Source organism: Arachis hypogaea, chromosome 17 (assembly GCF_003086295.3).
Source record: "Arachis hypogaea cultivar Tifrunner chromosome 17, arahy.Tifrunner.gnm2.J5K5, whole genome shotgun sequence".
NCBI lineage: Eukaryota > Viridiplantae > Streptophyta > Magnoliopsida > Fabales > Fabaceae > Arachis > Arachis hypogaea.
Genome location: NC_092052.1, coordinates 116,316,937 through 116,387,371, shown reverse-complemented (window position 1 = coordinate 116,387,371; position 70,435 = coordinate 116,316,937). Strand labels below are relative to the sequence as shown.

The window sequence follows — 70,435 nt, the reverse complement described above, 5'->3', positions numbered from 1 at the left end:
TCTTCCCTTGCTCCTTGGTCACTTTGAGCTTCTTCTTAAGCTCTGCGGCTTCAGCTTTAGCAGTTTTTGCCTCTGAGACGGCCTGTTCCCGCTCTTTCTCCAAAGCGGCGACTTGACCCTGAGCGGCATTCAGCTGACCCTCCAAGGTCATCTCACGCTCGACCAACCGGGCCACGGTCTCATCGGACGCTTTCAACTTCTCCGCAACGGACGACGCTTTCTCCTCAGAAGCACTGAGCCTTCCCCCCATCTCGGACAGCTGGCCCTGGAGCAGTTCAACTTGGACCTTGAAGTCATTGTTCGCTTTGACAGAGGACTCGAGCTTCCTCCGAAGCGCCTCCATTCCCGACAACTCGAATTCAGCCTTTCGAGCTATCACGGCTCCACAAAGCAAGGTCCGGTACATCCACCTCGCCTGCCCGGACAGCTCAGTCCCATGAAAATGCTCCTCGGTCCCGGGTATCAGCTACGAGTCAATAAATTTGGTAGCATCAAAGTTCCTTTCCATTATAGTGAGGGCCCCTTCCGGGCTGGAAGACATCCTCCGCCTCTTGGGAGTATGGATGAGCTCCACGTCACTGTCCGGTTGGGGGGTAAAGGATGCATGCCCTTCAACGGGCACCTCCTCACGAATAGGAAAAACCTGGGCCCCTGCAGTTTGTTTCTCCGACACGCCGGTATCCTGGGGAGAAGGCACAGCCTGATTATCCTTCTCCCCAGAAGGATTCTCCGACTTCCCGGCATCCTTTTCTTCGGCATTCTCGTCGCCACTCGCTTTAAAAAAGGTCTTCATCAAATTCTCAAGTCCGGTCACGGTGGCAGACATATCCACTACAGCAAACAACAGACGCATTAGTCGTCAGATCGGGTAAAGAAAACAACAATAAACAAATGAAGGCAAACAAACAAGACAACTCACGGATATAGCTCCTGGCGACCTCCCGTTCACCCATGAGGAGATGGGGGTTCACGGGGTTCTTCTCAAAAATAGCAGAAAGTACATCAGCTATTTGCTTATCTACGGGTGACAACCTTTTATACGTCACCTTAATGAAGGAGTTCGACCCCGCCCCAAAACTCCAATAAGTTGGGATAAGGCGCTCCCCCTCTAACGACAACCAAAAGGGGTGGCGACCTTTGACGGGGCGAACTTTGAAGTACTTATCTTTGAACCCATGGTAGGAGTCCTCGAAGAGGCCGAATATTCTCCTACCCTGGGTAGATCAAAAAGAAAGGAACCCTTTCCTAGCTTTCCCTTGTTTGGAAGGATTAGTAAGATTGAAGAAGAAGAGGAAGACGTCCACCGACACCGGTAGCTCGAGGTATTCGCAAACCAATTCGAAACAGCGGATTGAGGCCCAGCTGTTTGGATGGAGTTGTGAGGGGGAGACGGATATCCGGTTGAGGAGCGCCATTTGGAAGTCAGAAAGCGGTATCCGAACGCCGACTTGTGTGAACATGGATTTGTAGAACCAAATCCAATCGGGGACACGAGGAGAGTGGAAATTGATCTCATAAATACGCTCGTTGGGGGCAGGAATAGCGGCCTCATAGTTGACCTCCTCGTCTGTTCCCCCACACAAGTAACCGGCTTGCCGGAACTCGGTCAACTCCGCCAGATCCATTTGGTTGGGCGAGTCCTTTATGTCGGAAGTTACCCAGGCATACGGGTCATAGACCGCGCCAGATGCAGAAGCCCGGGAGACAATGCGAGGCATACCTACAGCGTGGTACCACTCCGTCAGTCTATGAGGTCGGGAGCCCATAAAAACCCAGAAACTACACTTTTTCAAACTCAAATCATGGCCAAATACGGTTAAAAGCTACGCCTATCACGCAAATCACCTAAAAACCTACTCAGGAATGGTACCCCTCCCTTAATTCATCTACCCCCACCATTGGAAAGTCATTCGGCAAAAGTAAACCAAGCATGCAACAATCACAAACAGCAACTACGCAGCAGTAAAACATAGTGTAAACACAAGAGAATAGGAACCAAGAATTACCTGAATTGGTTGCAGGAACTTGAGAGCAAAAAAGAGACACGAGGGGGCTCGAACAAGAAATTTTGGATATCAGGGAGAAAGGAAGGTGAAAATAGCAAGAGTAGGAGGAAAAGAGAAAGAAACTGTTTAAAAACCACCACAAGGAGGGCAAAAAGAGGCAGGGGCAAAATGGTCTTTGCGCACGGGGTTTTTTAACTCATTATGAGCATTTAATGCTCAGCGCGAAGAACGAAGCGACAAATGAACGCCTCAGCAAACCAAAAGACACGCGCACAAGAGACGCGTCTCCCCCACGGTCAGCCGATTCAACGACAACACACGAAACGGGAACATCACGCGCCACCAATAGCCCTCACGACCATCACTGGCGCGTCGGGGGCACTGTTACGACCTGGCCCAAGATCCCGCGGGTCGACCTGACCCGAGCTCCACCCGGTCCGGCCACGCATCCTGTAACCGACCCGGACACGCGTCTTGTACGGCTCGCACACAGCTAGGGGACAGCATCCTTTAGAATATGGGCATGTCCCCATGGGGAGCCCACCACTGACATGTATATAAGGGAAAGACTGGCTCTTCCCCCGAGGTACGTCACATTTTTCTACATCACCCCTTTCTCCGCCTGCACATTGTCTGACAAGAGCGTCGGAGTGTCTTTGCAGGTGGTACCCCCCTCTCCACACGAAGTACTCGGGACCTCGCATCCATCTGACCGAAGAACCGTGACCTGACGAGCCCCTCCTATCACCCAGAATCTTGATCCGAACCGTCCGGTAACCGAGATACCGAACAAATAGTTTAATAATTTTTTAATATAATATCATACAAATATAAAATTTTTATAACTGTATTATTATAAGAAAAATATACATATTCACTGTTTAATAATATATTTGTTATTAAATTTTTTGACTCTGTAACAAAAAAAACTTAATAGATAATTTTGATATATTTTTTTAACCTTTTTTCTACAATTTAGTTCGCCATTTAATTTGAATTATTTCTACAATATCTCTATGTTACTGTACTCTTAGTACTATTTATTTGTAATTTATCTACCGAATGTACTCTTAAATTCTCAGCATACATTATTTTCATGTTAAGAATAATTTTTTTAAATATTTAGATAATCATAATAAAAGTGAAACTGATTCAAGTAATAGACCGAATGGTAATAAATATGGGTATGACTCCTGTATATTTATTTAATTAATAATAATTTATTTTTTCATAAATTTTGATTCAATAGATCTTCCATTATTGTCCTAAATAATATTATTATAAGAATAAATAAAATGTTCTCGCGCCGTATCATTATAAAAAAAATTATAGATATATGTTTAATAATATAATCGTAACTTAAATTTTTTCACTGTATAACAAAAAAATTAGTTGATAATTTCGATTTTTTTTATACTTTTCCTTCTAAAAAATAGATATATCGGAAGTGGCAATTTCTTCACTACATAAATTTAAATTGATAAATTTACTATTTTAATATAATTATTATGCTACCAGTTTAATATAATTTTTATATTCACGAATTACTTATCTCTAAAGAAAAATTATACACTGTAAAATATAATTATTTAAAATATATTATTGTCTTTCCCAAACAGTCCAAATATGGATAGGAATCCTAAATATTTATATTTATTTAATTAATAATAATTTATTTTTCCTTAAATTTTGATTCAAAAAATCTTTTATTATTGGCCTAAATAATATTATTATAGATATTATTATATTGTCTTAACGTACTTTAAATAATTATAATCTCAATTTTTAAATAGTTTAATAATTTTTTAATATAATATTATACAAATATAAAATTTTTATAACTGTATTATTATAAGAAAAATATATATGCCCAATGTTTAATAATATATTTGTTATTAAATTTTTTGACTCTGTAACAAAAAAAAAACTTAGTAGATAATTCAGGTATATTTTTTTAACTTTTTTTCTACAATTTAGTTTGCCATTTAACTTGAATTATTTCTACAATATCTCTATGTTAATGTACTCTTAGTACTATTTATCTGAAATTTATCTACCGAATGTACTCTTAAATTGTCAACATAAATTATGTTTATGTTAATAATAAATTTTTTAAATATTTAGATATTCATAATAAAAGTGAAACCGATTCAAGTAATAGACCAAATAGTAATAAATATGGATAGAACTCCTGTATATTTATTTAATTAATAGTAATTTATTTTTTCATAAATTTTGATTCAATAAACCTTCCATTATTGACCTATATAATATTATTATAAGAATAAATAAAATATTAAAAAATAATTAAAAAAATGACAAAATAAAATAATTAAATAAAATATTAAAAAATTTATTTATTTAAGATCATTACAAGAACCAATTATCAAAAAAGAGTGCCCGTGCCTAACAAAAAAAATTAAAATCTATACACAAAAAATTTTATAAAAACCAATATAATACTTAAAATATTTATTTGCCAATCAAAATGAAAAATATGTAAACTTTAGTGAAAACGAAAAATAGTTAGTTTAAAAAATTTTATATTTTGTTGAATCATTTTATTATAATTCACACAAATATGATAATATAAAATAATTAAATAAAATATATTTTAAGAAATAAAATAAATAGTAACAATTAAAATCAAGGTTCTGAAAATCGGACCGGACCGGCCGGTCGAACCGGTCTAACCGCAAACCGGTAGTTTAGGCGGTTCGGTTTACTAGTAGAAATCGCTATTTTAGAAACCGGACACAAATCGCTGAACCGGCCAAGAACCGGCCGGTCAAACCAGACCGGGACCCGACCGGTTTACAAGAAACGATGTCGTTTCCTTTGTTGAAAGGAAAAAAGGGATTTCACGCGTTTGGCTCCCTTCTCCAACAGTCCAACTCCTTCCTTAGTCATCAGCAAAATGCCTTAGCCTCCACCAAAGAAAGCAAACCCTAGCCTCAACCAATCTTGTCGTCGTCTGGCGGAGTGAGAGACTGCTGCTGCCGCCTCCGTCACACTCAAGAACTTCCGTCTTCATGCTATCGGCGTTCGTTACTTCTCTCTCACCATCCCCTGTTCGCTCTCATCAGTCATCTGTTCGCTCTCCATCCCATGTTCGCTCTCATCAGTCGCCTGTTCGCCGTCGTCCGTTGCGCTCAACCGCTCTCCGTCGTCCGTCGCGCTCAACCGCTCTCCGTCGTCCGTCGAAGGTCAATGTTCACTGCTAGTGCTTGTTCTTCGTGTTTTTTTTATTGTCTGTTCAGAAACCAAACCCTCTTCATGCTTGTTCTTTGATGGTTAGTGATCGTCGTTTTTTAATACTCACTATTGGTGTTTTGTTTTTTATTTGTTGATGATTATTGATTAAGTGATGTGTTGCTGTTTTATTTTTTTACTTTGTGCTTGAGTTAATTGGATGCTCTGTCAGTGCTTAGTGCTTGTTCTTGGTTGATTGGCTTTGCTCACTACTCTGGCTTGTTCTAGCCTATTCTTGATTAATTAACTCTGTTAGTGGCTTATTGATTGATGCCAAATTGGTACTGGTAAAAAGTTACTGGCTTGTTCTTGGCTTTTTTGTCTGTTGTTAAGTTTCTTGATTTTGTGCTCATTACCTCATTCAGTGCCTTTTTTTATTGTTAATCATTGTGCTGAGCTTGTTAATCAGTGGCTTATTGATTGATGCTAAATTGGCACTGATAAACTGTTACTGGCTTGTTCTTGGCTTTTTTTATCTGTTATTAAATTTTGTTAAAGTTTCTTGATTTTGTGCTCATTACCTCATTTAGGACTTTTTTTTGTTGTTAATCATTGTGCTGAGCTTGTTAAAATTGGGTTAAAAACTTTGTTTCTAATGGTGAAAATTTGTATATTGTTGAATGCTATAGGCAGAATTTGAATGTCTCTGAAGTACTTGGATTATTGAATTTGAATGTCTCTGAAGTCTGAAGTAGTGATTTGTGATTTTGAATATCTCTGATTACTTGATTATTGATTTGTGTTTTGAATCTGAAATTTGTGATAATGTTTATTGAAATTTTGTACATTGTCATTGCTAAACTCTTCAACTATGGATTGTATTATATGCTGCTAGATTTGAACTCATCAAAGTTTCCTGAATTTAAGTTCTCCTTCGGAGGCACATATTCAATTACCAGTGGAATGATAAACAATCCTGCATCACTTGGTAAACATGCATCTACCTCTAGCTAATTCAATATAAATAGTGAATTTATTTATTTTTTTTAATTCTTTACTAATTCTTTTGTGCTATGAGTGATTTGTACATATCATAGTAAAATAAAAAATAACATTGGTTACAATTGTTTATTGAAAATGTGCAAACTTAAGTCATGAAAGTTGTTTGTATAATGTGAGATCTCAATGAATAAGCAGCTTTGCATTGTATTCAATGATTATTTGAACCTTCAGTGTTGTCTTCTTATCTATTTTTATGCTATTAATTCATCTCTACATGTTGCTTGACGTATTCTAAAATCGATCGAAAGGCACTGTTATATCATGTCTTACCTATTTGTCAAGTATATTAGTATATTTTGTAATATTAATGTATTTATGTGATTAATTCCTATATTAAGGAGATGGATTCACCATTAGTATTACAAGGTTTGTTCAATTTGTTTGATCTTTTTTAATTCTTTACATTAGGAAAGAGATGAAAGATATATTCTTGGCTGAATGACATGGTTGTTATGAGACGAAAAATAGGTTGAGTTATATTTTAGGATGTTTATTTAAAATTTATTTATTATTCTATTCTAAAACGGTTTTTTTGGTTGAACCATCGGTTGGACCGATTGGACCAGTAAACCAGTGAACCAATGACTAGAACGGTTTGATGACCGGTCCGATTTTCTGAACCTTGATTAAAATGATAACTCTAGGCAAAATCATACAAAATAAAAATTATTAGAAGTAATAGAACAAATAAAATATGAACCAATATTATCGTCATGTATTGTATTATTTCGACCAGTAATATCTAAACATTTAAAAAACATAAAACAAAACATACAAACTAAAAAATTTTGCCAAAGGCAAAAATCGTCATACTCTATACAAGATAATTAATTAAAAAATGTTATAAGACAACTGATGTAACAGAGAAATTTATACAAAAAAAATTTATGATATATAAAGATAGCATTTTTAAAAAAAAATTATTTATTTCAGACTCAAACTATATTTTATTGACTAATTAATCTAAAAAAAATAATCCATGACAAACATAGTGTTACCATATAAACAAAAACATATAATGGAACAAGAAAATAATAAATATTTAAAATAATATAATGTTGTTATAGATCTTATGTGATTTTAACTTGGTTATAACAGTTTCGAATAAAATATTTTAAACAAAATAATTTTATTAAAAAAAGAATAAAACTATTTTGCTACACAATAAATAATATTTTTTTATAATTAAAAGAATAAGAACATTTACTTAATGAATGAAAAAATCTTATAAAGAATAAAATAAAATATTTTATAATTAAAGTTGTTAAATACATCTGAATAACAAAATTTAAAAAAAATAAAATCAAACAACATCACAATATTATACAGTATAACAAAGTTAAAAAAATGATTGAAACATCACTTAAATATTTGATAGTTACTTATCTCTTTTTTATGATGACCATTATAATGGAAGTAATTCTTTGTATTTATAATCAACAAAAAACTATTTTTTTAGTTGTTACAAAATTCATCATTTTCTGATTTTCATTATGAATGTAACCAAATATATGTTAATTTAATATGAGTACAGAAATTAGACAAAATGTTCGAGCATCCCATAATTGTGCTCGAAATTTTCAAGAGGATGCAACAATAATTCGAACTCCGCTACCAATCCCAAGGACATGTCATTACTGTAGCGCACGTCTATTTCACCATGAGACGTTTGAGATGTGCTATAATAGGGGAAAAGTCTCTCTTTCCCGAGTAAATGCTCCTCAGGAATTGCTTGAAATCTTCCTGGACCCCTCTGCAGAAGGAAACCATTTTAGAAAACATATTCGTGGATACAATCATGTATTTTCCTTCACTTCGTGTGGTGTGAACATAGACGAACAACTGGCTATAACAGATCGTGGTATATATACATTTTGTGCTCAAGGCTCAATATATCACAGTATAGGGAGATTTTATCCGGATCAGGGCACGCGGCCATGGTTTTTGCAACTGTACATATATGATACTGAACACGAGTTACAGAATAGGATGCTTGAGAACACACAACTACATGAAACATTGGTTTTCAAGTTACAACAATTGCTACACTGGTATAATCCTTTTCTCCATGTGTTTCGCCAGCTTGTACAACGGTCAGATGTACATGAGTGTAGTTTGGTCATTAGAGAGCGACCTGCTAATTAGCCACAATATAGTCTTCCAACTGCGTCGCAGGTAGCAGCTATAATTGTTGGTGATGACGTTGAAACAATGATTCATGAGCGAGATATTAAGGTGCAAACTCATGCTGGTAGCCTACGAAGGATTCAGGAATTTGTTGGCTATTACGATCCACTACAATATCCTCTTCTTTTTCCATTTGGAACTCATGGATGGGATATCAATACCCGAACATATAATAGCTATATGCTCCAGGTACAAATCCTCATTTCCTACGCAGTATAGACTTCAATAAAATTCTACCAAAAAATTGTTCAATGTATCTAATCTTTTTTGCAAATTCTTAAAAATTTGTAGATTCGCCCCGATGATCATTCCACCGTATTGCAAGCAGGGCGACTACTACAACAATATGTTGTTGATAACTATGTGAAAATTGAAACCGGAAAGTTAAGATGGGTTCGAACTAGACAGAAGAAATTACGGGCTGAATTATACCAAGGCTTACAAGATGCTTTGCACACAGGAAAAACTAATGCAGGTAAATATTATTGTATCTAATTGCTACTTCGTAAATTATTAAGAATTACCCAAAATAATTATTAAAACTAATAATATTTCTCTATATATTTGTCTTCAGAAAATGTTGGAAGAAAAAGAACAATATTACCATCGTCGTTCATTGGTAGCCGTCGCGACATGACCCAACGATATGAAGATGGAATGGCGATTGTTCTTAAAGAGGGCAAGCCAGATATTTTTCTCACAATGACATGTAATCTATCTTGGACTGAAATAACTTCAGAACTCAACCCAGTTCAAACTCCACAAGATCGTCCAGATCTAACAACAAGAATTTTTCGAGCCAAAATTGAACAGCTGAAAGAGGATGTAATTACTAAGGGTGTCTTGGGAAAGGTGAAGAGCTATATTTATGCCACTGGGTTTCAAAAAGAGGGTTGCCACATGTACATATGTTGCTAATCTTAGAAAACAATGACAAGTTAATTGACCCGGAGCATTATGATAGTTTGGTACGTGTAGAGATACCATCTAAAGAAGTAGAACCACACCTACATGATGCAGTTCTAAAAGATATGATTCATGGTCCTTGCGGTACACTTGATCAATCTTCACCCTGCATGAAAAATGGCCAATGTAAACGCAACTACCCAAAAGAGTTCGCAGCAGAAACACGAAGAGGTGACAACTCATATCCACAATATAGGCGACGATTCGACACTCCAGTACCAATTAACCAAAATATCATAGTTGACAATAGATGGGTAGTTCTGTACAACCCTTGGCTACTACTAAAGTATGATTGCCATATTAATGTTGAGATATATAGTAGCATGAAAATATTGCTACAAGGGTTCAGACCGGGTTGCAATGGAAGTTCACAACGGTTCTAATGTTGATGAGGTCCAACAGTTTTTTGATGCAAGATGGATTGTTGCTCTAGAGGCATGTTGGAGAATATTTAAATTTAACATTTACCGAATGTATCCATCAGTGGAAAGGTTACAAATTCATTTGCCAAATTAACATCAAGTGAGCTTCTATGATCACCAAACCATTCCTGAAATACTTAATGATGATTATTTCTCTAGAACAATGCTCACTGAGTTCTTTGCCCTAAATCGTAAGGAGGACCAACAATCTAGGCATCTTCTGTACAGGAAAATTCCAGAGTATTACACTTGGCATAACAAGGAAAAGGAATGGTGTCGGCGCAAGACACATAGGAGATCCATCGGTCGAATTTATACTGTATCACCTTCAGAAGGAGAAAAATTCTATTTACGTATTCTGTTATCTAATGTCAGAGGACGAATCAGTTGGGATGACTTGCTAACAGTGAATGGGGTCCAATATTCGTCCTTCAAACAATCTACTCAACACCGAGGATTGTTAGAGAGTGACAATAGCATCCGTGCGTGTTTGGTTGAGGCTTCTGTTTTACGATTACCATATGCTTTATGAAGGTTGTTTGCAACCATCTTAATATTTTGTGAGCCTACAGATGTAAGAAGCTTATTCGATGAATTTTTTTCATATATGGTGGATGATTATCCATTAACCAGTACCACAATAGCCTTAGAGTTAACAAATCGGCTACTCAGGGATATAAATGATATACTCCTTCAGCACGGAAAACAGATTACACAATACGATTTGCCAACTCTAACTCATGAAAATGACAATGACAACTCGATACCCAGAGTTATCCAGGAAGAACTGTCTGTCGAAGTACCCCGGGAAGACCTGTGTTCCGTAGCAAGATTGAATAATGAACAATCTAAAGCTTTCAAGTGCATTATGAATACAATTGATCGAAGAGAAAGTGGAGTGTTCTTTGTTGATGGGCCAGGAGGATCAGGCAAAATATTTCTTTACAGAGCTATAATTGCAGAATTGAGAAATAAGGGTCATATTGTCTTGGTAACTGCATCATCAGGAATAGCCGCAACATTATTGCCTGGGGGTCGAACAGCTCATTCTAGGTTTAAGATCCCAATTAATGCAGAACCATCATCCATTTGCAACATAAGCAAACAATCAGATTTTGCAAAGCTGATTAGACAAACAACGGCAATCATCTGGGATGAAGCACCTATGACAAATAAAGAATCGGTGCAATCATTAGACCACACTCTGAGAGATATATTAGCAAACGATATGCCATTTGGAGGAAAAGTGATGGTGATGGGAGGAGATTTTCGCCAAGTACTGCCTGTCGTACCGAAAGGTAGTAAGTCACAAATGATTTCAGCTTCTATAGTTAAGTCTCATTTATGGGCTTCCATTAAAATTCTCCATTTGTGACAAAATATGCAATCTTCTAATGATCATGTTTTTGCTGAGTATCTTATGCGCATTGGTGATGGAATTGAGCCCACCATACATGAGGACTTTGTATGGATACAAGAAAATATGGCAATTCCTTGGGAGGGTGAAACATCGTTACACAAGTTAATAGAAGAAATATTTCCAAACTTACAATCTCATGGGTGGGACGCTTCTTACATGGTAGAAAGGGCAATATTGACGCCAAAAAATCATGATGTGCAACAGCTTAATGATATAATTATCAACCAGTTTCCAAGAGAAGAACGAAATTTAGTCTCATTTGATGAGGTAGAAGGAGATGCTAATAATTTATATCAACAAGAATACTTTAACTCAGTTTCTACAGGCGAGTTGCCATCTCATGTGTTGAAAGTAAAAAGAGGTGCACCTTTGATGTTATTGAGAAACATAAACCCTAAGGACGGCTTATGCAATGGTACAAGGTTACTATATTGTGGAACTTTTCAAAACATGTTAGACGTAAAAATTTTAACCGGTCATCACTGTGGAAAAAGAGCTTTCTTGCCTCGGATAAAACACAAAATAACAGAAAATTCAGGACTGCCTTTTATACTTATTCGGAAGTAATTTCCTGTAAGGTTGAGTTTTGCAATAACAATAAACAAATAACAAGGACAGACCATTCTTAAAGTAGGAATCTATCTCCCTAAACATGTATTTAGCCATGGCTAATTATATGTTGCTCTGTCTCGAAGTATTTCTCAGTCAACTACAAAAATTTTAGTCAAAAAAAGAAAAATAGATGGAATAAGTGGAGAATTTACCAGAAATGTAGTTTTCAAAGAAATATTGTTACCTTCACCACAGGTAATTTATGTTCTTAGTAAGTGTGTGTAGTTATTTCTTGGTACAATTCAGTCTACATATAATTTTAATCTTTAAATCTTTTTCATTGATATAGATATTTTTGTATACAAACTTCAATTTATTGACGACTAACAACTTATATTTTTTTTAATAGACAATTTGATTTCAAAGGAGCTCATCAATATATGCTAGGAGATAAAGACAATGAACTTGAACATTTGTTTTACGCAACAGGTACGTACTAATTATCATTAACTAAGACATACTAGATATACTAGAAATATATTAACAAATATCAATTACAGAAAGAAGGATTCCAAAATCTCTGGAGTGCATGGAAAGATGAGCAAGCAATTGCATCAATCAAACCAATAGACAATAAAGTAATTTTTTAAATTAATTACTGTCAAAATTGCATTCAATATACATACTTCTATTTCTATGTTAGTAATCATAATCATATGTTATCTAATAGGTTCATTCCCTTCAAATTTATTCTATTGGTTGGGGAGGAATGGTTAAAACAGACAAGACCCAATTCTGGAAGATGATAAAAAAGGAAATACTGCTCCAACAACATACAAGGTAACGCAATCATCGTAATCAGAATGTTATTGATATGCCTATTATCTATCCCCTTCTATGTTCTTCTTTTACTATTAAAAAATGAAGGAAAAAAGTATATGCCTAAAATATTAAAAGGTTACTCTGAGATTGTAACGGATATTATGTTTCCCATGTTAAATAAAGTTACAAAAAATAATTTTAAACTAATTAATGATAATAAATTAAACATTTTTTTTCAGCAACAAACTCATAGGAGCGAAACCAACTAATGTTAGTAAAGAACAACATTGCAGGTACCTATCATTAGATTAAGAAACCGCACAAAATAGAGGTAATATCAGATAATTATAGATTTGAATGCTCTACAGAGGGTTTAATGGCTTCTTTTGTTGTGCATGTGTAGGAAATCCAACCTCAAACAAGAAATTTTAATTTTGCAGGTTTTATTTTTTTTATTGTTAACTTTTCGTTCAAATATAATGAAATTTGTATTGGCATATGGTATATTTGATTGATTTTTAAATTTTGTAGTTCTTCAAGGCTCAAGAATTTATTGATAAGGAGATGTATGAGGAATTGTTAAAGATTTTTTCGCGGTACAAATTCGGAAATTACTTTAGATTTATCTTAACGTTTTTACTTATAGTTTGATCTATAATCACCAAAAAAAAGACATAATTATTTTTCTTCTTTACACTTTTTGTAGGCACAAGAAAGATTCTTCAAATACAGATCCGTACTTTGGCTTATCACTTAAAAAAAGTCCCTAAACAAAGAAAAAAATGACTTTTAAATATGACTCATTTTTTGTAAACAATCGTATTTTTCTATTTATTTTTATGACTTTGAGTTAGATAGAAGAAGATAAAATATTATTGTAATAATTATTTTATGAATTATGTTATTTGTAGATTTGTAGATAGGTGATATATGTGTTCATTATAATTAAATCATTTTCATATTGTTATTGTTTATAGATAGGTAATATATGATTATTTTAATTTGAACATTTTTATATTATCATTGATTATTCTATATTATTATTTTTATGTTATTCGAATTTAAAATTTTAAAATTCATTAAAATAATTAACTTTAAATCCCATAAAAAAACGGCTGAACAGCGTCGTGCCTGTTAAGCCGCTAATATATATAATGTTGAAACGAAATATATCAAATAAATGACTATCATATTTTGTTGATTACGTAAATAACATGTTATTGATTAAATTTCTCGTATTTAAAATTTTTAGTGAATTGAAGAGGCAAAAATTTCTATTTTAATTTTCTTAAATAATGTTTATAGGACATTTTTAGGTATTTTCTAAAAATCATTAATAAATTAATATCTGATCTTTTAAAATATTATATTCATTTTTATAAATTAAATGGTAATATTTTTAAAGAAGTGACAATTTAATTTTTAATTTATTTTATTATATAAAAATTAAAGTTTTATATTTAATGATAGAGTTGAAGTGATATGTTCTGGATAATGTTTTTAATTTATTTATTTTAACTCATTAAATACAATTTATTACGATGACTTAATTATATCAATTAATTGATGTGATTAGATATTTAAATATCAATGTAATTTATTATAATTTATATCAATCACTTAAATATACTGCATTAATTGTAATTCATTATATCGGTTAATTGGTTTATTAATTTATAAAGTATATAATAAAATAAATAATTTATTATTTATTCTAATTAAATTCAATAAATTTAAATTAATTTGGCTAATTTTTTATTTTAAATAAATTTTTTAAGTGCTGATCGGATCTTCTATTTATTAGTATTTCATTTTACTTTGTTCAAATTTTCTATGGTTCGTATTTTCTTTTGGTTCATGTGTTTGATATTGTTTTAAAATTTAGGGATAAGTATTGTTTTGGTCCCTAACATTGAACGTCAGAATTAAAACTGTCTCCAATGTAATTTTTTATTTAGAATCGTTCTTAACGTTTTATTTCGTATTAAAATCGTCTTTTTGAATAAAATAATTTTTTAAAAGACAACAATACCCCCAAGTGCACTACCGCTCATTTTTCATTCCCTGCCACCATCGTTCATTCTGCATTCTCCACCATCGCCACCCATTTATTTCCACTATCAGCCATCCGATCATTTTGCATTCTCCACCACCACCGTTCATTCTGCATTCTCCACCACCGTCACCGCCCTATTTTCACTATCAGCCATTTCTTTCCACAACAATAATAACAGAACATATATTCAAATTCAAGAATCCATTATCAACAATAACAGAACATTCAAATCAATAATAACACAACATTCAACATTCAAAAAAAATTTAAATGATATAAAAATTAACACAAGCAGAAACACAAGCAGAAGCAAAAAGCAGAAAAAATCAACACAAGTAGAAGGAAGAAGCAAAAAGCAAAAACCGAAGTAGAAACAGATGCAGAAGAAGCTCAAGCACAAAGCCAAATCAACACAAGCAGAAGCACAAATTCAACAAGAAGCAAAAGCAGAAGCTCAAGCAAAAGCAACAAGCAGAGGCCAAAGCAAGGAACAGAAGCCGAAGCAAGAAGAAGAAGCAGATGCAGAAGCTGAAGCAGAACCACCGGCAGCTCGTGGGCGACGGCGGCTGGGCAGATCGGCAGTGGCAAGAACCCAGCTCAGTCTCAGATTCCTCTCTCTCCTTCGTGCGCCGCCCTCCTCGCGTCGGGCTCCCCTTCCTGGTGATGCACTCCATGACGGCGACAGAAGCATGCATGAAAGGCGGCGATATCTTCCTCTGTTCGCGGTTCTGGCGGCGGGGCAGCTCGTGGGCGGACCGGCGACGATATAGGTGACGCGATGGCAGCGGTGGCTATGGCAGCGGCCTCCTCCTCTCCACCGGTGCTCCCTCTCTCTTTCTCAGATCTCCTCTCTCGCTACTCGTGCTCGATGACGAAGGACCCAAAAGTGGCGGCGATGGCAAGAAGCGACGGTGGAGACTCGCGGTGAAGGCAAGGGCCTCCTCCCCTCCCCCTTCGCGTTTCCTTTCCCCCCTCCCAAAACGCGTTCTTTTCTTCTTTTTTTTTTTTAAATTTTATAATTTTTTTTATTAAAATAGGGATAGTTTAGGAATAAAATTAAAAATTTTATTAAAAATGACGATTTTAATACGAAAAAAAAATGTTAAGGATAATTTTAAATAAAAAATTACGTTAGAGACGATTTTGATTCTGACCTTCAACGTTAGGGACCAAAACAATACTTATCCCTAAAATTTATTATTTTAAAAAGATAAATTTTTTTCTTAGAATTTCCGTTATATGCATCTTTCTCTTCACATGTTTCATTATTATTTTTTCCCAATTTGTATTTTCTTCTCAAATTAAAAATCCTAACGTATCGTGGCAGAGGTAATCTTAAACCCTTTGAATGGAAGCTTAAGCAAAGATAGCTAGGGCTTTGTCTTTCATAAAGAATTAAGAAAAGAATCTTTGAAAAATATTTCTGTGGACAGAGTATGATGCTGCAACAATATAGAACATTGATAAATTTTGGGAGATGATTCATTTGTTGTCCTCTATGAAAGGTAAGATATTTTATTTTGAGTTATTTTAGAAGGGAACTCATTTGAAGACTATCCTACTCTTTCGTTTTTCCTAACATAAAAATATATTTTACAAACTAAAAAGAATGACATATAAGAACTAAATCGATGAATTGTTAAAATATTTTTTAACAACACATTGTTAGTTTTTTTATGATTTTTTTTACTTATTATATAATGTGTTTAATATAAAAAGTAGAAATTTTTTTTTGAATAATTATTAAAACTATTAAATAATTGTAAGGCGTAAAATTTTCGTAATGAAATTGTAAGGCGTAAAATTTTTTAAATAGAATTTTAAGGCAAAATCTAAAAAGAGAAGTAGTAGTAATAATAATAATCGACATGCATGAATAATAAGGGACATGTATGAGGAGAGTAAAATATTAGGATTATTTGTTACCAAAACTATATATTTATGTATTTTGTAATAAAAATTATATTTATAATTTGTAGGTTTTTTAAGAGAATCATCTATATAAAACGTGTAATTGAATTGGATTTTTTTTTATCGCCTTTTGGATGGTATTTATTTATTTATTTTTCTAAAATTTTGTTAATAAGATTGTATGAATAAAATATTTTTTGATAAATATATTATAAATAGGTTGAGCATTGTATATTGTATTTTTTATGTATTTGTAATGAGGCTCTTAAAAAAAATGCAACCAAGTAAACCAACATATGTATTGTATTTGAAAATTCAAAAAAATTACGGTCTTTATTTTAATTTTTTAAATCAGAGTTGTACCCAATTAAAATATAACTTTTAATTATTATTATTTAATTTTTTTTGAGAGATATACTTATTATTAATTTTTTTTCGATAATCCTTCTATCATTTCGACACAACCCAAAGCCATCTCCCATCTCTAACTCAATTGAGAGATTCTATTATCGAAATTCAGTCAAACAAAAGATAAGACAATACTATTTATGGGATCCAACTGTTGATTAACGTTACATTACAGATGACGTCGCTGAAACACCATCACCTGAATAAAGTCATTAACATCCTTTGGATAGATAAATACCAAAAAAAAAAAAACGTTCTTTAGATAAGTCCTGACACATGCATGCTTTGAATCCAGTGCACTCTCAAGAAAAACAGAGAATATCGATATCACTATCAATTTACATCAGGAAAAAACATGAACGTTACCGCTGAAGATAAGAGAGTGTTGAAAAATGTATCTCTATTATCGATTAATATCCAATGAAAATAGAAAATCTCGTTTGTGGAAACTTTCATTTCCATAAGTATATGCAAGAAAAGTCTTCCTTAATCAAAGAAGCAACTTTTTGAATAAAACAAAAGCTAAGCAATCAAGAAAAGCAGCTACCTCAAATTAATCAAGAAAGGCAGCTACGACAAATTCTGATGTATTTTTTTGATAAGGTTAACTAGATTTTTTCCCAGCACCCAAACAGAGGAACAGTAATATTTATATGTTTTATATATAATTTTCATAATCTTTGTGAAATCAAGAGAACTCCACCCTGTATTAGTTGTGTGCGCCAAAACAGGTCTCATCATGATCCACGCCATAGTTGTCGGCATACTAATAGTTTCTTGCTACTTGTACTTGACCAAGAGAGCAGCACCACGTGATGACTGCCGCAGGCCACCGATGGCAGATGGTGGGTGGCCGTTGATCGGTCACCTTCACCTCCTAGGTGGTTCATCAGGGAAGCCACCGTACGTGACCCTGGGAAACTTAGCAGACAAGTATGGACCAATATTCAGCATCCGAATTGGTGTTCACAATGCCGTGGTTGTGAGTTCTTGGGAGCTAGCCAGGGAGTGTTTCACGACCCTCGATGTCGTTGTCTCTTCTCGTCCCAAGTTCACTGCCGCAAAGATTCTGGCACACGACTATGTCAACTTTGGGTTCGCTCCTTACGGTGATTTATGGCGCGAGATGCGTAAGATAACCACTTCAGAGTTACTCTCCACTCGTCGGTTCGAGATGCTTCGAGGTGTTAGAGATTCAGAGGTGGAGGCATCAATGAAAGAGGTGTACAGAAAATGTGCAGAGAAAAGAGATGGTGATTTGATGGTGGAGATGAAGAAGTGGCTGGGGGATTTGAACCTCAACGTTGTTCTGAAAATGGTTGCCGGGAAGAGATATAGAGCAAGAAGAAGCAAAGATGAGGAACGAGAAGTCCGGAGGATCAGGAGGGCGTTCAGGGAGTTCTTTCGCCTGATGGGGGTGGTTGTGATTGGGGACGCCATTCCCTGTCTTGGGTGGGTTGATCTTGGTGGCCAAGTGAAAGAGATGAAGAAGACCGCTAAAGAGATGGACGAGATCGTGTCCGAATGGTTGGAAGAGCATCGGAGAAGAAGAAGAGACTCTGATGATCATGAGAGTGAGAACTCAATAGAGCAAGACTTCATTGACGTCCTGCTTTCTGTTCTTGATAGTGCTCATCTTAACGGTTATCATCTTGACACTGTCATCAAAGCCACTTGTTTGGTATGCTCCACTGTAGTTTAGAAGAAATTTAATGATGGCTTTTATTTGTTAAAGATAATGGTAATTAACTCTTTTGCATTATTTGCAGATGATAATTTCAGCGGCAACTGATACAACAACAGTTACCATGACATGGACACTTTCGTTACTGCTAAATCATCGCCACATTCTAAAGAAAGTTCAAGACGAGCTAGACGATAAGGTAGGAAAAGAAAGAGTGGTGAAGGAATCAGATGTTAACAAACTAACATACCTTGAAGCTGTGGTCAAAGAATCGATGCGATTGTACCCCGCTGGACCACTATCAGGACCTCGTGAATTCACAGAGGATTGTAGCTTAGGGGGTTATCATATCAAAGCAGGTACTCGAATGCTCTTGAACCTTTGGAAGCTTCACAGAGACCCTCGCGTATGGTCAGATCCAATGGAATTTAAACCAGAGAGGTTTCTAAGCGCACACAAAGATGTGGATGTGAAGGGTCAGCATTTCGAGCTTCTTCCGTTTGGCGGCGGAAGAAGGGTTTGCCCCGGTGCGTCATTTGGGCTTCAAATGACGAAATTGGCATTAGCTGCATTCTTGCATGCGTTTGAGGTCACAACTCCCTCAGATGCTCCTGTTGATATGAGTGCGACGTTTGGCCTCACAATCATCAAAACCACACCGCTTGAGGTTTTAGTCAAACGTCGCCTATCACCTTCTCTGATCTTCATATGATGGGCAATGAGAAATCCAACTGGCCACCTGAATGCAAATTGATTTTGTTTTGCCTTTGTTTTCTAATTTGTTGAAGGTGAAAAGTCACTGATGAGGTGCACTCTACTTTACCACGTTAAGTTGACAGTGGATAATCATTATATAAGAATGTAGTTAAATCAATCAAATTATTTATAAGTTTTCAGTTATCAACTTCACGGATATGAATTAAAATGATGTACAGCTAATAAATCAAATATATATCAATTTCTACTGGTGGTTTTTCAGATTAATAAGGACATTTAATATATAGAATAATACGGTATAGATAATATACAAAAACAGTTAATATTAACGGCATAAAAAATGTTTTTTTAAAAAAATGATTTTATGTTTTTTAAAAAGGATTTTATAATAAAAAATATTTATTAATATTATTAATTAAATTAATTCTTTATTTGTATTCTAAAATTATATATGTATGAAATATTCTAGCTGACAATTACTATATTAGAAAATAAAAATACTATATACATATAATAAAAATTAGTATATATTTTATATAAATATATATTATTTAATTAATTTTTAATATATATTTTTATATTTTAATATATATTTTATACTAATAATTAATTTAATAATTAATTTTTTATATGTATACCTAATACAATTATTAAAAAAATAGATCATAATGCAAACACCGCGAACAGAAATTTTATAAGAAATGTTAAGTTAATATGTTTTCTTATATTTGAATTTAGATTAATCAATTTTTTATTTATTACATTGAAAAAGTTAGTCGCTTAATATTTCTCAAATTTTATATCAATACGTCTACTCTTACATTCTTATCAAGCTATCATACTTTTAGATTTTAATATAATTCTTAGTCTAATATTTATATTATGTTATATTATTATACAATTATATTTATGTGTATCAAAAATTAATTATTAAATTAATTATTTTATAAAATATATATTAAAATATAAATATATATTAAAAATAAATTAAATAAAAGATTATTGTAACTTTGGTCGTTAATTATTAGTGAACATATATACTATTTTATTATTATATAACTTTATCATTAAATTAAGTTTGTAAACACACCACTTACAAATTTACAAATATAATAATCCACTAAGTGCGCCTAACAATTTGACCAATCCGAAAAGAAGACAAAAGCTTGTGGTAATTCGAAAAGGCCAAGTGAAAAACACGTAATGATATGCTATTTTATAGGACTGAAAAGACATCGTCCTCATCTAAAATTTAGAGAAAAGAATAAATAGATTTTTGTCTTTTATTTATTGTAAATATTTTTGTCTTTAATTATTGAAAAATTAAGTTTTTGACGTTCTTAAAAATTGGACAGATCGATCTTTTTGTTTAAATGTTATGTTTTTGTCAGATTTAATAGAAAAGTCTGACGTGACTTCGATAATACTTATCACGTGTACGCGTGAGTCACGCGTATGTGTCGTCTGACAGACTTTTTTCTCATGCGTACAAGTGTGTCACGCGTATGCGTCGCCATGAATTCAACAAATTCTCATTTTTTCATGAATTCTCCACTTTGTATGCTTTTTTTTTTCATTTCTTTCAAGTCATTCTTGCCTTCAAAACTTTAAATCACTCAAACAAACATATCAAGGCATCAAATAGGAGAAAAGTAAATTAAATTTAGCCCTAATCCATTACAACCCTTGAAAAGACCTCTTGATATGTGTATCCATGCATTGAATATATGTTGATTGGTAGAAGAAGAGCAAGCTTTAGAAAGCAACATTAGTAGAGAATGAAGAGAATCGACCTTCAAACACTAGAGAGATTAGAGTGCAAACACTTCCGCTGAGGGTTCGATGTTCAATCCCTTGTTCCTTACTTTTACGAGCTTTTTTCTTACAAGTATATTTATACTTCATTTTGAGATTTGAATTAGTGGAATTCATAAATCATCATACTATTTTAGCCCTACTTGTTCATATATGTTCTTGGAGATTGATTTATTTTTAACTAAGTAGGTAGATGTATTTTGCATATTAGTTGATGAACCACAAGAGTTTAGCATGAAGACATGCTAATATTTAAGTATGGAAAAGTTGGTGAACCACAATTTTATTATTGAATTTGGTAGATTTTATCAATTTTTTTCACATTTATTCACTAAAATAGCATGGTTTTGTGAATTTCTCCTAAATGTGCTTAATGATTGAAAACATGCTTTCTAGGCTATTAAATTGCTAAAATTAATTTACTTTTCTTCCATTCGATGCCTTGATATGTTTGTTTGAGTGATTTAAAGTTTTGAAGGCAAAAATGACTTGAAAGAAATGGAAAAAAAGCATGCAAAGTGGATAATTTAAGAAGAAATGAGGATTTGCTGAATTCATGGCGACACACGCGTACACGTGAGAGGAAAGTCTGCCAGGCGACGCGTACGCATGACAAACATTACGGGAGCCACGTCAGACTTTTCCATTGAGTCTGACAGAGGCATTTAGATGGAGAGATCGATCCGTCCAACTTTTAAAAACGTCAGAAACTTAAAAGTATTTTTTAATCATCAAAGATAAAAATATCCATAAAAAAAATCAAAAATCTATTTATCCTTTTGTCTAAAATTTATCAATATTTAAACACTTATTTTGACGAATTTGATTTTAGCTAAATTATTTACCGTATTTTATCTAATAAAAAAAATTCTCTTAATATCAACATCTTTTCGTCGTCATCAGATGTAAATAAACTATTAATATCATTATTAATATCATTAAATGTAGCTATATTAATAATACAAAAATCGTATTTGCATTAAAAGAAAGATCATCTAAATTAACTATTCTATATTCAATTAATTGAAAGTCTAGTATTCGTCTAAAACAAATTCTATTGGACTGCATATTTTTATGAGAAGAAGACAAGATAAAATACTGAAATGACATAAAATTTTATATTTTTGTATTTTGATTAATAATAAATTAAAATTCTCAATTTAAAAAAAAAAAAGTGTAAGACGAAAAATATAATAATAAAAAATATAATTATAAAAAATTAATAAAAATAATAAAAAAAATAAAAAATAAAGTGTGTCTCTTGTTAGTGTTTTTGTGTCTTTTTTGTCAGGATAGACACAAAATATACTAATTCAATATCTTTAAATATATTGTCTTTGTCCATATCTTCTCTATCAAACACGATTTTGTGTCTCAATATCCGTATCTCAATATCCTGTCTCTGTAAATAAACGCAGCTTTGGAGACTGACAAGCTAAGGTCATTAGAAATTTAGAGTAGCGTTAGCATGATGAGATCTAGGTTGAGATAAATAATCAGACAATAATCAAAGATTATATATATTAATATGCCGTTATAATTAAATCGGCTAAAACGGTATAATAATTCGACGACTGACGTTATAAGATCGATTACCAACAAAATAGTCGCCAAATAAAAATGTCTTCATACATCGTTATTTTTTATAAAAGGAGAAATATTCAAAATACAATAATCGGATATTCCATCCGATAAAAAGGGAGGTAAGACACTTTTATATTCAAATACATATGGATAATCCTTATACTAACTTGAGCATTGGAGTGCCTTTTGCAGATACACGCACCCCTTTGTGTACTGAAAGCCGAGATATAACTTTGCCAAAGAAGAAAACTTGGATTTGATCAGCAGAAGGCGAGATTCATCCTGCTGATTTATAGTTTGACCACACAAGAATATTTGGCGCTCACCGTGGGACCTTAAAAAAACCCTTTCTCTCTATAGGTCCCAAAAACTTTGCTTCTCAATCTTGGCTAATTTGCCTCTTTCCACACCATCCGAACTTCTTCAGATAACAGAATTGCAACAAGCAAATCAGCACATAGCAGAAAAAAATCAGTGAATGAGAAATCAAATAGCCGAGTTAATTAATGCTCGGATTGAGCACAACTAGGGATGAACCTACATACAAAGTTATAGGAGCTCCTACCCCCATTGAATTATAAAAAAATAATAAGAAGTATACATAGAAGTATATAATGCACATTGTATCATTGTATTTGTGGCATACTTAAATTTTTTATTTATGTATGATAAAAATTTATGTTCTTAAATATTAATACAATGAAAAAAATTATATATAAATTTAATCTATTGAAACTAGAAAAATTAAATTTACTTAAATTAGAAAATAAATAATAATAATTCAATTAGTTAATTATACAAAACTAAACTTAAATTTTAAATATAAATAATATTATTAGTATTTAGTAATTTTTTTTAAAAGTTAATTGAGATAATATTATATATTATTTATTTATTTTTATTATTTTATTTAATTTATTTTTGGCCTTGAATTTGGATCCTCTAAATTTTAAATTTTCACTTTAGATGATAAAGTGTGATATCTCACCCTTGAATAGTTTCTCTCTCATATTTTATCTTGGTCCCACCTATGAAATAAATGATGAAAGATCACACTTTACCATCTAAAGTGAAATTCAAAATTTAGAGGATTCAAATCCTTTGGCCTTATATATAATAATTTTTTTTTCAAACAAACATCTACTATAAATATGATAAAGTTTTAACTTTACAATTAAATAAAAAAACAATTGTTAAATAACTGACCAACCAAAATTGTTAAGGAAGAGCAACTCACCACAATCTTGACCAACCACGAGGTATTATTAATTGCATATCTGGAGGTTTTGTAGGAGGTGGAGCATCAAGTTCGGCTCGTAAACGTTCATACCGAGCTATGCTCTCAGTACTAGGAGCATCAAGCGAACTAAAACTACCTCCTCATTTTCTACAAATGACATTCTAGTCATTCGATTTCAATGAAAACATCACAAATCTAGACGACCCAGTCATTATATCTATTCATTTAGGAGACCTTCTGGTGTGGAAGGTATTACTCGATCCTGGAAGCAGTGCCGATGTCCTATTTTATTCTACCTTCCAGAAAATGAAACTCCGCGACAAGATACTTCAACCTTCTAACAAAGATTTGGTCGGATTCTCAGGTAAACGAGTCTCGGTATTGAGATCTGTATGGTTACAAACCACACTGGGTGAGAATCATTTATCCAAAACCTCTGACGTCAAATATTTGGTTGTCGACTGTTTCAGTCCTTATAATTTAATACTTGGCTGACTTTTTTTAAATAAGTTCTGCGCCATAGTATCTACAATTCATCATTGTGTTAAGTTTTCTGTGGAGGAAGACCTCATTGCAATTATTCACAGTGACCATCGTGAAGATCAGAAATGTTACAACGTCAGTGTAAAGTTACCAAACCGAGCTATAGGACCTCAAGTAAACAACATCCACAAATCTGCCGAGGTTCCAACACTGGCAGACCTTGACCGACAAGCCGAGTTCCTTGAGCCACCAACACCAACGGAGGACTTACAAAAAGTATATTTCAATAATGATCCTAACAAGTTTACTTATGTCGATCTATTCGCATGGACACCTGCTGATATGCCCGGAATTGATCCCTTGATCATATCTCACAAGTTGGCACTCAACCTCTCTGCTTGACCTATGTCACAGAAAAAACATAACCTCGACCCAAAGAAGAAGCAAGCATCCTTAGAGGAAACCAAAAAAATCATCAATGTCGGCTTCATACAAGAGATCAGATTCACAACATGGTTGGTGGTAATGGAAAGAAACACAATGATAAATGGCGCATGTGCACCGATTTCACTGATCTTAACAAAGCATGCCAAAAGACTCTTATCCTTTGTCTTCTATTGATTCATTGGTAGATAATGCTTCTGGTTATACAACACTAAGCTTTATGGATGCATATTCTGGGTATAACTAGATCCTCATGCACCCCTTTGATGAAAACAAAATTGCTTTTATAACTGAATATGAAAATTATTACTATAAGGTTTTGCCTTTTGGATTAAAGAATGCAGGTGTAACCTATGAATGTCTCGTGCACAAGGTGTTTGCAATACAGATCAGCCGAAACATGGAAGTCTATGTCGATGACATGGTAGCAAAAATAAAGCTCGGCAACAAACATGTTGACGACCTCACTAAAATCTTTACACAAATTAGACGCTATAACATGCGCCTAAATCTGAAAAAGTGTGCCTTTGCGGTACAAGGAGGCAAGTTTTTAGGATTTCTGCTTACAAGCCAAGGTATAGAGGCTAATCCTAACAAATGTTGAGTAATATTGGAGATGAAAAAGTCCACAAACAATAAAGGAAGTACAACGTCTAACAGGGAGAATTACTGCCTTATCTAGATTCTTACCATATTTAGCTTCAAAGTCTTTTTGTTTTTTCCAAACCTTAAAAAAGAAAAACAATTTCAACTGGACCGACGAATGTGAAAATGCTTTTACTGCTTTAAAGACTACTCTTTCAACACCCCCAATTTTACAAAAACCTTTACATGGGGAAGAACTTTATCTTTATCTATCAGTTACTGACTGGGCAATAAGCTCTGTTCTTATTACAGAAAGAGATAGAACACAATGACCAATTTACTTTGTGAGGAAGTCATTACAGCATGCTGAGCTTCGCTATCCAAAAATAGAGAAGCTGGCATTAACATTGGCATTCTCGGCCAGACGCCTCCGACCTTACTTTCAGAGTCATGTCATCTACATTCGAACCGATCAACCATTGCACCAAGTCTTGCATAAACCAGAACTAGCCGGCCATCTTATCAAACGGTCTATCAAACTTTCTGAATTTGACATAAGATACCAAAGCAGAGGACCAATCAAGTCACAATACCTGACAGATTTTGTCGCCGAATTTACTGCTCCGAGTTTAGATGAACACCACATTCAATGGACTCTTTATGTGGACGGAGCATCCAATCCTCAAGGATGTGGTGCAGGGATCTTACTTGAAGGCGACAATGGTTTTGTCCTAGAATATTCTCTACATTTGTCATTTAAAGCAAGCAACAACCAAATAGAATACAAGGCTTTAATTAAAGGATTAAGGCTGGCAATTGAACTACAAATCTCAGAACTAAAGGTCTATTGCAACTCTCTACTTGTCGTGCAACAGGTAAACAACCTTTTTTAGGTTAAAGATCACTTGCTAGCAAAATACTTAAACCTTGTCAAAAAATTGATTTCAAACTTTACTAAGTTTGAGATCCACCACATACCTCGGGAGCAAAATCACCGAGCAGATATCTTATCAAAGTTCGGAACCACACAATCACATATTTTTACTCTGCATCAATCAACCTTTCTTACACCAAGTATCAATCTAACTGAAGTTGTAAGTGTAGCTTAGGAAGAAGATTGGTGATGACCCTATATGCAATATCTCAAAATAGGAAACATCCCACAACACTAACATAATATCAGAAAATTCTGACGACAAGCATCTTTCTTCACAATATTCAATAATTCTCTATATAAACGAAGATTTTCTCGTCTTTTGTTAAAATGTCTTTCCAAGTCAGAAGCCGACTTAGCTATATCAAAAGCTCATGAAGGTATCTGTGGAACCCACGTAAGAGCTTGGAGCCTAGTGTCCAAGATCCTTTGTGCATGATTCTTCTGGCCGACCTTACAGCAAGATTGTCATGCCAAGGTCAAAGCTTGCCCTAATTGCCATAAGCACTCTCCAATAATACATATTCCAGCCGAGGTATTATATCACTCTGACGTAAGTTGGCCTTTTAATCAATGGGGCTTGATATACTCGGCCCCTTCCCATTAGCACCGGGATAGGTAAAATTTTTCATCGTCGCCATTGATTACTTTTCAAAATGGATTGAGGCTTAACCTTTGGCCAAAATAATATCTCAATAAATGATTTCTTTTGTTTGGAAATATATCATATGTAGATTTGGTATACATCGGCATGTCATTACTGACAATGGTCCCCAGTTTGCCGATAAAAAAATTCACCTCTTTTTTGCAGAATTTGAAAATAACACACCATTTTTCTTCAGTAGAACACCCACAAACAGATGGCTTAGCAGAAGCAGCCAATAAGGTCATTTTACATGCCCTAAGGAAAAAACTAGATGATGCCAAAGGACTTTGGGCCAAACTAATACCCAAAGTTATATGGGGATACAACACTATTGTTCATTCAACAACAAAAGAAACACCTTTCAGATTGGTGTATGGATTTGAAGCCATGATACCCTTGAAGATCTCTCAGTCCTCCATTAGAACTCAGATAGACGATCAAACTGAAGCTCGACGCGTAGGCCTAGACACAATTGAAAAAATCAGGAATATTACAACACTCTGCCACCGAGCAATGCTACAAAACATAGCTCGGCGACACGACCTAAAATTCAATCCCCGCTCATTTCAAACAAATGATTTGGTTTTATGAAAAACAGAGCAGGCTAGATAACCTTCATCACATGGTAAGCTAGCCGCAAATTGGGAGGGCCCATTCCGAGTTATTGAGGTTCTAGGAAATGGAGCATATCGCCTACAATCCTTGGATGGTACAACTTTACCTAACACATGGAATATCTCTTCCTTAAAGAATTATTATGGTTAAAAGACAGGGACAAGTTTGTTCTCTTTTTCCTACTCACAAGATTTTTTCCAAAAGGGTTTTGTTTGGAGAGGTTTTAACGCGGCTTGCCTACCTATTCACAGATTGGCATAACATGCCTCAACAAAATCGGCAAATCAGCTATCCAACATACCGGATAATCCAACAACACGGTATCAATAATGGTATAACGCAATACCAAATATGTCCTATCGAACATATCAAACAATTCAAACTTGCTGGTCACTACCTTCAAATTTATGACCAGAACAATCTAACAAAACGAGATATATAATTTGGAATATCAAACTATCAAAAACAAAATAACATTAACGGATCATCAACTGATAAAAAAAGATCAACAATATGCACAATACCAATGTTAAGAAAATACAGAAACTACATCTGTCTTTAACCAAAATATAAAGTAACAAACTGTTCTGCAACATTTTCACCCCCATCCTCAGCAACCTGTTCATCATCCACCAAACTCCCATCACAAACAATCTTGCCCAGATCCATCTGAGAAAAAATCTTGCCCAGGAACTAGAAACTTGGCTTGCATCATTGCTCGCTCAAAACCCTCAGCAAATGCATCCAAAATTTCAATATGTCAGTTTTTCACAAACTCTTTCAACTTAACCGTCACCTCAATAACTTGGTTTTGTAAGTTAGAAACCTCAACTTCTTTCTTCTTTGTAATCTCTACCTCCTTCTCATACTTATTTTGAACTAACTTTAACTCCTCCTCCTTATCTGTAAATTTCTTCTTCGTTTCTGTCAGTAAACCCTCCTTTAAAGTTAAGTCCTGTTCTAAACTAGCCACCTCTTCAGTTTTGCCCAACAACTTCTTATGTTTCACCTCCCTACTCCGATCAATACTAGCCGATCGGAGACCAACAACCTAACAAAGGGTATGTATATAATAATAAAGCTATATTGCAAACCATATTCTAAAGACAATAAAACTGTAGATTCAAACTTGCAAGAACTGATCTACAGCAGCATCATCAACTTCTTCAATCAAAGTAACGTCAGCCGATGACTGCAACATTTCATCGGCCACAACCATATAAGGAAACTTTTTATTCCACAGGGATGAACCTTCACCATCCTCAGAAAAATCGTGCAGCTTCTGTTGACTATCCACAATTGCATTAGGCTCTTCCAACGGAATGTCCTTCTCTATCACATCATCGGACGCATCAAACGACAAGCTCATATTTTCTCTTTTTAAAGATAATCTTCCTCTTCCTGGGTTTGGGTTGATCAACCTCACCTTCCCCGTCCTCTTTGACAGGGTTGAATGACGAACCTTCCTTCTCCAAATTTTTAGTTTTCAGCCGTGCTCTTAAAGTTTCTGCTGAGACCCCAGGATATTTGCCGCCTACATAAAAAATACAGCATATTCAGAATAAGAATTACCGATAAACATAACTAATCTCTATGCTGAGCTTACCAAAATAATTTAAAACAATAACCTTATCCTCCTCCCATGGGAGCAACTCAAATACAGACATCAAATTGTTCCGATCAATAGACTCCACTAGAAAATCAATTATGCACTCATTTCTCGGATCTATTTCTTCTGGACCCAAAATTTGTTATGGCTGACAACCCCAGTACAGAGGAAACTTCTCACCCAAATTTTCATCCAGGTAAAAAGGAAAATTTTTATCAACAGATTTGACTTTTAAAAAGATTTCTTTAAAATCTTTAAAAGAGGATTTATATAGTTTGAAAATTGAAAATCTAGAAGAACTGTTAAGGTTAACCCAAACTTCCCTCTAAACCCCTTGACTTGAAACAGTGTAAAAAACAACTTCAGTGAAAGTTTTATTTCCAAAAATTCCATTAGAATTTCAAAACACGTCAAGAATTTCCAACCACTCGGGTGCAATTGAGGAGTGCAATTCAATTATTTTAAAACTTTACATTCAAACTCAGTAAAGGGAAGTTTCACACGAAACTCCTCTAAGACACAACTGTGCATATAAAAAAAACTCAAAATCAGCCCTTCTACGAAACACACGCTCCGCGCTGGTACACGGCAACAACTCAACCTGCACACCCGAACCCTCTCTTACTATCCTTTTAACATCTACCTAAGCCACGTTATCTCCATCTACAAACAGAGAACCCTGTATTTTACATCATCATCAATCCACTCATATGAACCACCATCATCCATCTTCTGTATTTCTTTTTTCTTTTTCTTATCCATTGTTTTCAGAAAACCCGAGAAAAATGAAGGTAGAAGCAAAGACAAAATTCAAAGACTAGAGTTTTTGAAACTAACCTTTCTTACTCATTTCTTCATTAGCTTCTTTTTCTACATGTTTTCATCAAAGAAACTTAAACTTTGATTTAACTCTCAGGATTCCAAAAATAACATAAAATCCAATTAATGAAACCAGTTGAGTTCCTCTATGCACTAAACCAAAACCGCTTCCCACTTTTTCAAATCCACGGCTACCAACACTTTGGTAACTGCAACAGTCATTCAACTTACTATTTGACAAGACCAAAACCGCTTCCCACTTTTTCAAATCCACGGCTACCAACACATTGGTAACTGCAACAGTCATTCAACTTACTATTTGACAAGACGTTTACTCTTCTAGCATTTATTTCACTCGATTTATTTATTTACATTTGTTTTAATGAAAAATGTTGAACTGGGGCTCCCTAATTATAACACGTCGAATTATACCCAATCATTCAAAACTCAACCTACTTTATTAAAATACTGATCAGGCAGAGTTCGGGGGCTGTGATATGACGAAAATGGATCCTCTCAATTGTTAAAAAAATTGAGAGTGTAAAGTGTGATCTTTAACCTTTTATTATTCTCTCTCTCATATTTATTCTTGGTCCCACTTATAAAACTAATGGTGAGAGATCACACTTTACTCCCTCAATTGTTAAAAAAAATTGAGAGGATTCATTCCCGTGATATGGCCGTTATAAATCGGCTAAAACGGTATAACTCGGTGACTAACGTTATAAGATCGGTTATCAATAAACGGTCGCCCGAATAAAAACGTCTCCATATATCATTATTCTCCATAAAAGGAGAAATATTCAAAATACAATGATGGAATACTCCATCTTATAAAAGGGGAGGTAAGACACTTTTATATTCAAGTACATCTAGATAATTCTTATACTATCTTGACCGTCAGAGTGTACTAAAAGCCGAGATATAACTCTACAAAAAAAAAAAAAGGTCATATTCGATCAGCAGAAAGTGAGTTTTATCTTTACTTATAGTTCGACCACACAAGAACATATATCATGTTAAAGTTTCTTCAGAAAATGTCAAATTAGTTGGATCCACCACTAATCAAACGTTAAAAAAAAAATAAAACACAATTAAAATTAACTATTCAACTGATAGAATTTTTGACGAAGATAAACCCAACGACTTATGAACATCACTTAATTTAAAAAAAGTGATGACACTGAGTCACTGATACATCGACTAAAATAAACTTCAAGCACAATATAGTTGACTATTAAACTTGGTGTTCCGTCTGTGATGACCGAGGTTGATGATCTCCGGCCGAGCACTTGGATGCGTGGCTAGATTATATGTTGTCCTCGAGCAACGACGTGAGTTTAACCTCGGCCTTCTGAAACACGGCAGCGGGAGCACCTGCACAAAGCACTCCGACGCTCAAGTAAGTGGGAGAATAATTAATGAATAAAGAGTAAATAACTAGAAGTGAATGTGGAACCTGCCCCTTTCTGAATCAAGGGGTAAGATTTATAGGCTCCTCGAGTTTGCTGGTGAGCTCCTGTTAGTTCCGATATTCCTGGTCAAGTGCCGTTATGGATATCTTGTGAAGAGACGTGATTGAGTGGCGTATTCTGTTTCGGAGATAATTTATAAAGTTTGTTTGTTCAGTTCTGCTCGGTTCCGATTTTTAAGGTCAGTCTGCCACTGAACCTCCATGCCGATTATGGTGTGGTACGCATCATAGCCCCCCAGGTCGGCTAGCGTTCCGTATAGGTCGGTAGGCGAGCTTTTTGTTTTTCATACGTGGCTAGGTTTTGTTTTGAGAAAATTTGAAAAGGGTTTAACTTGTCTCTTCGCGAATCGTGTCATCTTTTATTGTCCATTATTGCCGTTTCGGTTTCCACGTTTGTTAGTGGGCATGAATTAATTTACCCACTTTGTTAGTGGGCTTGCAATAATAGTTATTTTCATTGTTTTGGAAATTACGCTGTGTTGCTCCTAGTCTTCAAGTCTGCGCTATGTCTTCGAAAGGTAAACGTTTTCTGACTCTTCTTTGACTGTTCGTTTCTGCATACTCTGTCATGGCGGGAGAGAAATTGAAAGAAAAATTGAAGGCTATTGAGGATAGGGAAGACGACCCATATCACTGGGTCCAAGATGATGTGAAGACACGTTCATCTTCCTTCATCAGCGTTGAATCCCTTTCTGATTTGAGGGGCATAGATTTCGTGAGGGGGGGTTCTGGCGTCGTTGTCGAGTTTCAGCCCTGTTCTAGTAGTGATAGGGTTTGTGAGAGGAGGGGTGACTGGGAGTATTTTTATATGTATACTCCATGCATGGTTGAACTTGGAGTGAAGTTTCCCTTTTCTTCTTTTGAGTGTGACGTCCTTACTCAGCTAAACTGTGCTCCGTCACAGTTGCACCCAAATTCTTGGGCGTTCCTTCGCGCATTTCAATGTCTGATGGAATTCCTCTCCTTCCCTTGTTCGCTGTCTTTATTCTTTTCCTTTTTTCAGGCAAAGGGGGTTCGTAAGGGGTTGTGGGTTTGTTTCAGTAGCTTTCCGGGTCGGTCTGTATTCCTTCTTTATAAGTCCTCTTTCAAGAACTTCAAATCTCTTTTTGTGAAAGTCCGCTCGGCCGAGTCTGAGTACCCTTTCTATTTGGATGGTGAGTTGAGCGAGAAATTTCCTCTCTACTGGTGTTCTGAACCGACTCAGATCCTCGAGGCTTCTGAGAGGAGTGAGGAAGAGGAGTTTGTGATGAACTTTATTGTGGAGAGTGTTGCTGCTGGGGAATGCTTGTCCATCCCTGAAATTTTGCGTTTATATGATTTGGGTGATAATGAGGGTCTTAGGGCTTACATAGGTAATGTTTTTTGGTGTTTTGTTATTAAGTATTGGACATTTGCCGAGTTTGTCTGACATTTGGTGGTTTTTTTAGGTGGCCGAGTTCCCTTGTTGGATCCGAACAAGCTGCAATCTTTCTTGAGTAAGAAAAAGGAGAAAGGGATTGGGAGTGCTGGTGATCGGAAGGATGCAGGCGAGCAGGCTTTCTCGTCTGTTGCGCATCCTGCGTCTTCATTTAAAAGGAAGAGAGACGATACTTCCTTAGAGGTTATTTCCGAAGGTGATCGTGAGGTTGTAGGTGGTGGCGGAGTTGCCTTTGATCGGCAGAAAAAGCTTCATGGCTTCATTGCTGGTTCTAGCTCGCACTCCCTTTGGAACGAACAGTTTAATTTCGCGGAGCTTTCTGATAGGGCCTCGCAGTATCCTGGGGACATGCTTATGACGCGCCGAGCTGGAATGGAAGCGCTCGGTAAATTTGTTCAGGTATGTTTTGTTTTGTGTTTCTTGTTTTTTCAACCTTTTGTATTGTTCTCATACTACGGATGCTCGGTAGGTGGTTGCTTCTCGCTTACTCTGCGTTGGTCGGACTGTTGAGTGCGTTGGTGCTGATCAGCAAGAAGCTGTGAACAAGGTCTCTTCCATGGAGAAGTCATATACAGCTCGGATTGCTGATTTGGAGAAGGTTGTAAAGGAAAAGGAAGATGTTGCTACCAGTGCTGTGGCTAAAGCGAAAGAAGCTGAGGATGAGGTGGTTCGTTTAAGAGATCAAATCCGTTTGTTGCAAGCTGAAGTTATGGAGCACGACGTGGCCAAAGGTCGGCTTACTTCCCGTGTGCATGAGCTAGAGGAGGCTGGGATGGAGATGTTCTCTTATGGCTTTGATCGTGCTGTGAGTCAGATTGCCCTGTTAGCCCCTAATTTTGATTGTGATAAGCTCGATATTACAAAGATAGTTGTAGGTGGAAAGTTAGTTGTGGATGGTACTGTGGAGGAGCACGATGAGAATGCTCCTTCTTAGTTTGTTTGTATTTGTGGCTTTTGTTTTGACTGTCTGAGCTCTAGACTGTTAGTTTTTTGGACTTTGTATGGTATTTGGCCGATGTTAGGCCGGTTTGACTATTAGGTGGTGGTATTTGGCCGACGTTTCAGGCCAGTTTGATAATATAATATATTTATAGTAAGTGTTTTTGCTTTGTTATATTTTGTCATTGTCAGGCTTTATTTGAAAAGAATTTATCGCTTTTATTTGGATTCGGGGGGCGTCCGGCCTCATTAAAACCCTCCTTAGGCAAAACCCTTTCGTTGGGAAAAAAGCTCTAAGGGGGAAAAAGAGTACCTTCATTCGCATTTTGTACAAACTATGACATATACATTTTGAGTGATGAGATGTTCCAGTTTCCTGGGATGGCATTGCCTTGTAATGTTTGGAGTTGATATGCCCCCTTGCCGAGCACTTGGGTAACACGGAAGGGGCCTTCCCAATTTGCGGCGAGTTTGCCATGAGCTGGAGGTCTTCTGGCTTCCTCTGTTCGCCTGAGCACAAGGTCACCTTTGTTGAATATCCTCGGAATCACCTTCCTGTTGTATTTTCTTTCCATTATTCTTTTCTGGGCCCTTTGTTTGATAGCGGCGATTTCCCTGTCCTCTTCGGCTAGGTCAAGCTCGGCGCTCCTGGCCCTTTGATTTTGTTGTTCGTCGTACAACTCGGCTCTTAACGTCGGTAATCCGACCTCAATAGGGATCAGTGCTTCTGAGCCATAGACCAACTTGAAGGGTGTTTCGCCTGTAGTGTTATGTATTGTGGTGTTGTAACTCCACAGTACTTCGGGAATGAGCTCGGCCCATTCTCCCTTTGCGTTGTCGAGCTTCTTCTTTATTGCCTGCAACACAACTCGGTTAGCAGCTTCGGCTTGCCCATTAGTTTGTGGGTGTTCTACCGAGCTAAAACGATGTTGAATATTGAAATTTTTTAGAAATAAACCGAGCTTATTGTCTGTGAATTGTCTACCATTGTCTGATATTATTTCTTTTGGTATCCCAAAGCGGCATATTATATTTCTCCAAATAAAAGATCGTACCTTTTCAGCTGTTATCTTTGCTAAAGGTTGCGCTTCTATCCATTTTGAGAAGTAGTCTATGGATACCAAAAGAAATTTTACCTGTCCTGGTGCTGTTGGGAAGGGGCCGAGGATGTCAAGCCCCCATCTGTAGAAAGGCCAGCTTACCTCCATGCTGTGCAGTACTTCGGCTGGCTTGGTTGAGATCGCCTCATGTTTCTGGCATTTGTCGCATGTTTTGACCTTAGCTATGCAATCTCTCTTTATGGTCGGCCAATAATATCCTGTTCGGATTATTTTTGCGGCGAGAGCTCGTCCTCCTATGTGGTTCCCACATACTCCTTCATGGACTTCATTCATTACTTCTCTGGCCTGGTTTTGGTCGAGGCATCTTAATAGTGGTTGTGAGAAACCTCGTCTGTATAGTTCTCCTGATATTTTTGTGTAGAAGCTTGCCTTACGTTTGAACTGTTGAGGATGGAGCTCGTCTCTGGGTAATGTACCTGTACATATGTATTCAAGGAAAGGTTTCCTCCAATCGTGGTGGTGGTTAATGTTTTCAATACATAATAATTCAATGCTCGGTTTTGTGAGTGTGTGCTGTGATAATGTTGATGTTTGTGTGTCCGCTCTGGTGGCGGCGAGCTTAGATAGTATATCTGCCCTGACGTTTTGCTCTCTATGCACATGTAATATGGTGAACGAACTGAAATTTGAAATTAGATCCTTTGCTATGAGCCAGTATTGTTCTAGCAAGGGATCTTTTACCTGGAATTCTCCTCGGATTTGTTGGACCACCAGGAGGGAATCGCAATGTGCCGTTAAGTTCGTTGCTTTGTGGCTTAGGGCGAGCTTTAATCCCGCTATGAGGGCTTCATATTCGGCCTGATTGTTGCTTGCCGAGAAGTGAAATTGGAGGGCTTGCTCGGCTACCACCTTATTTCCCTCCTTTAATATCATTCCGGCCCCGCTTCCTTCTCGACTTGATGCCCCATCTACGTGCAATTCCCATGTTTCAATGTGATCGTGTGGGGTCATCTCTGTGATGAAGTCGGTGAGAACTTGTGCCTTGAGGGCCGGCCTTGTTTGAAACTGAATGTCGAACTCTGAGAGTTCAATTGACCATTTGGTCAACCGCCCTGCCAGTTCTGGTTTTGTTAATATTTGTCTCAGTGGATGATTCGTCCTTACTATTATTGTGTGGCTTTGGAAGTAGTGCCTGAGTCTCCTTGCTGTTGTTATCAGTGCAAGGGCGAGTTGTTCTATCTTCGGATATCGTTGCTCGGTTGGTTGCATGACTCTGCTGACGAAGTATACTGGCTGTTGCGTTTTTCCTGTTTCGAGAATAAGGGCCGAGCTTATAGCATAGTTTGAAACAGATAAGTATAAATATAAAGGGTCACCGATTTCTGGTCTTTGTAGCACGGGTGGTGTTGCTAAGATCGCTTTGAGCTCGGAAAATGCTTTCTCGCCTTCCTCTGTCCAATGAAATTTTTTGTTCTTTGATATCGTTTGGAAGAGGTGATATGCTCGGCTTGATGCAGCGGGGAGGAATCGAGATAGTGCAGCTACCCTTCCTGCAAGTTGCTGTACCTCTTTTATCGTTTTAGGGCTTTCCATGTTGAGTATTGCTGAGCATTTTTCAGGGTTCGCCTCGATTCCTCGGGATGTGAGCATGAATCCGAGAAACTTTCCCCCCTTTACTCCGAAGGCGCACTTCTCGGGGTTCAGTCTCATATTGTAATTTCGTAGTTGGCCAAATATTTCCTTGAGGTCTTCACAGTGCGATTTTTCTCTCTTGGTTTTCGCGACCATGTCGTCCACATATATCTCCATGTTGCGTCCTATTTGGTGATGGAAGACTTTGTCCATCAAGCGTTGATAGGTCGCACCTGCATTCTTTAAGCCAAATGGCATTACACGATAACAAAAGTTTCCATGTTCGGTAATGAATGCTGTTTTGCTTTGATCTTCAGGATGCATTAGTATTTGATTATACCCCGAGTATGCATCCATGAAGCTCAAGCTTTCGAAACCTGAAGCGTTGTCTACAAGTTTATCAATGCATGGTAAAGGGTAGGCGTCTTTAGGACATGCTTTGTTCAAATCTGTAAAATCGACGCACATGCGCCATTTACCTGAGTTTTTTCTTACCATTACCACATTCGAGAGCCATGTGGTGAAGCGGATTTCTCTGATGAAGTCGGCTTGTAGGAGTTTACTGGTCTCTTCCAGGGCCGCCTTTGATTTCTCTGCTCCTAGGTTTCTTTTCTTCTGGGCTAAGGGTCGGCTCGAAGGATTGGTGGCGAGTTTGTGACAGATGATCTCCGGACTTATGCCCGGCATATCTGCTGGGGTCCAGGCGAATAAGTCTGCGTTGGCCCTTAGCAGCTTTACGAGATCCGACCTTTCTTGCCCTTGTAGTGCTTGACCTATGTATGTTACTTGCTCTGGTTTGGACGTTAGTTGAATTTTTTGGAGTTCGTCAGTTGGTTGTGGTCTCTCTTGTGTGTCTCCTCTGGGGTCGAGTTCGGCTAGGGAAAGGACTTCCTCTCTGGTTTGTACTGCTTTGATCTCATGTTGTCTTCCTCTGTTATCCGATCTTTTTAAGCAAGAGTTATAACACTGCCGAGCTTGTTGGCGGTCTGAGTGGATCGTTGCTATTTTTCCGTCCTGTGCCTGAAACTTAACACATAGGTGGAAAGTTGATATTACTGCTCTGAACATGTTCAGAGCAGGTCTCCCGAGAATAATGTTATAAGGACTATCGCAATCGACAATCAGGTATTGTATATCAAGTGTTCGGAATGACGCGTTTTCACCTATTGTTGTTTTAAGCCATATATAACCTTTTATGGGTACCCTTTCTCCGGAGAATCCTACCAGTTCTCCGGAGGAGGGTTGTATGAGTTTTTCAGATAGGTTCATCTTTAAAAATGTAGAATGAAAAAGTACGTCTGCGCTGCTACCTGGGTCCAAAAGGACCTTTCTTACCAGTAGGTCGCCTGTCTGGATAGAAATTACGACCGGGTCGTCCAGGTGTGGGGCGGCCGAGGACATATCCGCTTTATTGAAGGTGATCTCTAAATCTGGTGCGTCGCTCTTGTTTGGAGGTGAGGCTCCTTCTATGGCTAGCATGGCTCGGTAACTTCGTTTCCTGGCCGATGTTGTTTCGCCGCCTCCAGCGAATCCCCCGGAGATGCAGTTTATGACTGCCTTGGGCAGGTTGTTGTTCGGCCACTTTTCCTTGTTTACTGAAGTCGGTTGCCTTTCCTCCCTGCCCCGGTCGTCTTCCTTATGCTTCCTCGCCTCAATGTATTTGTCCAATAGGCCTTGCCGTGCAAGCCTTTCCAAAAGGTCTTTGGCTATTATGCATTCGTCGGTGGTGTGTCCGTATTTTTGATGGAAAGCACAATGTTTGGTTTTGTCTACGAACCTCTGGTCTTGGTAACTGCCTGCTCTTATTGGGGGTTTTATAATCTTGGCATTGAGTATTTCCTTGATTATCTTTTCCCTTCTTGTGTTGAATCTGGTGTAATTGTCAAACTTCGGAGTGAGCTTGAACGTTTTGCCGACCTCCTTGTTGTGGGTCGATCTCATTGATCGTTCCTCCTCCCTTATGGGTTTCCTTTCCGTTTTGTTGGCCTCGCGTAGTTCTTCAATTTCCATTTGTCCGGCTGCCCTTTCCCTGAACTCCTCCAGTGTCTTCGGTTTGGTGATGGCGATTGTTTCTCTGAATTTGCCAGGTCGGAGGCCGGCCTTAAGCGCATGGAGATGGACAGCCAGATCTAGGTCGGGTATCTCCATGGTCGCCTCTGCAAACCTGGTCAGGTAATCTTTTAGGCTCTCCTGTGGACCTTGGCGGATCGTGCCGAGGTAATCTGATCCGTGGACGTAAATTCTCGCTGCGGCGAAGTAATCAATGAAGGACTTCGCCAGTTCTTCAAATGATGAGATTGAACCTGCAGGTAGTTTTGAGAACCAAAGCAAAGCTGCTCCGTCAAGATATGTCGGGAATGCTCTGCAAAGCACAGGTTCATTGTTAGGACCGTTAAAAAACATCATAGATTGAAATTTCTTAATGTGAGCCCGGGGATCACCAATCCCCTTATACGGCTCAAGTGAGGAGGGGAGTGTGAAATGTTTTGGCATTTGAAAATTTGTGATTTCTTCGGAAAAAGGGTTGTCCAAGGTCAGTCTCTCTTTCGGTGGGTCAGCGATCAGCAGGTCAGGCGCGCCCTGGGAAGATCTTTTGGAGCTTCCCTCGCCTATCTGGTTGGCGTTATTTCGTGCTGATAGTTCGGCTAGTCTTTTGACTTCCGCTTGAAGTTCCGCCATTTGGGCCATGAGTTCGGCCTGTGTGAATTGAGGGACTCCATTGTCAGCCATGACAGGGACCCGTGCTATCCTGCGAAGAAAAACTCAAGAGGTAGAAATATAATAGGGAATCGTGGGGTTAGTGTTATCGGCCCCACGGTGGGCGCCAAATGTTCCGTCTGTGATGACCGAGGTTGATGATCTCCGGCCGAGCACTTGGATGCGTGGCTAGATTATATGTTGTCCTCGAGCAACGACGTGAGTTTAACCTCGGCCTTCTGAAACACGGCAGCGGGAGCACCTGCACAAAGCACTCCGACGCTCAAGTAAGTGGGAGAATAATTAATGAATAAAGAGTAAATAACTAGAAGTGAATGTGGAACCTGCCCCTTTCTGAATCAAGGGGTAAGATTTATAGGCTCCTCGAGTTTGCTGGTGAGCTCCTGTTAGTTCCGATATTCCTGGTCAAGTGCCGTTATGGATATCTTGTGAAGAGACGTGATTGAGTGGCGTATTCTGTTTCGGAGATAATTTATAAAGTTTGTTTGTTCAGTTCTGCTCGGTTCCGATTTTTAAGGTCAGTCTGCCACTGAACCTCCATGCCGATTATGGTGTGGTACGCATCACTTGGTATACACAGTATACATTAGTGTCTATCTGATTTATCTATGGCAGCTGCATACAAATAAATTAACATTAAGCTTTTCAACAGAAACCGATAAAATCAAAGACAAATTGCATATTGTCTGTTGGATCTGACCTTATGAATCAGGATGACGATTGAGTATGAAGAAGCAGTAGCAGCAGCAGTTGTTGGTATACTAATCATATCATACTACTTGTACTTCATCAAAACTGCACGTGACGACGATGCTTGCAAGCCACAACCACCGCCGGAGGCGGCCGGTGGCTGGCCACTAATCGGCCACCTGAAAATCTTTAGTGGTTCCGATCAGCCACCTTATGTTACCCTGGGAACCATGGCAGACAAGTACGGACCAATATTCAGAATACGAATCGGCGTGCACCCTGCCATAGTTGTGAGTTCTTCAGAGCTAGCCAAAGAGTTATTCACGACGCACGATGCCATAATTTCTTCTCGTCCAAAATATACCGCCGCAAAAATCCTAGGACAAAACTATGCCAATTTCGGTTTCTGTGCCTACGACAATTACTGGCGCGAGATGCGAAAGATAACAGCCTCGGAGTTACTCTCCACTCGCCGGTTCGAGTTGCTTCGCGATATCAGAGATTCAGAGGTGGGGTATTCAATGAAAGAGATATACAGAACGTGGTTGGAGGAAAGAGAAGGCTCTAGAGGGTTGTTATTGGAGATGAATAAGTGGCTGGGAGATATGAACCTGAACGTGATTCTGAGGATGGTTGCGGGGAAGAGGTACTCAGCGAAGGGTGGCGATGAGCGGCAGGTGAGGCGGATCAGGTTGGCGTTCAGGGAGTTCTTTCGTCTTACCGGAGTGACGGTTGTTGGGGATGCGATTCCTGCTCTTAGGTGGTTTGATTTTGGTGGTAAAATAAAGGAGATGGAGAAGGCGGCTAAGGAAATGGACGAGATAGTTAGTGAGTGGATTGAAGAACATCGAGAGAACAAAGACTCTGGAGTGGCAAAAACAGAACAGGATTTTATTGATGTGTTGCTTTCTGTCCTTGATGGGGTTGATCTTGCTGGCTTTGATGCTGACACTGTGAACAAAGCTACTTGCTTGGTACACATTTATTACCTAGCTCTGTTCTGTTATTTCCAATATCACCTTTGCTTGTTTGCTTCAAGGGATTGAAAGTGATTCAATGACATAAAATGAAATTAACCAAGTTGATTATCCATTTACACCCACTGAAACAAGGAGCGAAAATCAGGAATGGATCCTCTTAATTTTTTTTAACAATGGAGGGAGTAAAGGATTAGAGATCAAAATTTAGTCTCTCAATTTTTTTTAACAATTGAGAGGATGCATTCCCATGAAAATCATTACTCAATTACCTAATATTTGAAAATAGTTGTATGTTCCTTCAACCTTAGATGAAAATTGTTTTACTGCTACGTTTTTTCACACAATAAGAATGGCTGGTAGATATAAACATGTGCCTAACGCTTTATTTTCTCATCATGCTGTGTAATTTTATTGTGAATAATTCCCTTGTGGGTTTTATAAAAGCTAGCGGAGCCACACTTAGTTAAGTTGTATTAATTTGGGGCCAATCCTAGATATTAAGTTAATTTATGTAGCGACAATAGTTGAATGTCCAAAAATAGTGATGTTATATTGTTATGGTTGCATTTTGCAGACGCTAATTGCAGGGGCAACGGACACAACAACAGTTACCATGACATGGACACTTTCGTTATTACTGAACAATCGCCACGTTTTGAAGAAGGTTCAAGATGAACTAGACGAGCAAGTAGGCAAGGAGAGACTAGTGAAGGAATCAGATATTAACAAACTAAAATACCTTGAAGCTGTGGTCAAAGAATCACTGCGATTGTACCCGGCTGGGCCACTATCAGGGCTTCGTATATTCACAGAGGACTGTACCTTAGGGGGTTACCATATCAAACAAGGCACACGATTGTTCTTGAATCTTTGGAAGCTTCACAGGGATCCTCGCGTATGGTCAAACCCACTGGAATTCAAGCCGGAGAGGTTCATAAGCACGCACAGCGATGTGGATGTGAAGGGTCAGCATTTTGAGCTTCTTCCGTTTGGCGGTGGAAGAAGGTCGTGTCCTGGCATAACATTTGGGCTTCAAATGACGAAGTTGGCGTTAGCTGCATTCTTGCATGCATTTGAGATCACAACTCCCTCAGATGCTCCTGTTGATATGAGTGCTACGTATGGACTCACAATCATCAAAACCACACCGCTTGAAGTTTTCGCCAAACCTCGTTTATCCCCTTCTGTTTTATCATTAAACACCCTTGCATGAATAATGAATTTGCATATTGCTTTTTTGTGTTGCCTGCTTGTACTTGACTTGACTACTGCTACCTTTCGGACCTGGTTTGTGCTTAGAACTTCATGGTTAGTTCATGCTACCATCTTATTTAAGTACTATATCTGTGTTAACTATAAATGAAAAGATAAGAAACTCAGAGGATCTATACACGCCACAAATTAAATTCCTTGTCTTATCTGTTGAAGCTAAGTTACTTACCATGTATTCAACGCAACCAAGTATTGGTTACTTTTCAAATTTAATCCCGCTAGATAATTAACAGATATTTAGTCAACAATAAATCAATAAATATTTTTAAACTGTATTTCATACTAATTGATTATTATTAATTAATAATTATTAATTACATTTATTTAAAATTAACTAATTAAAAATTATTTACTCATACTTTTCCTTTCAAATTTAGTTATACTTAAAAAAAATAGTAATAGCTATAAGTAAACAAGTTTATATGTAAATTGATTATATACCATTTACGATGATTCAATTATTATTATATTATATATATAATAATATTAAGAGAAAATTTTGGAGCTACTGGTTTTTAATAAATTTAGCCAGCATAAATACTAAATTATTTTTAATAAATAAATTTTATTAATTTATGTATATATATTCTGATAAACGTAAATTTAAATTGTGTTAACTTATGCGTGTAAACTTTAGTAAATATAGAGATACAGATTATTACTAACTAAATTTTAAAAAAAGTAATAATATTTACTAATTATATAATATTTTAATAATATTAAATTAATATTTTATTTAATTATAATAAAAAATAAAAATTAATATTTACAACTAATATTAAGCGACTTTTTCTCTCCCTTTCTTTTTCGCTTTTATCTTTTTATTAGCTAAAAAATAATTTAGTTGGAAAGAAAAAAAATTGATTTCCTACTTAATAGTATCTTAAAGTTAATTTGTCTAATCATGAAAATTTTAAGGTACACGAATGTTACTCAATTCAGTTAAAAATATTAAGAGTCAATATTTTTAATTATAAAAAAGAGTAGAACATAGAAAATTAATTAATATTAATTTAAATATAAGGTAAAATACACGAACAAATATTGATAATTTATCATTTTTGAATTTTAACATATTTTTACAAATATTTGATAATAAAAAATATTAGTAAAAAATTACTAAAATTTATTATTTTTAATTTTATTTAATAAATTTTATAATAAATAAATATTAAATAAAATAAATTTAAATTTTTTTCTTAACATTAACCACTGAAAAATTTTTGGAGGCCAGCAATTTTTAGTATTTTTTACTATCATTTGACCAATATAAATATTAAATTATTATTTTATTAATTTATGTATATAAATTCTGAAAAATGTGGATACAAATTGTATTGATTTATGAGAGTAAAATATATTGATTTATGGAAATGAATTATAGCTCAAATGAAAAAGTTTTTTCATACTCACTTAGAGATTCCGAGTTCGAGTTTCACTCCTAATTTTGGAAAAAAATATTGATTTATTATTTATGTATACAAAATTCTAATAAATATAAATATAAATTATACAAAATATGGGTGCAAATTATTATTAACTAAATATTAATAAAAAATAATAATATTTATTTACCATGTAATATTGATCTTAACCAGTTTATCATGGGATGAAAAGAAAATAAAAATGGCTTATCCAAAACCAAAACACAGTAAATCAATGCACATGCTCTTCAGGTCGTGTGATTTAAAGATTAATTTTTATTATTAAGAATATCATTTTTAAGAATATAATGTCTAGGAACGAGATTATTTGGTATATAAGATTCTTATGTTTGGTTATAAAATTTCATGTTTTGGAATATGTCTGGGAAGTTTCAAAAGTTAATTTTTTAAACTTTTGACTTATGAAAAGTAGTAGTATTAATGTATAGTGTAATTTTTAAAACTAAATTGTAGTTGTCTAAGAAACTATTTAAGTGCTTATAGAGAAGTTAAAAAAAATGACTTCTCTTATAATAAAAATTTTTTTAATCATATTTCTTTTAAAATAAGAACTTTTAGAACTAAAAAATAAAACACAAAATAACTTATTTATAGGCCACTTTTAGGCTCAGTTTGGGTAAATAACTTAAATAAGTTCTTTTGGAAAAGGAGCTTAAAACATAAGGACTTTTATTAATAGCAGCTTATAAATAAGTTATTTTGTGTTTGGATTTTTAGTTATAAAAGTACTTATTTTAAAGTTGTAGCGTTTGGATAAATAACTCAAAAGATAAATTTTTTTTACAAAAGAGAATGAATATTAAAATAACGATGATAACAAATACTTTTCAATATTGAATGTTGATTTTACATAACCTAATCACTAATATTGTATATGATATGGTAGGTGAAAATAAAAAATAAAAATAAAATGTGTGTCAATGTATATTTTATTGCTGTTTTTTATTTTTTATTTTTATTCCTATTAGAACTCTCTTCTCCTTTATTGAGGTCAAGAACTTGTTATAATTATCTATGAAAATAATAATAAGCTATAAAATTACATATGAAAAAAATAAAATTAAAACTGAAATTTCATACCACACTTGAATACAAATTTAATAATAAAAAATAGTGATAAAATAATAAAAAAATATTTAGAAGGAATATATGCAGTAAGTTGTTCAGATGTAATATTGTAATGTGGTGGAGGATCAATACTTCCATCAAATGTTTCATTACGTAAAAATGGTGAGACTTGGAACATTGCGTGAGAATGATAGTGGAAGGCCAGTGCTTCTAGCAGACCTTGTGTGAAAATGGTGATGAAGAGTCAGTATTTTTCATAGAATTAAGAAGGAAAGTAAATTTTTTTGTTTTAAAATTAATTTTTTTTAAGTAAGTGGTAGAATGACTTCTCGAGAAGCAAGAAGTCATATATTTCTACTTCTTCAAAAAGTTGCAAATTAACTTTTCGAGAAGTTAGAAGCTTTTTTTAAAATAGTGCCAAACACATAGATTATGACTTTTCATAATCCAAAAGTTAAAAAAAGTAGCTTCTGCTACTTCCCAAACGGGCTCTTAATATAAGCATATATTGTTTAAGTTATTTTTCCAAAAGAAGCTTAATTAAGCTGTTTACTCAAATTGGACTATGTAATAATCCTAGAAATGAATAAATTTTTATTTGGTTGACTTTAAATTTCTTGATCATATTATGTAATATGTCAAAATTACCCTAACTTATTTAAATTAAATTATTAATGACTATAAATTAAATATAAACCTAATTAAATATTATTATTTTTTTACATTGAATTTTTTTTAAATTTACAAAATATCTCTAATAATAAATTTACTAAAATACCCCTAATAATAAAAATAAAAATGTTTAGCTAAAATTATTATTGATTCTAATTTTTTTAAATTTATTAATATACCCCTAATATCAAATGTCTTTAGTTGAATTATTATTGATTCTAAATTTTTTAAATTTACTAAAATACCCCTAATAACAAATATCTTTAGTTAAAATTATTAGGGGAGATATAATTTTTTAAAATTATTATTGATTCTAATTTTTTCAAATTTACTAAAATTCCCCTACTATCAAATATGTTTAACTAAAATTATTATTGATTCTAATTTTTTTAAATTTACTAAAATACTCCTAATAACAAATATTTTTAGTTAAATTATTATTGATTTTAATTTTTTTAAATTTACTAAAATACTCCTAATAAAAATATCTTTAGTTAAAATTATTTTCTAAATTAATTTTATCACAATTAAAATTAACACAAAATATTTATCTAAATTTTTAAAAATCCCATAATTCATATTTCGTCTCATAATCCCTAGTTGAACTTATATAAAACAAATCTCATCGATTCTAACCACATATATATTAAAAAACTTTACTATTATCCAAATTAAAGTTACAAAGAAATATCAAAAGTTAAAACTTACTAGCAGGCACACATGCACAACTCTTGTATAAAAACGCCTACACATAAGTTAAATAGAATCAATGTTACAATAGACAGTCTCATACATAAAAAAATTCACACAATTATCGAGTATGATGTCTTCTCCTCCATTGTTTTTATATTTCTTGTGCAAGTTGACCCCTCCATCTACCCCAAGCATCGCTTGTCTCAATATGGTGGATTATCCCACCATCTACTCCAAGCATATTTTAATTTACTATCTCATCAATAGGATCTACAATCATCACTCTTCTAATGTGATTATGCAAAAGGCAACATGTAGTTATAACTCTTCCTTGAATCTTAATAGGATAAAATAACCTTCCCCTTAAAATTTTCCATCTTGCTTTCAATACTCCAAATGCCCTTTCAATGATATTTCTAACTTGTGAGTGTTTCATATTAAAAAGATCTTGAGCTGTATTGGGTTGATTATATGGATTAAACTCACTCAAATGATATTTTTATCCTCTATAAGGTGCCAAAAATCCTTCACAATTAATGTATCCATCATCACATAAGTAGTAACGACCTAGTGTGACATATAAAATTGAACAAAATTAATAAAAGATCAAATGGTTACTTTGATAACATACTAAAGTCTCAATAAAATACATTGGGGAACACTAAACTCATTGCGAAAATAGTGCATCTCGCAATACCCTAGAATTCGCAGCTGAACCCTCCCAACTCACCAATACATAGATAAATTGCATATCAGGAACAACCACTCCAAGTACATTGGTTGTTATGTCACCTTTTCTGTTTTGATATCTAGGCTTATCAGCCTTAAGGACATTGACTTTGATATGGATACCATCTAAAGCTCCTAAGCAATTCTAAAATCCAGAAAAAGATCAATTAACTCAATCCTAAAACACACCAACCAAGCATATTTTTTTAATAATATTAGTAAAATAGATTACCTTAAACTATTTCCATCGTTTATCCATTCTATCCTGGCTAAATGGTTGAGGTTTCTTCAGTAAGAGATTATGACATCTCAAATAGCAAACAATACATCATTAAACCGTTTACTAATTATTTCGTTAGATCTCACAAATTGTCTTTTTATTACTCTAATTTTGACGTCATGTGCTATAATATATAAAAATATGGCAACCATTTCTTCTACACCCATATTCCTATTTAGTTCTAACCTTCCAACCCCTCTAAGTATGTTACACAATGCATGAAAGGCATGTCTATCCATTCTTGTATTTTTTATACATGCTAGTTCACTAAAATAAATAATCTTATCGACACTAACATCCCTTATTACTTGCCTACTATAACTATCATTCTATTTTTTTTCTTTTTTTTCAATTGCAATATAATCAAAACATAACAAATTATCAACAACTTAATCATAAGTTCATTCATTAATTCGAAACATAAAATCAAGTAGGCAATAACTCTCATCTTCTGTTTGGAATCTATTCTGTTAAAAAAAGAAAAACATTAAAATAATTGAGGGAAATGAAACATAACACCTACTTAACAAGAAGATTACAATTATAGACCATCATCAGCAAATTGAAAAAAAAATTGTATGAAAGATTGACCAAATATCAAGCTACATTTAGTTTTTAAAATCAATACCTTTTTTATGAGAAAAACATCATATAATTAATTTGACCAACACAGCCTTATTAGACAAACTAGGACTGCTCCAAAGTAAAGAAGAATTGAACATTCCATGATTTTGATTTTTGTATGAGAATTTATCTTTAACTATGTCATAGAATTTTACTGTTCTAACTTCTTGTGCAAGAGAACAGCAACAACACAATAGCCATTGCATGCAATCACTAACATTTTGATTCCCACAACAAAGTTTATTATTATTTGGTGGTAAATTGAACATTTTTCTCATTTGAATCCTCCAATATCCACCATAAAGTAAACTTCATGATTCTTCTTAGATTAGCAAAAATCACATAAGAGTGTTTGGTATGCAACAGAAACATTTTACTTAAGATTAAATAGTCCTCCTCTCCATTCAGGTGCATACTCACAATTTGTCAAGTATATATCCGACAAAATTCAAACAAAATTCAACAAACAGAACTTTAATTACATTTCTGAAATCGGGTTGATTATCATATAGGTCTTATGTTTTCTCTAGTTTAAAAATCATTAAAACAACACATACCAACCATTGACTTGAAAAATTTCAGACAATTGAAGAACCAAACATTGAATCCATATAGAGAAGTATACAAACTTTAAAACACACAAATAGTATAAACATAGATTGTGTTTTAGAATTTCATTATCCACAAATAGTGAAGTTATACAAGTACAGGAGCAAAGAATAGCATAGCATATAAAGCGCAGATTCATTGCAATGCAATACAGAGAATGTAGCAACCAAAATTTATTGATTATCATTATTATATTAACAACCAAAATCACAGTCATAATCTCAATCACAATCAAAGTGAAGGTGAATATAGAGAAAGAAATAAATAATTGGAGGAATAAAGGAATCGTGAATCCAAATACAAGCATACCAGGAAATGCAGTGGGATTGGGCGTTGAAATAGTCAAGAACAGATTAAGTTAATAATATTTTAAACCTAGCACAAACCCTCATGTCAATAAATCATAGCACAAACAGAGTTTAGCAAAAAATAAATAAATAATACACAAAAATGCAAAATAAAAAATCATAATGAAGCAAAATGAAATATTTAAAATTATGCAAACACCTCAAAACTTCAAAATCAATGGCTGCATAAAATTGAATTCCATAAAAACTAAGTAGAACTAAAACCAATTCATCAGAACCATTCACACAAACAGCACAAATGCAATCGTTGAACAAGATATGGACATTGATTATCTTAGGGACCATTGCATTTAAACTGCAAGCAAACGATAATTTAGAATATTTTAACAAAATCATAATGAAACAAAATGCAGAATCAACAAATCCTAACAAAAAAGATGCAAAATTAGAAAGCAAATCCTAACGAAACAAGTAGAAACTCGAAAAATCAGTAAACCCCAAAGTTCAGAACACCCAATCTTCATACAAAAATAATTCAGAGAACGATCAAAAATGAAAACACACCTTTACTATTTGGTGTGGCTCTCAGTTTGCAAGGCAATTCACCATCGCCATCGCCATCGTCATTCTTCTTCGTTCTTCGTCACTGAAAACGAACGAAAAAGAGAGTGAATGATACAGAGGAACACGAACACGAATATGAAAAAGAGATCGATGTAAACCCCGCTAAATTAGTAAATAATTAGTCAATGAATTAAATTTTAATAAGAAAAATTAGAAATATAAATCTTATATTAAAATAGGATAGAGCTCATTAAAACGAGGATTTTGACATTAATTTCAAAGAATTTGGCCTAAGATTGGACTGAACGGACCGAACCGAGCTCAAAATGGACCCAAGGCCCAAACCACACTAACCCATTAATAAGCTTCAGCTCATCACACCGCCCTTCATTTCCTTATTCACGTTCCAAGGCTGAAGGAAGAAGAAGGAGAGGAACAAACCCTTGCCTTGATTTCTAACCACCATAACTCTCAGCTCCGAGCTCCGATCGCAGCACCGTTTGCGACCACGCGTCCAGTGTCGAGCTCTATGATCCTATCAGATCAATTTCATAGGTAAGCTTCACTTTCATCCCAGTTTCTCTATCCCTTAAATTTCAAAAATTTGTAAGAACCCATGTTGAGATTTTGTTTAATTTGGTACTCTAGGTTCAAATTAGCTTGTGGAGCTGGTCGGATTTAGTTTGTTTAGTCCGTGGACACGGTAAGGATCCTAAACCCTAGCTATTTCTTGTTTTAATTATGTTGGATATTGAGTTGTTAGGTATATGTATGTATATATATGTGTTAGGTGTATGAATGCATGATATGGAGTCCTTAGAATCATTGGAAGCTTGATTTGAGAGCTTGGTGGGTGTTAGAGTTGAATTTTGGTGATTGAAGCCTTGTCCTTCTGCCTAATTGGGTTGCTTTAGATAATACGTGGAAATCGGCCAAGGTATGGTTTAGGTTTCACGTATATAATATATAATGTTATGTGAACACTTAGGCTAGTTGACTATAAGATAGGAATGAATATATGAGTATGTGAATTGATTAGTATTTCATGATAAATGTTGAGTTTTGGTTTAATGGTTGATATTGAGGTGGGACTACTAAATGATGAATTGTTTATGCTTGTAAATTGGGAAAGAAATGAATATGATTTGTGATTGTTGTGGTTGAAGTTATGAAACTTAGATACAAAATTATGTACATAATGATGAATAATTGATTGAAGGTTGGTTATGGATGACTTTGGTAAAACAAGTAGTATGTAGCTATGTTGAATGAAGGTAATGAAGGTATGAATTGTGTTTGGTTTGGTTTGGTAAAAATTGAGGTTGGAGGCTTTTTGTAAAAAATTGAATGTAGGTAATGAAGGTATGAATTGTGTTTGGTTTGGTTTGGTTTGGTAAAAATTGAGGTTGGAGGCTTTTTGTAAAAAAATTAGTTTTTGGCTAAATTTTGGCGAGCCATAACTTGGCTTCCGAATCCCCAAATTATTTCAAACTGATTTTATACGAAAATTGGATCTGAGAACTTTACATCGTTCGAAGAACGGAGGAAAAATAATTTAAAACGAAAAAGTTATGCACGTTGGAAGTTTGGATTAAAAAGGTTGAAATTCTGCAGCTTTCAGACTTATGCAATTTTTTGGAAAAACGTACGCTCACGCGTATGCGTGGGCCACGCGTACGCATGACCCGGCATATGTGTACGCTCGCGACGCGACCAACCCTTTCAGGTTGGAATTCTCGCATACGCGAGCAGGGACTTGCGCACGCGAGCAATAGTTTCTGCACGCACACGCCTACACGTTGCCCCTGTTTCAGCAACAACAGATTTTGTGTTTTAAAGCTCAAACTCGAACCTCTAGACTTCTATTTTTACTTTTTTAGCCTAAATATTGTTAGTAAGCCCAGTTATAGGATGAAGTTAGGGAAATTGTGGTAACTTGAAGGTGAAGAAAGATTCTTTTAAAAGGTAATAAGTGATTAGAGGAGATGGTATTTGATCGATAAAGATGATGAAAATGGGATATGAGGTAATTGAGAGAGTAAAGTGACATTGATAATGATGTGTGAGACACTTAATGATGTTAAATAATTGAGAATGATGAGATGAGATATGAATCGCTGTGAGATCGAGAATGATGAATTGTAAGAAACAATTGAATAACTTGAGCTTGGGGCATTGTCTTCCCCATGTCAGTCGGAATTTTTTCCGTGGTTATTATTGAGCTTGGGGTGTTATTTCCCCCATGTCAGCCTGGGATTCATCCCATGGATAACATTGAGCTTGGGGTATTATTTTTTCCTATGTCAGCTTGGGGTATTGTTTTCTCCATGTCAGCTTGGGGTGTTGTCTCTTCTCCCCATTTCAGATTGGGATTCGTCCTATGGATATTGTTGAGCTTGAGGGCATACTCTTCCCCATGTCAGCTTGAGAATTCTCTCCATGATGTATTTTTGAGCTTGAGAACATGTCGGGGTGGCTACGACAGTTGATATCAACAGCCATAGGACAGGCATACATCATATGCATATTGTTTGATTTGATTGTTTGTGCATTTCGTGGGATTGCCTAATTGATTATATTATGCTAACTGTCATATTTGCTAATTGTACTACTTGTTTTCTACCTGTGCTTGTCTTTGTCTGTTTGTCTGTCTTTGCAAACTCATTGGTGATGGAGGAGCAGAGGAAAGGTGGACAGGTTTGGTGTTAAAGTTAAGTTTGAGCTGAGTTTAGAATTCCCTAGACACCTACCCCCTTTATGGTTTCTGTTTAGAATATTAAGCTGTATAATCTGAGTGTTGGCGTTCTAGGATTGCCTCTAGCATTCCCAAGACCTTATATCTTATATGCGTGGCACCTTTACAATGCTAAGAACCTCTGGTTCTCACCCTATACTGTGTTGTTGTTTTCAGATGCAGGTTGAGAGGCACCTCGCTAGGCATATGGTCTTCTGAAGCGGAGTGGTTCCTGGGTTCTTTTGTTATTCAGTTTATGTATATATGTGCTTAGCGTTCTCTCCAAAAAATTTGTTTATTTTGTCTCTCTTAGAGGTTTAAGGAGAGTTAAAGTTTTATCTCTATATTTTGGGATATGTATATATGTATGTAAATATTCTCCGGCCAGCCTTGACTTCACAAGTTGAGTTAGGAGCTAGTTATTCTGTATCCTTGACTCTTATTCTCTCTTTTGTTTATTTATACCTATGATCTTTAGATTTCTTCGTACGCAAGTAACCACATTTTTTGAACATTGCGCTTTTATATTTTGCGATTTTTGCTTTACATTTTCATCAAGGCTCATTGTATATCAAATCCTTTCAATTAATATATATATTATTTTAGAGGTCGTAGCGCCTCGTCACCTCTATTTTACATCTTAGGTGTAAAATTCTGTGTGGTAGGATATTACAATCGAAGTGACTCTTACCTCTAGAATGAGGTGCGCGGTGGTCGTGCAAACCTAAATCAACAACAAGACGCTGGTGGAGCTTTCTTGAATTTGAGAAAAAAATTCTGCTAGAATTTTGGATTTTAGTGAAATGAGAAGAGAGAAATCTAAAAGAGGGTTAGATTTTATTATTTAGATAAGGATAATTTAGTCTATTTCTTTTATTATACAAATTCTATTCTCATTAGAATTAAATATACCTAAGAAAAATATAGAAATAAAAATGATAGTAATTTAATTTCTTAAAATAAAACATACCTAAAAATAATTTTTTAAACTTTGAACTAAATATGAGAATAAGGTATTTTCATATCAGAATCCCTAAAAATGCACTTGTATTCCCTCCAATCACACTAGGGATGGCAAAATTTCTCGAGACGCGGAGATTCTTGCGGGGTCTACCCCGAATGGGGATCAACTGTGGGAAACTTTCTCCGCGGGGATAAGGATGAGGGACAAAATTCTCTCGAGGCAAGTGCGGGGATCCGAGCGGGGATCCCCGCCCCTTTCCCGCTATTCTCCAAAATTACTGAATTATCTTTAATAATTTATTTCTCATATATATTTTTAGTCATTTCTCTCATACACACACACATATAAACCCAAAACTCCTAATCTTCATTTACATAATCCTTCTTCAATTCAAATATCCCTAAACCCAAAACTCCTAATCTTCATTTACATAATCATTCTTCAATTCAAAGATCCCTAACGCTGTTCATACTCCATCCAATCTCTTTGCAGCCACCCTCTCGCCACTCCCCATCCCTTCTCACCGCATCGCATTGTCACACCTCACCGTGCCATCACCCTCACCGCGTCGTGTTTTCTATTTGCGGCGTTCCTTTTCATAACTATGCGGTCGTGTCCATTTTTCTCTCTATTGCCGCGTCTCCCACCTCGTCCACTGCTTTGTCCTTTGGCTCGTCGTTGTGTCCCCCCTACTGCGTCATTTCGAAAGAAGTCACCATCGTGTCATTTAGACTTTTTGTATAAAATCTTGCTATTTTTGTATATAATGGATACTTGCAACTCTAATCTTTTGAAAATTAATAATTAGTTAGAACTATCAAATAGATGGAGAATGGAGTCTCCACGGAGAATGAGACCCCGTAAAAAATGAAAATGGAGAGCAAGATTCCTCCAAAACAGAACAGAGATGAGGAGCAAATATGAGGGTAGGGATGGGGAGCAAGGAGGCATCCCTTGCCCCGCCCTACCCCGTTGACATCCTAAACCACACGCCTCCTCTGTGTTTTCATTTTGCACGTTACTTAACATTTTCTTTTTTCTTTTTCGTCAAATAGACAAATGAGGAAAAAGATCTAATAAGGACATAAGGTTAAGGGGTAGTTGTTGTAGGTTGCAGAGTAATGGCTTCTGTGGCTCCTTCAGTTCTGAGTTGCTTAAGCATTACCAATAATCTAGTGATGATTGCTCTCGTTTTTCTAATCTTAGTTGTTCCGCTATTCTTTCTTTTGCGAAGCTCTAAAGTCGCCCGCCGCCGAGGAGGCAAAGAGCCACCACTGGCGGCGGGGGCATGGCCCATAATAGGCCATCTCTGGCTCTTCACCCGTTCCCAGCCACCACAGATAACTCTAGGCGCCATGGCCGACAAATACGGAGCCATATTCAGGATCAAGATCGGACCACAACGTGCTGTGGTCATCAACAACTGGAAAACCGCTAAGGAATGCTTCACCACCAACGACATCGCCCTGTCATCGCGGCCAAGGGTCGTTGCCGTCGAACACCTTACCTATAACCAAGCCATGGTGTCCTTCGCCCCTTATGGCCATTATTGGCGCGAGATGCGAAGGATTGCCAACCAGGAATTGCTCTCTACTCGCCGAATCGAGTTATCAAGCCACCTTCGTGTCTCCGAGTTAGAAGCCAGCATCAAAGCGCTCTACAAAGTCTGGGCTGAGAAACACAACAACAACAACGACAACGATGACGCCTCCTCGGGCTATGTTGCGGTGGAGATGAAGAAGTGGTTTGGAGAGTTGATGCTCAATATGGTTCTTAGAGTGGTTGCGGGAAAACGATATTTTGGTGGTTCTGATGAGGAGGAAGCACGGCGGTTCTTGAAAACCATGAGAGAATTCATGCGGCAGTTGGGGTTGGTTGTGGTGGGTGACGCTGTTCCCTGGCTTCGGTGGCTGGATTTGGGTGGGCACGAGAAATCCATGAAAGAGACCGCTAAGGAGATGGACGCCATTATGATGGAGTGGTTAGAGGAGCATCGCCGGAAAAGAGCTAATTCTGATCAGGATGGTGGGGATCAAGATTTCATGGACGTCATGCTCTCAATTCTTGATGGTACTCAACTTGCTGGATTTGATTCCGATACTATCATCAAAGCCACCACTTGGGTATGTATATATAGTAGTATATGGTGGACTCAAGTGTTTTTCAAGTAATGTAGTTATAGTCAATTGTACCTAAATTGATCAATATAATATGTTATATTATATTGGTTAATTAATTTGGTTAGTCTTTTATTATGGTCCCTAATCGAACTGACAAATACTATGTGTGAATTACAACTTCTAATTATTACTTGAAAAAATATTTGTTAATCAAAGAACACTTTTTCCTCTGAAAATTATTGTGCGTTGCAGATTCTGATGGGAGGATCGATTGACACCACTTCAGGAACTCTTATATGGATATTATCTTGTATGTTGAACAATACAGGCACAATAGAACAAGCACAAAAGGAGTTGAACATCTATGTTGGTAAAGAAAGACTTGTAAAAGAAACCGACATAAGTAAGTTGGTGTACATTCAAGCCATCGTTAAAGAGACATTAAGGCTATACCCTACAGCAATTTTCTCAGGACCTCGTGAGTTTGCGGATGACTGCTTTGTTAATGGCTACTACATTCCAAAAGGAACGCAACTAATCACAAATTTATGGAAGATTCACACGGATCCTAGCATTTGGTCAGACCCATTAGAATTTAAGCCAGAGAGGTTCCTTACCACTCACAAAGATGTTGATGTTAGAGGTAACCACTTTGAGTTGATCCCATTTGGAAGTGGGAGAAGAATGTGTCCCGGACTATCATTTGCCCTTCCCATGATTCATCTAACTTTGGCTACTTTCTTGCAATCCTTTGAAATTTCAAAGCCATCTGATGAACCCATTGATATGACGGAAATATTTGGCCTCACAACTATGAAAGCTACTCCCCTTGATGTTCTCATCAAGCCACGTCTTTCTTCTAGGCTCTACAGTTTATCTTGATATATTTTATTTGAGAGGAATGCTAGGAACAGCAATTTTAGTAATTTGTAACTATCAATTGGTTATTAATAGTATTTTTAATGGTGTGAGATTATATTTAATAGTGAAAAATCACTCACTCTTATTTTAATAGTTAAGTGCTAGACAAAAAACATAAAATTTGCTGGTCCTAGACTTTTTTTTTTATTTTATTCAAAAATATTATTTGTACAGAAATTAATCATTAAAATTAATTATTATATGTTTATGTATAAATATATATTTTATACTAATAATAAATTTTAATAATTTTATATTAATAATAAATTTTAATATATTTTAATATATTTTATTAAGTAAATTTTAATATGTCTATGTTGATGGTAATTATTTTTTTTTGTTTGGTGACCGAAAAAAACTTAACAAAAGAAAAACTAGGGAATCCAAGCACAAAGAACCGAGAAGCTAGTTAACTAAATCATATTTTATGGTGACTATGTTTACAGTGATTATGTAAGTGTTTTAAAAATTAAAATCACATTTTTTTTTATTTTGGTAACATTTTTTTTAGTAACTTTTAAAAAATATTGTTAAATAATAAAAATGAGTTATTTTAATTTTAACAACACTTTTAAAAATATTATAATTACTATAATCACTATAATATAGATATATTAAAATTATCTATTTTATTAGAAAAATTATAAAGTACAGATTTATTTATACAGATATTATTTTATATTCATAAGCAAAACAAGATAACCTAAGAAAGAGAAAGTGAAATTATAGTTAATACACTTTAATAGTTTAATTATGGAATGCTGTTTTTATTAAGAAAAAGAAAAAAAGAAATATGAAACAACATAAAACTCATTCTTAATGATGAGTATGTGTATATAGAAGGAGAAGAGTGAAACATTCTCTGGAGATATTAAATACACTTTTCACATGTTTATTTTAACCCTTTTAATGTTAAAATTCATTTTTTATTGTATTTAAAAAATAAGATTTATTATTAAAATATTATTTATTGTCTTTTAGAATAAAGTAATTGCACACATAAATTTAATATATCCTTTTAAAAAATTAAAAACAATTAAAACATGATTAAATTGGTTTGAACAACTTAAAAAATTACTTGACAAAAATACATTTAATTTAATATTATCTAGATTTATTTTATTTTAACTAACGAATGAACATGCAGTAATAATAATACTCCAAATTAATTTTTAATAATTTTGTTTTAAATAAATTAGTACTTAAAAAATAAATATTAACATAATAGTTCATGCTATTTTATAAAGTAATGATCTTGAGCTAACGGCATTAAATATCATGCATGAAAGTAATGATCTTGAGTCAAGAACAGTCGAAGAATGTCGACAAGGAAATGATTGACCAAAATGAGAAGAAGCTATGAAGGTTGAGTTAAACTCACTTGCAAAACGTGAAGTTTTTGGACTTATAGTCCGTACACCAGAAGATGTAAAATCTGTTGGATACAGATAGGTATTTGTGAGAAAACGAAATGACAAAAATGAAATTGTACGCTAAAAAGCTCGACTTGTGGCACAAGGTTTTTTACAAAGACCCAGTATAGATTATGAAGAAACATATTCCCCTGTAGTGGATGCAATAACATTGCGTTATTTGATCAGTTTATCCGCATATCATAAACTACATATGCATTTAATGGATGTGGTAACAACCTACTTATATGGATCATTAGATCGTGATATCTAAATGAAAGTCCCTGAAGGACTAAAGATATCTAAATCATCCAATGAATATTCACAGGGGTTATACTCAGTCAAATTGCAAAGATCTTTATATGGTCTAAGCAATCTGGACAAATGTGGTATAATCGTCTTACTGAGTATCTGGCCAAAAACAAATTCAAGAATGATGATATCTGTCCATGTATTTTCATAAAGAAATCTACTTCTGGATTCATTATAATTGCTGTGTACATTGATGATTTAAATATCATTGGAACCCATGAAGAGATTCCTACAACTATAAAAGCTCTAAAAGAAAAGTTTGAAATGAAAGATCTTGAAAAAATTAAATTTTGTCTCGGCCTACAGATCGAGCATAAAAAAAGGATCTTTATTCATGAAACAACATATACAGAAAATATCTTGAAGAGATTTTATATAGATAAGTCACATCCATTAAGTACCCCAATGATCGTAAGGTCTTTAGATGCGAAAAAGGATCAATTCCGTCCTAAAGAAGAAAATGAAGATATCCTTGGTCCTGAGGTACCATATCTTAGTGTCATTAGAGCGCTAATGTATCTTGCTAATAATACACAACCTGACATATTATTTACGGTGAATTTATTAGTAAGGTATAGTTCCTCTTCAACCAGAAGATATTGGAATGGAATCAAACAAATCTTTCGATATCTTCATGGAACGGTTGATATGTGATTGTTTTATCCATATGGATTCAAGTCACAATTAGTTGGCTATGCAGATGTAGGATACTTGTCTGACCCACACAAAGGGAGATCTCAAATAGGATATCTGTTCACATATGGTGGTACAGCTATATCATGGAAGTCCATGGAACAGACAATAGCAGCAACCTCCTCTAATCATGCTGAAATACTAGCGATACATGAAGCAAGTCGCGAGTGTTTTGGCTCAGGAGTTTGATCCAATATATTCTGTCGTCAAGTGGACTGATTGACCATAAGATAGCTCCAACTGTCCTGTTTGAAGATAATACAGCATGCATTGCTCAACTTAAAGGTGGATACATCAAAGGTGATAGAACAAAGCATATTTCTCCCAAATTCTTCTTCACTAATGACCTTCAAAATCAAGGAACAAGTGATGTCCAACAGATTCGCTCAAGTGATAATCCACTACTAGAAAATTTGTTATTATAGATGGATATTTCTGATAGATTTTATTCCACGGAAATACAGACGGAATTTGTAAGGAATTTTTTGTCGGAAACAAAAAAAATGAATTAGCATAAATTTCAGACAGAAAAGAGAATCCATCGATAATTCTATCGAAAAAAATAATTTTTTTTCTTGGGAAATAGTTACCGACGGAAAATTTGTCTGTAATTAAATGAATAAAAACGCTACATTTTATTAAATTATTACGGACAAAAAATCTGTCTGTAATTTAAAATATTCTGTCAAAAATGTTGAAATAAGGGTTTTGCTTTAAGCGTGTCTCCTCATTTCACATGATACCCATCCGCGCCTCCACACCCCCTCTTTTCCAAAAGCTCCATCGGCGGTGCCTCTCCGCCTTGCACCGTCGTTGCACTGAACTTCCGTCACACCGAAGCTCCATCACACCCCCTCCCAGCTCTTCTTCGTGTGTTGCTCGCGTCGCTTCGTATCGAACCCTAATGTGTAGAAATCGTAGAAATCGGTCCGTTTCGATCTCGCCTCAGCTGTGCAGGTAACCCTAATCTCTTCCACACCTTTATCACTCTTCCTATTCGCTGCTACACTGACGCCAGCCTCTCCTCCTATTTGCTATTTTTCGTCGAGCTTTTTTGCATCTCGTCTGATTCACCGCCTCTCCTTGAACTTTGCAGCGCGCTACCGTCGTTCTAGTCTTGGTATGGTTTATATGATCCAGTTCTTATTGTTTTTTCTATTCTCTTACGAATGCATAGCTATTTTGTTTTATTTTTCTTTTGATTTGTTTGTTTCTTTCTTTCTCCTTCGTTTTCCTTCTCGCACTTCTGGAGCTGCTACCACTCATAGAATTTCCTGTTCCAGAATATCGAGAATCTATCCTCAGATTCGGTTAATTTCGGAACATATCACTTTCAGTTTTCTAGATTTTTATTTTCATGTTTGAAATACTGATTGTGTAGATTTTGTTGTTTAATTAGTTCATTCTTTTTTTAGTTATTGAGATGATTATATGGCTTTAAGTCTAAAACATGAGCAATATAATAATGTCTGTGAGTAAAGTATAAAATATTTTCTATTGTAACATTTTAGCTTGGAGTGTTCTATTTTACACGTTCTAAATTCTACATGCATCATAGATAAGCTTATTCTTCAATCCTATGCAAAGCAAGAGCTAATAGAATAGCATGAATATCTGTGAATATTTTACTTAGGAATTAGAACGTATAGATGGCATATGCAACTATATTTTACTTAAGATGAAACTATATTTATTAACTTGATGACCTTTTTTCTTTAGGAATTATTTGAGATCCCACGTGGCCAAGGTCGTGGTGGCTGGTGAATACATTGAGTTAGGAGCATATAGAATGAATTCAGGAGAACTTGGCTTAAATCTTTTCTAAAGTGAAGACGCTCCTACCAGATTAAGTGAAGAGGGGAAGCAAGATTAAACTCGACCTCTTAGTTATGCATGCTTTAACATGATGACATGAAACTATTTCTCCTACAATTTTAACTTATTTAATTAATATGAAAATGAAACACAAGCTATTATGATCTGTTATTGTTGGCTGCTTTTTGGGTTGCTATCTTTGGCATCCACCATTAATAGCAGTCTATCTTGGTTGCTTCTAATTTGTTGCAATAACAGTTGAGAGTGATTATTAAAACTAATTATAGGTTTTATATATAAGAATTAAGATAGATTATGCCCATGGCTAACTTTGGGATACTTTTGCAGGTTCTTGAATTGATGAAAAAATGCCTTGAGTCGATGCCCTGTTATGGAAAGTTGGGAGAGATCATACACAATGTGTTATTCTCTGATTCTTCCATCCATAACACACTCTTCCAAATTTCTTGTACTACTGCCCAAGTCTTGGAGGTTGCAAATATTGAAACTTATTTCTTTTCATCCTTATGTCAATCTACTTTGCTTTTTCCTACATCATATTGACAAAAGTATCTCTTTTACCAGAAACTGCATGTAAGCCGCCTCTTTGATTCAATGATAATTAAGGGGATACAACTTGCTATAGGATCTGTCTTAGAAATTCTTGTGGTTATGCTGACTAGACTGTCAAAGGTATAGAAGAAAGCTAGAGAGTTTTTTTTTTTTATCTTAAATGAGTGTAAATGGAATGGTTTAATAGTTACACATGGTTACGATTAAAGGAATCCATGTGATATTGCTATGTTGATGTGATGGATCATGGATGTATATCATGCTTTTCTTTTGTTGTTTGTTTAAGAAGTTTTAAGCATAATTGTCTTTATGTTGCAGATCATATTTTCTACTTTTTGCTATCCATTAATTCTTTGTTTGATATGCTCTATATTCCTAATATATTTGCATAATGGACACACTGAAAGTTATTGTGTGATGTCAGGATAACTCTTCCAGCTTCCCCATTTTTCTCCAAGCAGTGTTCTCATGTACAACCAAATCAGTTCCTCTTATCACTTGTGTTACTTCTTTGATTTCATACTTTTGGAACCCTGTAAGAATACTAGCCATGCTGGAAATTTAGTGCTCTTACATTGATTTTTTTATTTTTATTTTTATTTAAATGCCTTGTGCTTTTGCTGAACTAATCACTAGGAATGTGACAATGAGTTTTACTTTTTATTTAACAATAACTAATCTGCTTATTTCTGCTCTCTTTTTGTTCCATCAATTAGAGATCTTTTAGAAACTTGTGTTTTGTTATTCTGTTACTGTTATGTATTGATTGCATTTGCTGAACAATGAACTGATATTGATTACATTCCTAATTTCCTATATTGTTTTGCATGCCTGCTCATCCATTTGCTTCTAATATAGTTCATCATTTCATTTTATTAAAGGCTGATATCTTTCTAGGCCATCCAGTTGGGTGCTGTCAAGTTCATTTCAATGTTATTTGTCACAGCAGATTGTTGTCAACCATTTTTGTATGGAACCACGTTTTTTGCCCCTGATAATGAGGAGGTTTGGCATTGTAATTTCATCTTACAACTTTATTTTCTTTTTTTCTTCTGAAACTTTCTGCAACTTGTGTTATTTTGTCCTAAGTGATAATATTCTAACTGGTTTTAGATCATGGATTTTAGGCGTTTTGCAAGCTACATACTACAGAAGAAACTGGTATCAAATGAAGAGCTTTTTGTTGTAACACTTAATTTATTCACTTCTGTAGCACGTTACCAGGTTTATATCATATGTTGTAAATTTTCTGCTGTTGACACTGTCATCCCCCACCCCTTCTTAAATGCATTTCAAAATGAATGCTACAACTTTTTGCATAACTTCTTTCATGAGTAGATGTGTCTACTGTTTGTTGAGTTTTCATGAGGATATTGCATCATGACAGTTCAACGGCTAATTTTCTAGTTTTTCTCAGGGCTCTGTTCCATCATTATTGGGTTAGGGGTGGTGAAAATCCCTTGTTCAAGCATCATATTTTGAATTGATGTTCCTTGTTGCAGTCTACTTTTGTTGTTGCTATCTTTGCTCCAGATGCCGGCAATGAAGACCAACATAATACTGGGGATCCAAAGTCGCATGAAGGTGTATATATAATTTTATTATGCAACTGGATGTAAATTTTCAGGTGGCCACCAATTCATTGCTTACAGGAAGCCCATGACAAGTCAAGATCTGTGACTAAGGCTCCTGCCATGAAGGGTTAGTATAATTTTGGTCTGTTTTCTTAGTTTCTTCTAATACAATTCTTTTGCATGATTTATTTTATGTGCTTCTTTTGAGCTAAAGATTGGATTTAGTTTCATTATCATAAATGTAAATTCCATACCGAATAAATAAATAAATTCCATATTCAACTTGTTCCTGCCACAAAAGAAGAGGTATGATTTCATTTTAAGCATTTCTGTTTCTTCAATTTTTAACGCAGATAGAAGCCGAAGCATCTTCTGTTCAGGTTGTTGCAAGGACTCTCTGCCCTTTGAAAACTATTTTGAATAGAGTGGTTTTAACTTCAACTGGGGTGCTCCTCAGTTGCTGGCAGGTTACTTTGCCTATCATAAGAGAGTTTTGATCTGTAGAAATGTCATTAAGTTAATTCTCTTTGATTTATGTGTAGAAAAATCTAGTGATAGGAAGAAAAGAGAAACCGATTTCAATGAATGCTTTTCAACTCATTTCAAGATCACAAAGCTTTAACCTTGACAGCTTCTTTGAGCAGCAAATAGTAAGTAAAATATGATATTTGATCTTAATTTGATCATATTAACAAATTTATTTATAACTTGCATGAAAACTCACTTTAAGAGATTATCTCTGGAAAATAGCCAAATAGGTTAACTAGCATTTCAGCATTGAGGTTATTTTTTGTTTCATTCTTGTCATCCAGGTTTTCTATTCTTAATTAGAGTAACTGCTGTAACATTCTGTGTCACTCTGGCCGCCTCACTAGCTGCACGCTAGGTATCAACCCATTAATGCTTTGGCATTTGTATTTGATAGTATCAACTTTGGTGCATCTGACTTTGCAAATTCAACATTCTCTTTTGCATTTATAATAACATGATATGTATATAAAGTTAGATGGATCTTATCCATTTATGTTAATCAGGAGCATTGGAAGTCAGAGGGTGTGATAAACCACTATTTTACGGTTTATTTTGTATTAAATTGAGTGGATTTTATCAACTATTCTTACACTTATTCATATAAATTGCATGGTTTTACAAATCCTTCCTAATTTTGTGCTATGATTGAAAACATGCTTCTTTGGCTTTAAATTTGCTAAGTTTTAATCCTCTTTTATTACCATCGATGCCGTGATATGTTTGTTAAGTGTTTTTAGGTTTTCTAGGGTAGGAATGGCTTAGAGGATGGAAAGGAAGCATGCAAAAGTGGAAGGAACACAAGAAATTAAGGATTTCAGAATCTGGTAGCGACACGCACGCATGGGCGACGCACACGCGTGGCTGATGCCTACACGTGGCCAGTGGAAAGTCCAGCGATGCGTATATGCGGCTGACGCGTACGCATGACGAGCGTCATGTGCTGCAATTAACAGAATTTACTGGGGGCGATTTCTGGGCTGCTTTTGACCCAGTTTAAGGCCCAAAATACATATTAGAGTCTGCAGAGTGGAGCTGGAAGGACAACTAACTTTCATTCATATAATTTTAGGTTTTAGATGTAGGTTTCTAGAGAGAGAGGCTCTCTCCTCTCTCTAGGTTTTAGGATTTTTATTCTTGTTCCTTCTCAAATTCAAATTTCTACTTTACTTTAATTTAGTTTCTCTTCTAATTTTATTTGTTCTAGAATTCTAGTTTATCTATTTCTCTTGTTGATTTCTTTATGTTTCCAATTTAGTTTATGAATTCTTCTTGTTTCCTTTAATCCATATTAATGAAATTTATGTTTTCAAGTTTATGATTGCTTTCTTTAATTTCTTATTATTGTTTCCTCTTGTAATTGTTAGTCTTAGATTTTGCTATGGCTTATTAGTTTTCTATGTTTTTATTTTATGTCTTCCAAGAGTTTGATAAAATACTTGGGTGAATTTTAATTTAGATTTTTATGTTCTTGACTTGGATTGATTATTTAGAGACTCTTGAATTATCAAAAGTCTTTTGTTGATTGGTGATTGAAGATTGCCGGTTAGCTTGAACTTCACCAAAGCTAGTCTCCCACTATGAGTTGACTAGGACTTGTGAACTCAAGTTGATTGTATGCACTTGACCTTCCTCCATTGGTTAGAGGTTAAGTAAGTGAAGGCAATTCACATTTACCACCACAATTGACAATGATAATGAGGATAGGACTTCTAATACTCAATCCTTGCTAAGAGCTTTCATAGTTATTAGTTTAATTCCTCGCCATTTTACTTTCTTGTTCCTTATTTCAAAAACCACAAAAATATACTTTCCCATAACCAATAGTAAACTACACTTCCCTGCAATTCCTTGAGAGTCGACCCGAGGTTTGAATACTTCGGTTAATTTTATTGGGTTTGTATTTGTGACAAACAATCTCAACGTTGATTGAGGTTTAATTGTCGGTTTAGAACTATACTTGCAACACGATATTTTTGTGAAAATCTTTACCGACATTTTTTCTCCGTCAAGTTTTTGGTGCCGTTGCCAGAGAATTGCAAATGTGTGGCTTATTACTGGTTATTGTGAATATTGTGAATATGTTTGCCTTTTCGTTTCTTTATTAGTTGTTTCTAGTTTTAGGAGTTTATTTTCATTATTTCTTATTAGTCTTTGTTTTTATTTTCTCTTGTTACTATAAATTCTCACCCCTTTGACTATGAGTTTGGTTCAAATTTTGTTGTAGAAAATGGAAGCTACAATGAGAATATGCATCAAGGATGGAACAATCAAAGGTGAGGGGAGCCTCAAGCTTATGGACAACCATCTTGGCAATAACTTCCTCCAATGTACTATGAGCAACAACCATTCCATGATGCATACCAAGACAATGGTTATGGTAGACCTCTTTATGACAATCAACAATCACCACCATATACCTATGAACTCCCTCCTCAATATAACCCTCAACCACCACACTCACAAGCTCCCTACCACCAAACACTTCTATTTGACCCTAATCCTTATCCCCCCATACCAACTACCTTATGAGCCAAATGAACCATACATAGAGCCACCCCAATTCCAACCAAATTACTCCCAAGAACCACCACCTCAATATACACTACCTCCAATGTATGCAAACTTTTAACCACAAGATGAATTTTTCTTTCCACCACAACCCTCTATTGGGGAATGTCCATATCCATCAATCCAAGAGTAATATGATCCTAATTATGTTATCCAAGCGGAACAAGAGCCACAGGATCATTTTAAGGAAGCAATGGATCAACTTCAAGCAACTATCCATCAAATGGAGCGAGAGGAAGGCCAAAAAACACACAAAGCACTCATGGATAACATTGCCAAAACAAGAGCCACCATCGACCCATGGGACTCATGCAACAAACAAAGCATTTCCAAGGATGAATGTGGAAAGTCAACCGAAGAGCGGAGCATGAAGGAATTCTTAGAATCTCAACTTGAGAACAAGGGACTAGAGTGCGTTGTGCAACAAGTGGAAAAGATGGAGAGTGTTGAACCGCCACATCCTTATCATGATGAACCTCCCTCATATCCACTCCACTCTCCAATGGATGACACCCTTGATGTTCTTCTTCAAGGGCAAAGAGAGATGCAGCGGACGACACTAGAGTTTATAGCTACCTTGACTGAGGTAGTAGATAATTTAGCTTCACTGTGCTTCAACACTCAAAGTATCCCCATGGCCACATGTGGAGAATCTAATGAGGAGCATAGCATGAAGGAGAAACTAGGAACTCTGGTGGAAAGTGAGAAATGTGACTTTGTATTGGAACAATTGGAGGAAGGCGTAATTGTTGAAGAGGAAGAAGTGGTTGAAGACTTAGGAGATGCTAAACCTCCATGGGAATCTAGAGTTGTAGAGTATTCCTCCAAGAAGCTTGAAATTGATGTTGAGGAGGATGGTGCACAACCTCCAAGGCATGTTCCCTATGAAGAATTGGACGGGATAGATCAAGAAGCAAGTTTCCTTGGTAATGATGATCATGAATCAAGCCGTCCTAGTCATGAATTTGCATCCACAAGTGAAATTCTTGAGTTAGAAGAGCCTTCTCCCAATGACATTGAAAGCAACATTGAGGTAGATTTCTCTCAACCTCATATTTATGATTTGAGTGACGGAGAAGAGTTGGATGAACTCAGTGAGGAAGAGCTTGAAAGTGAAGAATCTCTTCAAAAGGTGGAAGTCCTTCGGCAAGGTTGGACGGGAGTTGAATATGCTTTGTCAAGATCGTTGGAGAATTCTCTACTTAGGTTATCGTCTACTCCTTCATTTGAGTGGGTAAAACTTATCTCTATTAGCTTTACTGTCCCACTTGAGTATGTTATGCTTGTACGAATGACCAACTTAGGAGGCTTTGTGGAATGAAGCATAAGAGAAGGATGTTTAGTGGTTGGAGTTGCAAATCAACACTCATCAAGGTTGCAATTTCAAGAGCTAGATGCAAGGGTCAGACTGGTGATCAATTCGTTGGATCTAAGAGAAGAGTTTGGTACTTGAAGAACGGAAGATTGACGGTTTAGAATTCAGAATAAATTCTCGTTGCAAGTATAGTTTCTAAACCAAGCAATCAACCTTTCTTACAAACGTTTTAGTTGTAACAAACCCCTTTTAAATTGATAACTGAAGTATTTAAACCTCGGGTCGTCTTCTCAAGGAACTGCAGGGAGGTATGTTCTTAGTATTGGTTATGAGTTTTGTAAATTGGGGTTTTTAAGGTAAGGAACAAGTAATTTAAGTGACAAGTAAAATAAAGAAATAACTGTAAAATAAACTCTTGGCAAGGTATAAAAATTCGAAAGTCCTATCCTAGTTATCCTTATGAGAATTTAGTTTATCCCACTTAGTTAACCTTTACTAAAGCAAGGAAAGTCAAGTGAACTAATTAGTTAGATTTTCCAAGTCCTAGCCAACTCCTAAGGAAAGACTAGAGTTAGTGGAATTCAAGTCAATTAGTAGACATAACCATCAATCGTGATAAGTTCAATAACTCAAGGGTTTCCAGTTAATCAATTAAAGCCAAGGATATGAAAAGCTAAATAAGAATTATAAACTGAAATACCTCAATTTGTATTAATAAGAGAAAATCAATCTAAACATAAAGAATTCATAAATCAATCTGGTGACATAAGTAATTAAATGATAACATTAAAATATCTGAAAGCAAAAGAGAAATATAAAGTAAGAGAAATATTGAAGCTGATAGGGAATTGAAATACTAAATTGAAATAATAAGAAATCCTAATCCTAAAACCTAAGAGAGAGGAGAGAACCTCTCCCTCTAAAAACTACATCTAAACTGTGAAAAGTGAATAATTGAGGGCCTCCTCATGAATGGATGCATTCCCCCACTTTATATCCTCTAATCTGTGCTTTCTGAACTTGGATCTGGGCCAAAAAGAGCTTCAGAAATCGCTGGGGGCATTTTCTGTAATTTCTGGTGCGTGGCATCTGTCACGCGTCCGCGTGGGTCACGCGGTCGCATCATCTGGAGTTTTCCTTATCACGCGTTCGCTTCGGTCATGCGTCCGCGTCATCTGTGTTCTGCTTAAGGCGCGTGTCCGCGTCAGTCACGCGTTCGCGTCGCTGCCTTTTTGCGCTAGGCATGCGGCTGGGTCGTCCATGCGTTCGCGTCGCTGCCAGTTTCTTCAAAAACTCCATTTTGTGCTTTCCTTCCATTTTTGTATGTTTCCTTTTCATCCTTTAAATCATTCCTGCCTTAGAAGATCTGAAACTAATCAACACACAAATCACGGCATCGAATGGTAAAAAAAAGATACTTAAAATAATTATTTTTAAAGCATAGGAAACATGTTTTTCACATATATCACATAATAAGGAAGGAAAAGTAAAACCATGCAATTTACATGAATAAGTGGGTGAAGGATTGAATAAATCTCTTGAATTGAGCACAAAATATATCATAAAATATGGGTTTATCAGTACTTCATTGAGAATTCGGATTGCTTGCCACCCGGTTGGAACAAAGATGATCCACTTAAAGATGCGTGTAGAAACAAGATTTGGGATCCCGGCATATAAGAGGATCAACTTTGGGAGCTCAAAGCTTGTGAAGAACTTCATCAAGGCTTGGTGAATTCACTTGGAAATGTTGGAGCTTATTGGAAGTCCAAGCGTTGGTACATGGAAGTTTCAAGATGAGTTCAAGCACAAGCTACCATGACAAGGAGCTCACCAAATGTCCAACTTAAGGACTTTAACTAAAAGTGCTAGGTGGGAGACACCTCATCATGGTAAATTCTTCTTATTTTCTCTTTTATTTATATTGGTAATAAGTTGAATTTTCAATTTTAGTTGGGTTTATTTGGTTTTCACCTGTTTAATAATGTTTGGCATTAATTTGATAGCTTGTTGGTTCAAAAAAAAAAAGTGTCCCACGCGTGCGCATGACCGACGCGCACACGTCATATGGGATGCTGGCGCTCCCTGGTACAAAAACCTGAGAGTTGCGCGGGAACTGTGCGAGTGTTGTGCGAGGAGCACCATTTACACCCACGCGTACGCGTGACTGACGCGTACACGTCACCTTATCTTTTCTGCTTTTCACGCGTATGCGTGATGGACGCGTACGCGTCGCCTCCTCATTCTGCAACCCACACGTGCGCATGGACGACGCTTACACGTCGCTTCTTCTTTTCCTTCTTCCATCTTCCTTCTCTCATTTTCCTTCTTTCTTCTTCCTTTCTTACTTTCTTCTTCTTCATTTCTTTAACCTCTCATCCTTATTCTCTTTCATTCTCTTTTACTTATTGCATTTGCATACTTTCATTCATTGCATTTTAACTTTGTGCATATTTTTATTTCTATTTCTAAGTTCGCTATTTTTCTATTGGTGTTAAATTCTCTTACTCAACTGTTGACTATTTCTTCCACTGTTTTGGTGCTTAGTGACTTGTTTTATATTATTGGGTGATATTATTTATAGGTCAATGCTAATCTTTTATGACACTTGTATTCCTTTTGCATTGATATGAACTTATATTGTCTTCTATGATCAACTTTCTCTCCCTCATTGTTGCAATTCTTGCACTATTGATATGCCATTCGCCTATATTGTTTTCTCACTTGCATGTTGTAGCTACCATGTAGTTGAGAACCTCATTATTATTTGGCATTAGTCAACCCATATTTTATTTGCTACATATATTTGTTTGTGGGTTATTCTTCTTCCTTTTTCTCTTCTTTCAGGATGGCCACAAAAAAGGGAAACGGAAAACTTCTAAATGGGGCGACAACCAAGTTCTTCCGCACCATCTTTTGAAGAAAGTTCATCAGTTGTAGCAACCCACCCACTTGCACATCTTTGCATGCACCGAGGACGGTGCAATTTTTAAGTGTGGGGAGGTTGATACCGACTTCCATGGGTAACAATCCCTTTTTCCAACACCAATTCTTACTCTTCTTTGTTAGTTAGTTGTTGCACTGTATAATAGATCGCATGTGTAGTTAGGTTCTTGCATGTATGTACTACTTGGTTGAAGTGCTGAATTCTTTTCCAAGAAACTATTTTATAACATCTCACTAATTTGAATTAAAATTTTTGTTGAACTTGTTTGAAGAAATTTATTTTGGAACATGGTTTTAGAGCACGAACACATAAAACCAGTGAGATTTTTGAACCTATTTGATTAGTTGCATCTTATCAACCAATGTTTTATTTTGGTGTGTGTTGTTCTCTCTAAAATTGTGATCTTTATCTTGCTTGATTCTATATTTCCATTGTTTGATGAACGTATGCACTTACGTGATTGAGGCCTTTGTTTCACCATAGCTCACATACCCATATGACCTTACCCTTTCATTATCCTTTGCAAACCAATGTTGAGCCCATTTTACCCCATTTGTTCTTTACTTTAGCACATCATTAACTTTAAGTGAAAAATAATGAAT

General features: G+C 35.4%; 8 protein-coding genes and 3 long non-coding RNA genes across 41 annotated transcripts; 7 read left to right on the top strand and 4 right to left on the bottom strand.

Annotated features, from left to right (window-relative positions):
* The first annotated feature begins 7,784 nt into the window (after window positions 1-7,784).
* Window positions 7,785-10,367, top strand: LOC140180693 (uncharacterized). The gene is made up of 7 exons (XM_072221971.1): window positions 7,785-8,360; window positions 8,436-8,636; window positions 8,739-8,922; window positions 9,022-9,299; window positions 9,386-9,667; window positions 9,756-9,904; window positions 9,995-10,367. The coding sequence occupies exons 1-7, from the start codon at window positions 7,785-7,787 to the stop codon at window positions 10,365-10,367; spliced, it is 2,043 nt and encodes a 680-aa protein (XP_072078072.1).
* Window positions 10,368-10,442: 75 nt separating this feature from the next.
* LOC140180692 (uncharacterized) lies at window positions 10,443-11,210 on the top strand. Its single transcript, XM_072221970.1, has one exon. It carries the CDS (start codon window positions 10,443-10,445, stop codon window positions 11,208-11,210), a length of 768 nt encoding a protein of 255 aa, XP_072078071.1.
* Window positions 11,211-17,387: 6,177 nt separating this feature from the next.
* Window positions 17,388-19,086, bottom strand: LOC140181042 (uncharacterized). Its single transcript, XR_011875555.1, has 2 exons — window positions 18,939-19,086; window positions 17,388-18,695 (listed from the first exon to the last, which is right to left on the bottom strand). It is a non-coding gene; the product is annotated as an uncharacterized lncRNA (long non-coding RNA).
* On the top strand, window positions 17,744-19,592 carry LOC112764179 (cytochrome P450 CYP82D47). Its single transcript, XM_025809719.2, has 2 exons — window positions 17,744-18,685; window positions 18,774-19,592. The coding sequence occupies exons 1-2, from the start codon at window positions 17,744-17,746 to the stop codon at window positions 19,398-19,400; spliced, it is 1,569 nt and encodes a 522-aa protein (XP_025665504.1). The 3' UTR covers window positions 19,401-19,592.
* A 9,544-nt stretch (window positions 19,593-29,136) lies between these two features.
* LOC140181041 (uncharacterized) lies at window positions 29,137-29,519 on the bottom strand. Its single transcript, XR_011875554.1, has 2 exons — window positions 29,380-29,519; window positions 29,137-29,285 (listed from the first exon to the last, which is right to left on the bottom strand). It is a non-coding gene; the product is annotated as an uncharacterized lncRNA (long non-coding RNA).
* A 2,702-nt stretch (window positions 29,520-32,221) lies between these two features.
* Window positions 32,222-34,004, top strand: LOC112764178 (uncharacterized). The gene is made up of 4 exons (XM_072221969.1): window positions 32,222-32,425; window positions 32,657-33,005; window positions 33,081-33,469; window positions 33,540-34,004. The coding sequence occupies exons 1-4, from the start codon at window positions 32,222-32,224 to the stop codon at window positions 34,002-34,004; spliced, it is 1,407 nt and encodes a 468-aa protein (XP_072078070.1).
* Window positions 34,005-34,203: 199 nt separating this feature from the next.
* On the bottom strand, window positions 34,204-40,973 carry LOC112764175 (uncharacterized). 3 transcript variants are annotated; one of them, XM_072223391.1, is made up of 3 exons: window positions 40,121-40,973; window positions 35,212-40,035; window positions 34,204-34,866 (listed from the first exon to the last, which is right to left on the bottom strand). In XM_072223391.1, exons 2-3 carry the CDS (start codon window positions 39,430-39,432, stop codon window positions 34,345-34,347), a joined length of 4,743 nt encoding a protein of 1,580 aa, XP_072079492.1. In that variant the 5' UTR covers window positions 39,433-40,035; window positions 40,121-40,973; the 3' UTR covers window positions 34,204-34,344. The 3 variants fall into 3 exon arrangements, with proteins under 3 accessions (XP_072079492.1, XP_072079490.1, XP_072079491.1); XM_072223389.1 differs by having other exon boundaries at window positions 34,204-39,661; window positions 39,744-40,035; window positions 40,121-40,257; XM_072223390.1 differs by having other exon boundaries at window positions 34,204-39,661; window positions 39,748-40,035; window positions 40,121-40,257.
* Window positions 40,134-42,496, top strand: LOC112764176 (cytochrome P450 CYP82D47). Its single transcript, XM_025809717.2, has 2 exons — window positions 40,134-41,084; window positions 41,665-42,496. The coding sequence occupies exons 1-2, from the start codon at window positions 40,134-40,136 to the stop codon at window positions 42,301-42,303; spliced, it is 1,590 nt and encodes a 529-aa protein (XP_025665502.1). The 3' UTR covers window positions 42,304-42,496.
* Window positions 42,497-46,172: 3,676 nt separating this feature from the next.
* LOC140181040 (uncharacterized) lies at window positions 46,173-49,477 on the bottom strand. The gene is made up of 2 exons (XR_011875553.1): window positions 49,355-49,477; window positions 46,173-46,807 (listed from the first exon to the last, which is right to left on the bottom strand). It is a non-coding gene; the product is annotated as an uncharacterized lncRNA (long non-coding RNA).
* Window positions 49,478-53,335: 3,858 nt separating this feature from the next.
* Window positions 53,336-56,165, top strand: LOC112766281 (cytochrome P450 CYP82D47). The gene is made up of 2 exons (XM_025812188.2): window positions 53,336-55,175; window positions 55,425-56,165. Exons 1-2 carry the CDS (start codon window positions 54,174-54,176, stop codon window positions 56,052-56,054), a joined length of 1,632 nt encoding a protein of 543 aa, XP_025667973.1. The 5' UTR covers window positions 53,336-54,173; the 3' UTR covers window positions 56,055-56,165.
* Window positions 56,166-59,213: 3,048 nt separating this feature from the next.
* On the top strand, window positions 59,214-64,318 carry LOC112766119 (uncharacterized). Of its 29 annotated transcripts, none has more exons than XM_072223384.1 (11): window positions 59,215-59,467; window positions 59,607-59,630; window positions 60,230-60,396; window positions 60,674-60,817; window positions 60,911-61,018; window positions 61,323-61,433; window positions 61,780-62,599; window positions 62,826-62,852; window positions 63,015-63,122; window positions 63,304-63,358; window positions 63,750-64,318. In XM_072223384.1, the coding sequence occupies exons 4-7, from the start codon at window positions 60,686-60,688 to the stop codon at window positions 61,891-61,893; spliced, it is 465 nt and encodes a 154-aa protein (XP_072079485.1). In that variant the 5' UTR covers window positions 59,215-59,467; window positions 59,607-59,630; window positions 60,230-60,396; window positions 60,674-60,685; the 3' UTR covers window positions 61,894-62,599; window positions 62,826-62,852; window positions 63,015-63,122; window positions 63,304-63,358; window positions 63,750-64,318. The 29 variants fall into 29 exon arrangements, with proteins under 29 accessions (XP_072079480.1, XP_072079474.1, XP_072079485.1 ...); XM_072223382.1 differs by having other exon boundaries at window positions 63,285-63,358; XM_072223385.1 differs by lacking the exon at window positions 63,304-63,358.
* Window positions 64,319-70,435: the final 6,117 nt, after the last annotated feature.

Excerpts from the sequence above, each read along its gene's own strand:
- LOC140180692 (XM_072221970.1), top strand. The coding sequence starts at position 10,443 with ATGGTGGATGATTATCCATTAACCAGTACCACAATAGCCTTAGAGTTA.
- LOC140180693 (XM_072221971.1), top strand. The coding sequence starts at position 7,785 with ATGAGTACAGAAATTAGACAAAATGTTCGAGCATCCCATAATTGTGCT. Across the intron at positions 8,637-8,738 it reads ATAATAGCTATATGCTCCAG|ATTCGCCCCGATGATCATTC; the intron begins GTACAAATCCTC and ends AAAAATTTGTAG. Across the intron at positions 9,300-9,385 it reads CTAAGGGTGTCTTGGGAAAG|TTAATTGACCCGGAGCATTA; the intron begins GTGAAGAGCTAT and ends AACAATGACAAG.
- LOC112764176 (XM_025809717.2), top strand. The coding sequence starts at position 40,134 with ATGACGATTGAGTATGAAGAAGCAGTAGCAGCAGCAGTTGTTGGTATA. Across the intron at positions 41,085-41,664 it reads TGAACAAAGCTACTTGCTTG|ACGCTAATTGCAGGGGCAAC; the intron begins GTACACATTTAT and ends TGCATTTTGCAG.
- LOC112764175 (XM_072223389.1), bottom strand. The coding sequence starts at position 39,432 with ATGGCTGACAATGGAGTCCCTCAATTCACACAGGCCGAACTCATGGCC.
- LOC112766119 (XM_072223367.1), top strand. The coding sequence starts at position 60,641 with ATGCCCATGGCTAACTTTGGGATACTTTTGCAGGTTCTTGAATTGATG. Across the intron at positions 61,019-61,322 it reads TGCTGACTAGACTGTCAAAG|GATAACTCTTCCAGCTTCCC; the intron begins GTATAGAAGAAA and ends GTGTGATGTCAG. Across the intron at positions 61,434-61,795 it reads TTTCATACTTTTGGAACCCT|GCCATCCAGTTGGGTGCTGT; the intron begins GTAAGAATACTA and ends ATATCTTTCTAG.
- LOC112766281 (XM_025812188.2), top strand. The coding sequence starts at position 54,174 with ATGGCTTCTGTGGCTCCTTCAGTTCTGAGTTGCTTAAGCATTACCAAT. Across the intron at positions 55,176-55,424 it reads TCATCAAAGCCACCACTTGG|ATTCTGATGGGAGGATCGAT; the intron begins GTATGTATATAT and ends TGTGCGTTGCAG.
- LOC112764178 (XM_072221969.1), top strand. The coding sequence starts at position 32,222 with ATGGCGGGAGAGAAATTGAAAGAAAAATTGAAGGCTATTGAGGATAGG. Across the intron at positions 32,426-32,656 it reads CCTGTTCTAGTAGTGATAGG|GCAAAGGGGGTTCGTAAGGG; the intron begins GTTTGTGAGAGG and ends TCCTTTTTTCAG. Across the intron at positions 33,470-33,539 it reads CGCTCGGTAAATTTGTTCAG|GTGGTTGCTTCTCGCTTACT; the intron begins GTATGTTTTGTT and ends GATGCTCGGTAG.
- LOC112764179 (XM_025809719.2), top strand. The coding sequence starts at position 17,744 with ATGATCCACGCCATAGTTGTCGGCATACTAATAGTTTCTTGCTACTTG. Across the intron at positions 18,686-18,773 it reads TCATCAAAGCCACTTGTTTG|ATGATAATTTCAGCGGCAAC; the intron begins GTATGCTCCACT and ends CATTATTTGCAG.